The sequence below is a fragment of the Accipiter gentilis genome, chromosome 8 (genome assembly GCF_929443795.1).
Source record: "Accipiter gentilis chromosome 8, bAccGen1.1, whole genome shotgun sequence".
NCBI classification, from domain to species: Eukaryota; Metazoa; Chordata; class Aves; order Accipitriformes; family Accipitridae; genus Astur; species Astur gentilis.
In genome coordinates this window covers 27,630,109-27,702,197 of record NC_064887.1, presented here as the reverse complement: position 1 = coordinate 27,702,197, position 72,089 = coordinate 27,630,109, and the positions used below count along the sequence as shown (strand labels likewise).

At 36.6% G+C, this 72,089-nt stretch overlaps 1 long non-coding RNA gene across 1 annotated transcript; it reads left to right on the top strand.

Moving 5' to 3' along the window:
- The first annotated feature begins 15,052 nt into the window (after positions 1 to 15,052).
- LOC126041704 (uncharacterized) lies at positions 15,053 to 63,732 on the top strand. Its single transcript, XR_007506982.1, has 3 exons — positions 15,053 to 15,158; positions 60,876 to 61,097; positions 62,856 to 63,732. It is a non-coding gene; the product is annotated as an uncharacterized LOC126041704 (long non-coding RNA).
- Positions 63,733 to 72,089: the final 8,357 nt, after the last annotated feature.

The window sequence follows — 72,089 nt, the reverse complement described above, 5'->3', positions numbered from 1 at the left end:
CAGGAAGGTGATTTTAGTTGCCTTTTTTCTTTGCATGAATGCAATTTAAAAAATACAGTGGTTTTCAAAATGTCACTTCCTGATTAGTGCCTTGTTATATTAGCATCACTGTGGCATGTACTTGCTATTTCTATTGAATACGAATATATTAGGACACAATAAAATGGCAACTGTTTTATAGGAACTTAGTAAATGTATGCATTGTGTAAAATGCAGTGTGTTGCATGGTAGAAGTGAAAATGTAGACACAGGTAATATAAAATATATCATTAAATAGGTTGTGCCGTATTAAATTCAAACAGATTAAATGCAGTAAGTATCATAACAGGAAGAATAATAGTATGTGTCATACTTATTGCAGAACTAAGATACTAATGCCAAACGTGAGAACCTGTGTGTATGACTGCTTTCCAGCAGAGCAGATCAGTATGAAGATCCTTAGCTGACACACTCATGAGGCTCAGGTGTTGGTGATTGTTACAGCTTTCATATCAATTTGCATGTTACAATAACTTTTATATTTTATTTTTTAAATTGCTTATCAGTGTTCATAACCAAGTTAAGGGAAACTACAATAGTATTTAATTTGATAACATCTTTCTGGTTGTGATGGGTTGACCCTGTCTGGATGCCAGGTGCCCACCAAAGCTGTTCTATCACTCCCCCATCCTCAGCTGGACAGGGGAGAGAAAAATATAACAAAATGCTTGCGGGTCGAGATAAGGACAGGAGAGATCATTCACTAATTACTGTCACGGGCAAAACAGACTCAGTTTGGGAAAATTAACTCAATTTATTACAAATTAACCAGAGCAAGGTAATGAGAAATAAAACAAAATCTCAGAACACCTTCCCTCCACCCCTCCCTTCTTCCCAGGCACAGCTTCACTCCTGGATTCCTTCACCAAGCCCCCCCCAGCGGCACAAGGGGGACGGGGATGGGGTAGATGGTCATCACGCGTTATTTTCTGCCACTTCATCTTCCTCGGGGGAGGGCTTATCACACTCTTCCCCTGCTCCAGAGTGGGGTCCCACCCATGGGAGACAGTCCTCCATGAACTTCTCCAATGTGGGCCCTTCCCACGGGCTGCAGTTCTTCACAAACTGCTCCAGCGTGGGTCCTTTCCACAGTGTGCAGTCCTGCAGGAGCACACTGCTCCAGCGTGGGTCCCCCAAGGGGTCACAAGTCCTGCCAGAAAACCTGCTCCAGCGTGGGCTCCTCTCTCCACAGATCCGCAGGTCCTGCCAGGAGCCTGCTCCAGCGCGGGGTTCCCACGGGGTCACAGCCTCCTTTGGGAGCCCATCTGCTCCAGCATGGGGTCCTCCCCGGGCTGCAGGTGGATATCTGCTCCACCGTGGACCTCCCTGGGCTGCAGGGGGACAGCCTGCCTCACCAGGGTCTTCCCCACGGGCTGCAGGGGAATCTCCGCTCCGGCGCCTGGAGCATCTCCTGCCCCTCCTTCTTCACTGACCTTGGTGTCCGCAGGCTTGTTTCTCTTACATGTTCTCACTCCTCGCTCTGGCAGCTGTTGGCTCGGCCTTGGCCGGCGGCGGGTCCGTCTTAGAGCCGGCTGGTTTGGGCTCTCTCGGACACAGGGGAAGCTTCCAGCAGCTTCTTACAGAAGCCACCCCTGTAGCCCCCCCCCGCTACCAAAACCTTGCCACACAAAACCAATACACTGGTAATGTAATTTTTTATATTATATCAAAATGACTGAAAATAATTTTAGTAATTTTCTGTTTATTTCTGCTCTCCTGGAATCTAATAATGAAAATGAAAGCTTTATCCTTTTCAATTATAACCCACTAGTTTACAATTAAAGGCCTTTTACAGTACAACCCAGTTCAATTGACTTGCTATATTAATACCAAACCTGAAAATTAAAGTATTTAAAAAAATTTGAAAATTCATTATTTATCTATTGAGGATTAAATAAGGAAACAAAAGGATATAGAGAAGAAAAATCTTTTACTGTTTTCATAACAACATTATCCATTTAAGCATGAGAAAAAGTAGATTAAAACCTATGTTGTAAAATGTCCTTTATGCATATTGAACAAGCAATGGAGGAAGCTGATGATTTTATTATGGCTAGATGGAAGGAACAATGACGAATAATGAACAACTCCCTTTTTAAATTTTTTTTTTTTTAAGTAATACTTGCTTATAAAAACAAAATCTGAGCAATCTATTTCTATTTATCAGATAAATGAGCATCAATCCACATGAGAAATCATTAAAAAACATCTTAATATCTAAATAAGCTGAATCTCAGACAACTACCTCAGCACATGCCTAACATAAATCTTCTTACAATGGTATAACAAGTTGGGATTGAGATGTGTAATTGTCATTGCTTGTCCTAACTGTTGTCTTGAAGTCAGAAACAACATTTTAGATTCTTCTGTATTGTAGCTATTCTGTATGTTGTAAGTATAGGTTCGTAGGATAATTTATGTTGGAAGCAACCTCAAGGGGTCTCTTGTACAGCCTTGTGCTTAAAGCAGGGTGAGCTACGACTTCAAATCAGATTGCTCAGGGCTTTATTTGGTTGGGTCTTGAAAGCTTCCCAGGGACAACCAGACTGCACAACCTCCCTGGGCAACCTGCTCCACTGACTGACTGCCCTTGTGATTAAAGCTTCTCCTTATATTCAGTCTGATCATTTACTGTTTCAAGTTATCACTGTTGTCACTTGTCCTCACACCATAACACCATACACCACTTTGAAGAGCCAGGCTCTCTTTTCAGTAACCTCCTAGTGGGTATTGAAAAGTTGCTATTTGATTCCCCCTGAAAATTTCCCTTCTTCAGTCTGAATAAGACCAATTTCAGGCAAAAGAGTTTGCTTTGGTTTTTTGCTATTTTCTCAGTGCTCTACCCCTCCCCCCCCCTCCCGCCATGTTGATTTAATAGGTCTCTTAAAATTTGTTCACAGTAGTGGTAATTAATATTATTAATGTACTATTCTTAGAATCTGGGTTGATTGCAGTTCCCATGCGATACTGATAACTTTTGTAGGAATATCTTCTGAAAGGAGAGTTAATTCCAAATTAGCAAATCAGAAAGTTATCTTTTATTATTCTTCCAATTCATCTGTATATGTGGCTTAGTGTATTCCACTATGCTTGTTTTTTGTAATGCTTTCAAGTAGCATAATAAACTCAGTTTATGCCACGTGATTATAAATATTACAGGAGATAAACAAAAAAACCTATTTCTAGAATGGAAAGTAGGAAAAGTTGTTGACTTTTGAAATTAAGTTATACTTTTCTTATTCCTCATGATATAGTAGCAAGCAACTAAAGTAAATCCTGAAACTTCAACAAAATTAACTTCTGTGGTTTTCTTATTAAGATTAGAAATTAAAAACCTACTCCTTAAATTTATACGCTAATGTGGTGTCTACTTCGGGAGCTTCAAAAGGCGGTAGCTGTTTATATATATACCTCAGCTTTGCTTGTCGTTTAGTTTTTCATTTCTTTGTGATTCTTCTAAATGACAAATATTTGCCTGCGTGGGGGTGGAGGAAGTCTCCTAAGGGATTTGGAACTATTCTCCTGGGATATATCCACATGCATCTGTTGTAATTTTTGAAAATATATTGTTGTATACAGATTGCAGAATAATAATCCTTTCCTTTTCTGCAGCATCTTTTAGAGATTTCAGAGCGTGTTGCAATTAAGCTACAGTACATTCCTTTAGAGCAGTTGGTATTATGTGTATTTTAGAGATAAGTTTCATAAGAAGTGAATGGGAGGATGAGGAACAAAGATGCAGGTTTCTTCTGCACTTCAGCTCTTTTGGGCACAGAAGAGGTTTGGGGAAACCAGGAAGAGGTCACAGACTGTATGCTGGTTCCTGGGGCAGGTTTGAAACTGTAAATATCATGAAGCTCAGTAATTACTGAGGCTTCTGTATAAACTGTATGGTAATGAACACTTCAGAGCAGTTAGTGGACAGTTAAGCAATAGGAAGTGTCTGGTATAAGCTCCTTGCCCACTTCCCTTCTGTGGTGAAGGGATTGAAGAACAGACTTCCAGAAGTCTCATCCTTTCCTGTCTCTCTCCTTAGCCTGTAGAGAGAACCTAGACAAGTGGCCTATAAGAGATGCCTGGGATTTTAAATGACTAAAGTCATTGGATGCCCAGCTGCTCCTTCTAGTGTAGGCAAGAGCAAGTGTAGATAAAGGTGAAGGCACTGATCCATGACCATGCTTAGGAAGGCCGAAGCTGAGTATTTTGTGTTGCATCCAAATTAGGAAGAACTCTAAAACTTACAATACAAAAAACAAATACCTTAAGGCAGATTCTTATTTTCTACAGGGCATAGTCTCATCTTGCAATCTATAAAACTGGACTAAGGGTTTTAATAACGGCTTCCTATGCTTATGACTTTGCAGCACTCCTATAGGTGTGCCAGTCCTGTTGTTTGGTGAGGCCTCTGCTGAAAACCATGTACAGAATCTCTGATGTTGAATGTTGAAGTGGCCTTTTGAGGAATCCAGCTGTAGCAGTGTGACTGACATGACTTTATAATACAAAGTATACAAGATTAGAGATGAGCCATGCTCAAATCAAGACCATTTTGTGAAACTGGTTACCATTTTTATTAATTCTTCAGAAACTGCCCTGTGTCTAAGGTAGCCTAAGCTAACTGCCTCCTATAGGACTTCCATTATGGCTTGGTATAAAAATTAAAGAAGGCAGGGAACTGTGAGGACTTCCAGACCAAGGCAGAGTTTGGCAAAGGTAAATCCAAAAGTCATGATGTAACAGAATACGAACAAGTTCCTCTTCTTGGCTGTCAAAGGACCAGCTCCCAGATCACAAGGTGACCTGAGCCTGGACAATTTCTTGTCATGGTATTAATTTTAGACTTTGTAGGCAGATAGCTTGGATGTAGATTGTCTTTTAGTACCTCCCAGAATATAGTATTAACTGCTTATTTTGAAACTAAGATACTGGCTCCTTAAAATTCCTGTGTAGGCTAAATATACCTAATACTGGAATCTCGTTATCTTTCTGGCTTGCCATTGAAAGCTTAAAGAGTTTAATTTGCAGAATTTGTAACAGTGTGTGCAGCTCCATGTACGGTAGAGTCAATGGGTTGCAACCATAACCCTGTATGCCTTGTTCATGTGAGTACTCTCACATGAAAATATCACTGTAACTATTTGCATGAGAAAGAATGAAGTGTAAGTACAGACGTACAAAGTAGGGACTTCAGGCCAGATAATCTTTAAGTTTGCACAGATGTGGACTGGCAGCTAATGGGAATTTCAAAAGAACTTTGGCGACTAAAATAATCCTTGAAAACTCTAAGCACACAAATACCTTTGAAACTCACCCTTTTTTGGTCCGTATGTGATGTGGTATACTGGTTGTTGCGTATATTTCACCTTGCATATTTAAAAGAGGAACAACGTGTGTATTTAAAACTATATTATTTCATTCAATTTTTGTCTTTGAATTCTTCCAACAATATCCAAAAAATTGGGTAATGTTTTTACTGCAACAGTAGCAATAGCTTTTTATCTCAGTCTAAATTAAGGAGGCTCACATTAAATTTCACATGCACTGTACATTATTAATTAAAAATAGAGGTCCATTCATTAGAACGAAAGGTCATTAATGTAATTGTTGTGGGTCTTGATTAAACAAATGCAAATGGCTGGATCAGTGGAACTACAGATGCCAAAAGAATTAATACCAAAGGAAATATTCACCAAATTGCTTGATATTCCCCTATACAATTAAATGACGTGAAAGAGGTCACTGAGCTCTTTCAAAAGAGAAAAGGTATCATGACAGAAAAAGCATGAAAAAAACTTGCAAGAGCTAGAAGGCTCAAAATTTTTCCACTGAATTCTGTGTGAACCATAAAATAAACTTAAAATTTCTCTTTATGTTTAAAAACCATAACACATGAGGATTCCATAAAGTACAGTAATTAGGTGTGCATCAGGAAAAAGAAAATTTCACCAAGGAAGAGTCAAAGGCCTCTGCTAAGAGCAGCTGTATCTTTTTCATGTATGAAATGCATGAACGATCACATTTCCTAGGTGTGCTAGTTTTACAGGATATTGTGCTGAATTTACATGGGTAATGACAATAAAGTTTAAACTCTTGATGCAAGGATATATGCGATTTTCTTGCAAATTCATATTAAATATATATGAGGCATAGGCACAGGACAGGAGCTGCTATTTTCTTCAGGTATTTGTAACAGGAGTTGCCATGGCATCATTCTGCTACTGTTGTTATACAGAAGTTGGTATCTTAAGCCATTTTCAATGTTAAGGGTGCTGAATTTCTTTAAATTGATGGCAGTGAACACCTGTAGTAGTGCTACAGAAGTTAGCCACTATCCACTGATTGAAGAGTAGAGTCTAGATATGATTTTGAACAGTTTTGCTTTATAGTGAAATTTGCAATCTGTCTTCTGAATTGTTATCATTCAGCTAGTGTAAAATTGCTCCTTTGATGTTTCATGTTAGTCATCATCACGCTGTGAGAAAATGAACTATATATACTGATAAGAGAGAGATACATGGAGGGAACCTGTGCAGTTCTTAAGATTCTCAAATATTCTACACTGAAATGTCTCATTGCTGCTCTGCTTAATAACAGTCACCTTGCTCTTGCTGCTCTCTTCATGTGAGTTTCTACACTGCTGTTCATGAAAGAAGAGAATAACTAATATAGAACTGTGAGATAGAAGTGCAAAATTCTCAAATATTTTTGTTCTTTTCAGTCCGAAATACCAAGTGATAGAAGAGGAGGGAATTTAATTTAAGTGTTTTGCTAATTCTCCTTTTAGTATCATTAACCCAGGGCCATCACGTTAATTTAATGTAAGAGTTTTATCACCTAACTTTCCCTTCCTACCAGCTGGACATCTAGTCAGAACAAAGTGCCTAGGAGAACCTCTGAGGTTATGAGTAGCTTTAGGTGGTATTCCACCAACCTGAGGTGCCTGTCACAGGAAGAATGTATCCTTGCCTGGAGGTACTTCTCACCACGGGTTGTAATGGGAACCTTCAAAACTGGAGTGGACTAGCTAGCTGCCTGATTGCTTGGTGGCTAATGTAAAATGAGATTAATTTTACTTGTGGAGCTAAAGTGAAGTCTTTAGTCAACCTGTTGTTTATAACTGCTCTTTATACCTGAAAATGCTACTCAGCAAGCTACTTCAGTAGACACTTCACTTTAGGTATATACATATGCCTTATTTATTTTACTGGTGGACTTGGAAATTCCAGAAATTCCTCGAGGGTTTCTTTATTGGGACCAATTATATATCCTGAGATGGTAAATCAGTATTACCATTGTAGTCATAGGACCACGTTGTCTTGAATATCAGTGCATAGTTATTCCTCCAACCCAACATAATTCTCATGGGTTTCCACTTCTCTGTGTCATGTAGTAAGAGACTAAATGTGTCTCTACCTTATGGAGGGGGAGGGAAGGGGGAAGCGCTACTGATTTCTAAGTTATTTAAAATGTACAAGATTGGAAGTCTCCCTAGAATGTGCAGTACAGCTAATTCATTCTTTGTAGTGCAAATATTTCATTATAAAGATGAAGTTTATTGAAATGGAAAGTTTTGCTTAAAAGGATCAATCTAAATGGAACTGTGATGTAATAATCTAATTGCTGGCCCTTTTGGTCTCAGTTTATGTTTTTCCATATGATTTTGTAATTTATGTTTTTATCTTCCCCACCACCAGTTTAGATAATATTTTGGGCCAATACATGTTAGGTCTTTTCTCTTTTAAGCCATGGCATTGGGAAAAAAAACCCCAAAACCCAAAACGTCATAAAACATGTCCTGTTTCAGAACTGAGTAGAGTTTTGGTTTGGGGGTTTTTTTTGTTTCTTTTTTTTTCAGGGAAGACTGGGTTATTGTGAACATTTTTTTCTCTCTTAAAGGGATTAAAGAAATATCAGTAAAGTCAACCAAAAAAAGGAGTTTGTAGAGTTTGTGAAATCTTTTCATGGCTGTAGGGATGTTGAAGTAACAGATAACAGGAAAATAATATAACTTTTATGATCCCAACTGTAAAGCAAGGCATGCTTGTTAGTGGTAATAGTTAGGTAATACGAGTTTTCCAGCTTTCCTAAGGGAAGGGAAGAATGGCTTCTCAAAAAATTGAAAAAGAAAACTTTATTGTTTGGGAATTGTTTTGGAGAGCTAAAGGGAGAAGTTAATGGTTAGATATGTTTGGATGCTTGAGAAATAACCTTTACCCATCTTGGACTACTGTATTATGTGGAAAGTGGTATACTTTGTGCTTTAGTAGGTGGGAGATTTGTTTTAAACTCTTATTTTTTTGTTAATTTGTTATTTTTCCTGTTTCTAGTTTTGGGAGTTTGAATTTTATTAAAAGCAATAGAAAACATAAACTGCTATGTATTTTTTTTCCTGAAGAATTAAAAAGGTGGTTTTTGAACTTTTCTGGCTTGTGTAAAACTGTAGTAGCTACACAACAGTGGATAGTTGCATAATAGCTAGCCTGCATTTTTCTGATGAAAGTATTTTACATGCTAGTTTTTCAAACTGCAAGGTGAGAGCTAGTATATATTCTATATGTATACCTAAACACAAACACACACATATACATGTATGTATTTATATAAGTTCAGTTGAAAAAGGAGAATTTAAAACTATTCAGAAATACTTTAATAAGACTGCATTTTGTATGCTTTGTATGAGTATAGCCATCCTCTCTAAAACAACAAAATCTGAAAGTCTCACAGACTGTTAGAGGGAACCCCTCTTTTCTTGCTTTCATCCCCACTTGCTTTCTAGGAATGTAACAGTAGTCTCTCCATAACAAGCAGGAGTAGCTCACTCTGCATCTTCCCAACAATGACAGCATCCCCGACTACTTCATGACCTCGGAAATTGACACTTCCGAAAACCAATTTTGTCTTCTCTTGAGTGAAGTTCCCAATCTTTGTTCAGATATGGTCTTCTGACATGTGATGACCTTTTCATTTTCCCATGAGTGAAGCAGGACTATTAAGAGGATTTTTCCTATTTTCAGAGAGATTTTATTATTGTTTGTATTATTTATGCTTTTTGCTGAAACAGCACTATGTTCTGTTTGGAGAAATTACTGTCTGTCAGACACAAAGGTATTTGATATTTATACTTTTGGATTCATTCCAGGAAACAATGAGACTAAGCTACATAAGTTCAAAAAGGAGTTGTAGTCCTGTGTATGACACAGAAATCTAGTACTGTCAGTGAAATTCTGACAGTTGGAATTAGTAGAGCTGAAATGTTCAATGAAGTAAATAGTGCAATGCAAATCTCAAGGGCTTCTGAAATACAGATTATGCAAGCAAGATTTTGAAAATGTGTATTACATTGCTTCTTCCTGTCACACCATCCACCATACCTCTCTTTCCTCTCTTCCACTTCTAAAAATCAGCTTGAAGAGACTGCCTCTAGTTTTGAACCTAGCATGGTTTCAAGAAGCACAGAACTTCATCTGTGATGCAGGAAAAATCTCTCTCCATGGAAAAGGGCCTAATGGCAAATCTAATGATAGCATATTCCCCAAGGAAAGCTGCCACCTTAGACCATGTCCCTACAGGAGATCAAGTGAACAACTGATTCCTTGTATAAAATGTGTGTGTGCATGTATATGGTGACATGACACAATGCTTTGTGACAGTTCATTTTATTCTGGGTCTTTCAAATGACAGATAAAATGATTTCTGTAATTATTCTTAGATATAAGACCCAAAGTCAGTTCTGTTAATGCATGTACTTGGATACATTTAGGTATCTCATTTAAAGACCCCTCTGGAAGAAAATCTGGAAATCAGAAGTGATTGAGTGAATGAGCTGCAACTGTATTGCTTCTAGGCCCAGGAAAAAGGCAAGTATAACTGGCTGATTTTCATTTCAAATGTTTCATTTGCAGTGAAATTTCATCCCAAGGCTTACATAACCAGACTTGCTTTTCTTGTAGGTAAATTAGCTCTTGTTTTACTTCCAAGTTAAATTAAGATTATTGCCATTTTATGGTAAGGAATATGAGAAAATTTAAATATATACTTGCTTTAGAACAGAAATGTACATTAACCATACCAGTTATAAAATACTACTTGTCATTTCAAGTTTTTATCACTGCTTGTGATTAGAAATAGATTAATTATATAATTAAACATGCTGCTGAGGAAATTATTGTATATATAACTATGACTTATTTTAAAATAATTATTAGGTTTATAATGTGATTGGAATGTAGAATATTTTAAAAAACACCTAATATAATTAGTAAATTAAGCAAGAAAAAATATATGTACTCTCCTAAAGCTCAGAGGGGCTTTGTTGTGTCTGTATTTGTTGTGTAGCAATAATGCAGCTTTTATTATCTGTTTAGAGATGGTTCTGGTCAACTTTGATTTTTTTTTTCTCTTTCTGAACATTCAGTGTGACTTTTGTCAATGCATTTTTAGGTTTCCACTGGGTTGGTTTGCTTTCATTCCAGGATTGAAGTCAGTTGGTGTGTTTCCAGGATTACTGAATGGTTGAACCTACCTCAATGATATATAGGGTCTACAGAAAAATGGTTTTGCAACTTATATCCTTAAGAGAGAGGGAATATGTCCAAAAAAATTCACTAAGTCATCTATCAAAGGTGCCAGCACAGCCAGTGGCTTTATTTCTCAAGAAAGCAGAGAGATGAAAATACATGAGGGGAGATTTTTTTTATTGCCTTCTGGGAAAATTATTCTATGACTTACTTTTGCAAAGAATGTAATTTGCCTGAGGTACAGCAGGAATAATATGAAAAGCACTGGCAGAAATGCATTCCTGATTTAATTCTGTATAAGATGATGCAGTTCTACCAGAATCAGAACTCTATCAGGAGCTCCACAAGTATCACTGGAGATGGATGTGATTTGCCATGTTTGATAATGTTACAGGTAACTCTTGAAATATTTACTGTAAGGAAAAACTGGAAACAGAGAGGGAGAAAGATTTTTACTTCTCAATGAACTGTTAATGTAATGACAAAGAAGTTACCATTTTTGCTCTGGCCTGTCTTTGCTCAGGCATACCTTGTACTAGCTTGCCGGAATGATGGGCGGCATTAGACATAATCCATGTGCTTGAGACTAAAAGAGTACAGAGGCTTGGAGTTAGCACAGGTGTTGCATAAATCTGGACCCTTCAGAAAAACCAGATATATTTCATTATCACTTTCATCAGGAGGAACTCGAGAGCCTAAAAAATGCCAAGCTTTGGTAATTATATTTGTGTGGTATAGACTATGTCATACTCCTGACTTCTGTGTTGTCTGCTCATCTGAACACTTTTGAACACACAGAGTTTTTGAACAAACTTAAAGCTTACAAGCAAAGGTAAGGCATGGGTCAAATCAAATCCAGGTGAGACTGAACACTCAGGGAGAGTTATAAAGGTATTAGTCTATCATATATTTAGAAATTTCTGTTACCTGTAGCTTATTTTGCAAAGAGTAGGGCAGGTTTTCTTATAGAAAGATCTAGTTTGTTTAAGTATGTCATTAAGGTAAGTGCTCTAACATGAGTTACATAATTTTAATGCAAATTAATAATGGAAAAGTGGCCATTGATGGCGCATTTGATCTCTTACTGCTTTGTATCAAAGTGGTCGCATTCAAATACTCCACACAGATACACTGGGCTTTGCAAAATTCAGGTAAAATGGAGCTTAAATTCATAGTATCCTGTTTTGGTTTGGAAATCAACAGCTTGATAGATGAAATATTGCAAAAGCATCTTTGCAAAAATTCCCTCCTCTCCAATATTTGGTTAATATTAGAGTGTTTTGCTATTTAAAATCTCTAAATTAGGTGAGTACTTTTAAGCTGTGCCAGTTTCCAACCTGAACATTGGCAGCCCTGGGGCTGTGCCTGCAGCAGGGATATGGCAGCAAAGAAAATACTGTGTTCCTTCCTCTATATAATGCTGTGGAGGCTTTCCAATTCCAAAAGATCTCCATTTACTATGGCTGTTGGACAGGTATGGATTCTTTATTAATCAATATGACAGATATGACACCTAGGATCAATTATGATAACATATTTGAGATGTGAAAACACTCTTCATAACTGGACTAAGAATATTAATTCATTACACACATAGAACCAGACAGCCATGGATTAAATAGTATGGTTGGTTTGTTTCTTATTGTGTGGGCCAAATTAGAAATGATGACTGAGGGAAACTGTGGTGGGTCTTAATTTTGCATAAGGTACATTTTAACTGCATAAGGATATAAACACTTATTTCTTAGCATTATTTTTTAGTCTTGTTCTATGTGTTTTCTCTGGCATTCAGTATTCATCAGTAGTTTGCTATCAGTCATGACTATAAAGTATCAAGAATTTGATTTTTATAAAATATAATTCCCTTGTCTCTTTTATTCTGTTTTCACTTACAGCTTCAAACAGCATTTCACTGCACTCCACACAAAGACTAATAGACCTAATGTCAGAGAAAAATCTTCTATAGAATCCAAAAAGAATTTTCTATGGAATGGAAGAAAAGGCCAACTGCGTGAAATCATGACTAGGTGTCGTATATGAGAACCATGTCTGAGACATTAGCAATGGTCTGAGAAAACAAGGGAAGACAGACTGTTTGAAGCTGGTAATGAGAAACAGCAAGCTACCCCTATTATTATCCACTTGCTATATTCTCCATCTAATTTAAGGTTTTAAAAATGGATTAATAAGTATGTTTAGTCTTGTTTACTATAGACAGTATTTCATTTGAGGCAACAGACTTTCAGAAAGCTTAGCTTTTAAAAATTTTTTTGGCTGAGTTGCTGTATTTACAGTAACCTGAAGTTTTTCAGAGGGAGGTGATGCTATCTAAACTTCTTCTTGAGTCACTTCAGGCTTTAAAACATCTTGAGCCTGATCAGTCAGTGTGAATTGATGAATTATCGATGGAGCCAAGCTGATACACTGCAGAAGAGAACTAGGCCCTTAAGTTATTTAATCTTTTGTCTGAGTGTAAGCGTATTTACAAGTCTGTCCTGCATAGTAAATGCTGACTTCATAACTGTTAAAAGACAAAAATTTATGTCATCAGTAGAAGACCCTAGGAGGTCATAAAAGTATCAATGCTTTTATTCTGTCCAGCTGATTTAGACTAAAATTTTACACATGTAGATAATTAATTGTGGAATGTAATGCACTGACTTACAAGACTGCTTTCTTCTCATCTCTGTGATGAAAGCCTTGAAAATCTACTAATTCACATCTTATGATACCTTTAACCTGTACCGTAATGTTGCCTAATCTAAGATTGATGCCAAAAGCAATATCTTCCTTAAACTTGAAACTGTGAGTTGATCAGCTCTATCAGTTTTTCCACATCAAATTCTCTGGATATATGTCCCAATTCCTTCTATCTGTGATTCAGATATATGTACATCTCCTGCAAGTTAAAGCAGGTATTTTAAAAAAAAAAAAAAAAAAAAAAAGAAAGAAAACTCAGTTTACAAATTATTATATTCTTTTCTATGGATCTGTCTAATAATTATCATTGTTCATTCTTACTAAAAAAATCTGATTAGTGAGAACTTGATAATTGAAATTTATATAAATGTTTTGTGGGGGACTTGTCTTTTATATTTAAGCAAGAAAAAAAAATTCTGTGTTCCTACATGTGACAGGTGAAAGGTCTAAAATCTGCTGAAATTAGATGTCGCTCTCAGTTACTATCAATCTTCATTGCTCGCTGTCACACTGCAGAAGAACATAGTTAATTTTTCTGAAATACAGGGTCCTACTGTATAGCCATACACTGACATCATTTCACACTGGCACTAATGTACAATATTTATAAAACAATCTTGTTGCTGGAAAATACTGCTTCAGTAGTCAAAGTGGTGGGGTCATGTTCTGAATTTAATTTTTATGCACTATATGCTTTCTTAAGGTAATGGCAGACTATATACATATTTATGTGTTCAAAATTCATGAATGTATTTACAAAAGGTGAACTGTTTTATTTTCTCCAGTCTAAGAAGAGAACCATATAATCTGAAGTTCACAAAGACAGCAGTCAACCAGCTGACTGACTTATGGATTAAGAAGTGCTTTGTGGTGAGTAAACTGAGGCTTTTCTACACTGAGCTTCTTATATGAAGTGAAGATTCTGTGGCACATTGCTTCAGATGAGTGGAAATTATTAAGCTGCAGTAATTGCATGAAACCTCAAAGAATTAATCTTACAATAATAGTATTTAAAATGAAATATTTATTACTGTTTCACTAGTTTGGCTGAAATATTTTATTCTAATGCAAACCATATTTTTTTTTTCTGGTTTGATCAACATTCTTAGATTTTACTGTCACTTTGTGACATCTAACACTATATTGTAGTTGTATCATCAAACAATATCTGTACCTGATACCATGAAGCACTTTTGCTTGCTAAGAAATCTCTTATTCCTTGACAAGCTTGTATCTGAATATTCCATTGCTGCTGTATTTGCAATTATATACTATTGGGTGGCACTGCAGGCATTTACTATGTAGGGACCTGACTGTCTTCATCTATTCCAGTCACATTCAGCAAAGAGATAAAGCCCATTCTTGCTGAAATTAGATCAGTTCTCATTGGAGATTGTAATGTGGCTGGCAGTGAGGATGCTTCTTGATGCAGCCCATGGCCAAACAGCTGAGACAAGTGCTGCAGACAGAACAGAATTCCTCCCACAGGGCTCAGTCTCTCAGTGACAGCTGGTAAAGCAAGGTGCTTCCTAAACTGAGTGTAGGGGTTCTAAACACTGCTCATTTGCTCTTCTGATATGCATATTCACTAGGACTTTTCTAGAAAGGCAAAACCTGAGCATCTTTAAGTGAATGTGAATATATTGAGCTTTGTTCCTACAAATTTAGTCTTTTTTGTCTTGACTGTGCAGAGGAAGAAATAAAAAGGAAACTAATACTTAGGAACGTTTTGCAAAATTGTCTTGTCATAGGCTGCTTTACTGAGGCCTTGTGCCTGTATTCATTCAGCACAATTAGATAACCTGAAGCTCTAAAAAAGAAACTGATTTTTAGGGGCATGATTCAGCCTGTATTCAAGGAAAGGGGGAATTTTCACCTGACATGGAAGACATTCAGCTGACAGTAAGTATTACAATTTCTCCACTGTGTCATGGCATAAGGTAATATATCTAGCAAATGCATCTTGAAAACTTCTGCCTTCTCTATTATCCAAAACTGTGATCCTACAATTATTTGAAAGCAAGCAAATTTTAGTGGAAAACAAACAAAAATAAATAGTCTTAGGGAACGGGTTTTATGGAATACATGGAAAACTTACTGTCTGAAAGAGAGAGTGCTGTAAATCTGTTTAGCTTATGGAGATGCATATTTGGAGACATGTACATTTAGTAAGCTTGGAGAGAAGCAGGAATTGTAGGAATAGGCAACTTCTTTTTTTTTCCTACTAATATAGGTAGGGGAAATTGACAAACTTTTAAAGAAGCTCTTTTGTGGCTATCATGGCTTCAGGAGCACTGAAAATACTACTGGAAGACTGAATCACCATGGCTCAGATTTTTTTTTTTTAGCTAGCCATCTTGTGAGTTACATCAAGTACACCCCTATCAGATGTAAAACTTCTCAAGTAGTGAACTTTAGGACAGATCTGGAATTCCAGTAAAATACATTTGGATACTAACACTCTAGAATCTTCCCACAGAATTAACCTTTTAGGTTAAATAGTAAAGAAAGGTATTACCTAGAAGAAGATTGCATCATAGACAAATGTATAATCTAAGATTATTAGAATCATTGTAAGAGACCTCTGAAGCATACATGCCTTAACTTGAAAACAGGTTAAATAAAGCTAGTAGGGAAGACTGTTAGATATATCTACAGAGAGGTGTATCGGTCTCATAGGATAGAGCAAGAGGTCCATAACGTCTTCCTTTTGTACAGAAATTTAAATATGTAAATGAAATTAAAAACCTAGGGAATGGATGGAGGGAAAACTTAAAACTATATCACTACGGAAGTGATAAATAAGTATGGGTAAACTCATGTGTTTAATGCATACTGTATATCAGTAAAAGTTGTATTCCCAGGGTTTTTATCTTTGATTCTATGACTGCACGGTATAGCAAAAGTACTGGTCACTTCCGTGTACAAGTCTGCTTTGATATAGCTTGTAAAACTATTAGACCCGGAGAAACTGTTCTGTCACATATTTTGTGTTTAAAGTTTTACTATAACTGTTTTTTAATGGTGGCAGACTTCTGCTATATTGTGCCATTTGTAAGGAATAGAAAAACATTTTCAGGATCAGTGCTAGCAAAACAATTTTCTATTTTTAGTTAACAACACAAAACACTGAACAGAACATTTTGCTATGTCTATATCTGATCACGGCTGGCTGACAGTTCATTAAAGAAATCTGATAAAGTGTGATTTGTCTATCTTTTATATCTGTACATTGATTCTTGGAGGAATAAATATAACTTTTCTGGTAACATGCTTTACAGTGACAGCTCTAAAATTTAGAAGCGTGCCCTGAGTGTAGCAGGGTATGTATCCTGAGGCAGGAGTATGTTGCTTTGGATTATCTGCTGGGAGCACTGCCAGGAAGAAGCAGTGGGGGCAGGCCTGGGTGAGGGGAGCGGAGCAGTAGTGAGCAGATTCTGGTCAGACAGGGCAGGGATCTGCAGTAGGGAGCTGCCCAGCTGCTGTTCAGTCCTTCGCCATTGTTTCCTTCCCATGGCAATCCCTGAGAGCTGGGCAGGCGCTTCCTGCCAAAGCTGGGGATTGTCTCTTGTTGAGGGTACTGTGGTCATTCACTTGGCCATTGCCTTCTTACCACTGCTTCCAACCTCACCTCCAAGCCTAGTCCTACCAGTATTCCTTTCTTTCCCGGGGCTCCCTGCTGATGTGCCCTTCTGCGGAGATACATTACACCTCTGTCCTTTTCTGTCCATACCTCCTCACGCTTGAGAACTATGCCTTTGTAGACCGTGTCCATAGGATGCTGAAGCAGGCTCATTAAAAAAGTGATGTTGGAGGGGCTGCTGTTCCACCTAGACAATTCCATACAGTTAAACATATTGCTATAGACTAGTGAAAAATCACCCTGGATCAGATTTCTGTGCAGGCTAAAATTCAGGAGGTAACTAGGCTGAGTTTGTTTAGTGGAATGAAGGGAAATGTGTTCATCTGAAAATTATTCGGCATGCCTGATAACAAATTTTATAGCTGATAAAATATTTTAAGGATCTCTTGATACTTGCACAGAAATAACACAAAACCCAGTGAGATTTCCCTGCTTAAATAATTCTGAAATAATATACTTGTGGGTAGGAAGAAAAATAAACCAATATTGTGATGTGTCTATGTAACACTTTCAGACTAGTCCAATATATGCTAGTTAACTCCCTAGAGATATTATTGAAACTTGGGTTGAGGATAAGTAATGATTAAGACTAATTTTCTTATACTATTTATAAGGAGTAAGTTTGTCACATCAGAGAAAAGGAAAATACAAGAATAAAAAAACCCAAAACAGCAGAACAAATGTCCTTACTGACTGGAATGATTTTGTTTTCTGTTTAATGCCAATACACACTATTCATTTGGCTATAGGATTCCCTGGTTTTCACCGGATTCAGATCTGATAAAATAGTCTACTCTCCCTTCATGGCTTCATTTTACGTCTTCAGTGAGATCCCTGGGCACCTTAGTAAAACATTACCTGTGTCTACATTGCTATGCATAAAATTAGGCCCATATTGCCTCAAATTAATGTATCTGAAGCACAAATAAGGATGCTCTGTTAATAAAGAGCGGAAAGGAGGAGAGATATCTAGGGCAAGCTATAAATACCACACAGGATAATCCCCTTAAGAGGAAGGCCCATTTCCATTTTCTGGAAAGCATTTTCAAGCTGTGGGTAATGAAGGCTGGAAAAATTGTTGCCCAAGTGAAGACCTTTTCCTAATTCTCCTGGAAGAAAGACTCAAGGGTGGAGCTGCAATACTTTTCTAGAAGATAGAGAACTTGTCTTAATGGATTTGCTCTTAATAAGAGCCATACTGTTTTTTGTGGCTTTCTTCCCTTGTAACTGTGCAGGAAAATGTGTTCTGTTATGCAGAAGCATTGAGCAAATACCCCCTCCCCCTTCAAAAAAAAAAAAAAAAGAAAAGACTTTATAGCACAGTAAGTTTTGCTCCTCAGTAGTTGTAGTGGACCACAGAGGGCTTGTCAGTAACAATTATGTGTGTATATATATTTTATACACATCTTGTTATTATATTTGTGTGTACAATAGATATGTATGCTATACATATGTATATACTTGGTACATGTGTATTTATATTATATGTATATGTACAGTTATTTAGATATATATATGCACACATGTGAGAGAGAAGTCAGAAGATGGTTTTTAAGCCATGTGGAAGAAACATAAGGTAGTGCTCTTATTTGCAATATGTCTCCCTTGGGAAGTATTACTAAGCATTACTGTTGACTAGTAATGAAACTTTTCAATATTTGCTCACTTCTTCAAGCAAAGGTATGACTTTTGTTAGAGTTATTAAAATCTTTCCTCTGTTCTTTATTTTCTCCCCAATGTTGTATTGTCCCATCCAGATAGCTTTTAACAGGTACTTTCTGAAGGCATTCACACTGTCAGTTCAAAGTTTTTGTATTTCTCTGGCAATGATGCCTAAAATGAAAAGATCCAAACATCTTGTGATTGAGCATGCTGCCAGCATAACAGATGGATGCGATTGTTGGCAACCAAGAAGCCTTATGAAACATTGGTATCAAATGGTTAGAGACAGCTTTTTTAATTCAAAAATATGTGTTAGGTGCTCTGGGTTTATGCACATGATGGAGCATAATCTAATCAGGTTCATCAAGTTATTTTAAACTATGATTCTTGAGTATATAGTTTGAGTGTTACTTGCACAACCTTGAGCTGTTATATTTCTGTGGCTTCAAGATTTATATTTAGTTTACCCTGAAAAAAATGCTTCTTAGGGAATAAGGTCAAAGGACTAATACCTGTGCTGGCTTCTAAGACCACATTGCGTATGATATGATATCAGTATTGTGTCATATCCTGATCCTTTTCATGTGTCTAGATTGTTGTGTAATTCATTGCGGCGATCAATTTACTCTTGTATTTTAATGTCACATATATTGCTGTGTTTCAAGTTGTAGTCTTTTGTTGTAGCTAATTTAATTATGCTGAGATAGGGTGACATTTTGGAGATCTAACTGACCTACTGTTCTTTTTCCCTCCTTTTCTGCCCCACATGTAGAGAAAATATTTACATGTAGAAAACAGTGACAGTTAGGTATTTAGAAGATCCCACTGGATGCTTATCTGTATCTCTTAATTCATAATTACCTTTGAAAAGAAGGCACTAAATAACTCATGTTAAACCATACTGATTTTCATTAGAGTTTTGTGATCCTAAATCAGCTAAGTGTTTTAAAATATTTACCCTCAGAAATGAACAGTAGACTTCCTTTTTTTGAAAATGGTTGTTTGGCTGTCTCATTGAATGCAAAATACATGACAAAATACTTGCGATCCTCTGGTTCATTAAAACTGCTCTGCATAATCCATAAAACCAAGTTCCTGCCCTTTTTTATTAATATGTTATGCTCTTTCTGTTAATTTAGTTCTAAGCTTGCTGTATCAGAAGGTGGGGTTGCCATGGTATGTAGAAACTTGTGGTGTGTAGTTTATCTTCACATAGTGTTCACATCCAGATAAATGAAAGAGGAAATGTTTTCTTCAAGAAACAGAAGCAAGGTGTTCTGGAAAGAAAATTTACAGCTTATAAAATCACTGTGATGTGTTAAATTAGCACATTAAATCCAATCCCCTTAATAATTTTTAAGCTAAAACCAAATAGTTCTACTTCATATTTTAAATTAATGTCTGAGAATCATCTTTTTAATCCTGAGATAGTTTCATTTCAGGCTGTATTATCCTCTGAAATCCGATGTACTATTAATAGAGACAGGCAAGCCAGTAGATAGCAAGTAGAAGCGTTGTTGAAAGCGGGCAGTTCTGCATTCTTATCATAAATGTGCTGAAATGACAATAGAGAATGTGCATGAGGAATTTAATGGAATTTCCTAGTGCATTCTTAGTGACCTTGGTCTTAAGGTTCAAGAAGGCTTCTAAGTTTGCATTTATTCTAGTTCTCAAGCTTACTTAAGAATGCCTGAAGATGAAAAATCACAAATCCTTAAGACTACATGAATATAAAGTAAAAAGAGAGATAGGATCATTTATAATGCAGTGTCAGTGTTTCTGATTTTTAAAATGCCATCACATCAAAATCCTTTTATTTTTGCCATTGCGTTAATAAGAAAAGACATGTATTACTCCATGAGAGAGTTTTACTTTAATTCAGGTTTCATATTATGCTTTGTTTACTCTGAATCTACCTAGATATCTTCACACGAGATACAACGATTAAATTATATTCTGCATGACAATGTACACTCAGCATTTTAAAAAATCATAATATATGCATTTCATAGTCATCCGAAATGGCAGGTTCTAAGATGGCGTAGTAGCAAAACTTCACCAATGTCTATGTAGCCATGCAGATTTGTAAGATTCTTGCCTATTCTATAAATTAAATCCAAATCTAGGATATTTTTTATATCAGACTTGAACTGTAATCGAACCACATAATTATTGATCATGTTTTGGTTACTAGAGGCCCAGCCTGTACCTCTTCTTCAAATACACAGAGAATTAGAATATGATCTGGGGCCAGAGGGGTCACCCTCAAACTGAGGAATTAATGACAATACATATCAATGTACACGTCTATACCCTAGGGACACTGGAAGAGAGGAAGCGGAATTACTAGGAAGAACATTCAGCCTGTGAATTTCTAACAAGCATAGGCACTTGAATTCAGAACTGGGATTAGCTATTGGGTAGTTCTAAAAGTCAGGAAAACCTGTGACTGCAGACTTCAGAAGCAATATGCCTGCTATTGTAATTGTAGGTTTCTTTCAGGAATTCAAGGGAAGGCTTTCCGACTTGTTCCTTGGCAAATACCTTCTGAATGAGTTTTTGCAGCAAAACATCTCTCCTGCATTTCAGCTGTAACTCTCTTCACTGCTGGCCAACATACACACTATTTTCTGATGTACTGTGGCAGCATATACTCCCTCTCTTACTGAAATAATTTTATTTGATTTCAAGAAAAGCAGCAGAACAGGGCAGGTTGAAATGGTGCCCTTGTTTGGAAGTGACAGAGCAGTATGTCACAGTGTTTTGTATGATTTTGTCTCTCAAATGAAAGTAAAAGAGAGTTTGATTTCCCCCACCCCGCATAATAAAACATAATACTTTTAAGTTAGAAAATAATTTAGATAAGTTTATGATTTTTGAAGCTTCTTCGGTGAGCTACACCCAAGTTGCTTTTAGTTGGAGGGTCAAAAAGTGGTAAGTGTAGGGGAAAGGTTGAGGCTGTCTCAGCAGAGATTAAAATACTCAGATGCATCTTTTAATTCAAAGCAAGGTGCTCACAGATGAAGTGAAGGAAGGAAGTGCTGGTATAAAGCAGTGCAGGGCAGTGCGTGGGATATGGATATAATTCAGAGTAAGCCATATATTCAAAAGGTGCTGCCAGGCTAAACTAAGGACTGACGCTGACAGGTACCTGCCAGCACTTTGGTCTGTGACTTCAATGGCTGGGTAGAATACAGTAAAGGGAAGAAGAAATTTGGGCTAATGGGGAGTGAGGTACAGTTTCAAAAGTGATGGTAAAGGCCAATTTTTGTTACTAGAAAGAGTGTATGGAGTAGATTTAAGATTGGAATATTGGACTGCAGATACGAATCAGGTAGAATAAGATGTGAATTCAGAAAGGGGCTATTACATTAATCTAAGACCTGAGGCTGGCATGTCCCACTTGACAACCTTTTAGGTTTGGGCTGAGAAAATATCACTAAACTAAGGATAAGAGATTAGAGCTGGCGTTGGTGTTAAGATTCAGGTAGCAGGGTCATCAAGTTGAAGAAAAGTTTATATTCAAATGGCTTGCCTATGCTTGGTATTGATGACGAAGGGCCGTTGGCTGCTGGTGGGACTGGGGGCTTGTGTGGGGCAAAGGATATGTTCAGCATGAGCTGCTTGCCTAGCTTGATCATTGAAGCTGGTAATAGTACTAGCTACAGACTTCTGATTCAGCATGTTACAGGTGTAGGACACAGAGAGGGCCACAAGATACTTCACTGCTTTTTGCAGTCATTTATAAAGGTGATGAATAAGTGTCTTGGACAGGGTTATATATTCTTTGTTAAATGAAGATATAACTTCTAAGACATACACAACCTTATCCATGCATAACAGCTGTTTTCACAGTTACAGAAATTAAACATGTTCAGCTGTGTTTCCCTACATATAATACTAAGTTCAGACCTTTAATCAGTAGTTTTGCAGAAAGAAAATAACATACAAGGCTGTCGCCTTGGCATGCAGCATATATGCCATGGGTGCTGTTACAAAAGGAGATTGTAAAAGTAAAGAAAATTTAAAGAAATGAGGGGAGGAGAAAGAAAGCAGAGGTGACTGGGTTTACTCCTTTTGAGTTGAAACCATATTTTTTTTAGGGGTTTAGGGGTCCAATTTTGTCAGCCATGTTAGCATCTGCTTAACCTTAATCACAGTAATAGTCCCTTTGATTTCAGTGTATTTACATGAGTAAAGTTGAGGATGTGCAAGAATGTGCAAAAGTAAAATAAAGGTAGGCACGATGCTAATATATTTATACTCTCTCACCCAGTTATATCCTAATGCTGCATGTCTAAATCCAAATCAAGTAATGCACAGGAACAGCATGTTAGTGATAGCCATTTCTAATTCTTAGTTTCCCACTAGGATTTAAATTAGAATCTGTTTTGCAGATAGCCAGGCTACGTTCTGAAGGCAAGTCAAGTCTTGCTGTAATTGCACTGGCTTTGATTTGTTTCCTAAACCACCTGTCTCACTAGTTGTGCTTATTTTGGGAAATAAAGCTTAGGTTGGACAGGAAGTAATCTGAAATCTTATGAAATATCCTTGGTATCTGTGAGCATTTAGGAGAAAGACAAATTAATTCTTTTGAAAAAACACAAGTACAACAGGAGAAGTGTAATATTTACATTGGACAGGGCTTTTACTTTGGAAAATGTGTCACATATTTAGTTGAGTTTTTCTGTGACTTACTAACTACTTTTATATACTACTATTTTAATTATTACTACATACTTTTTTTCAGCAAAGGCTGTATCTTCCCTTCTGGTTATGCCTGCACTTCCAGCTACCATCAGTGGAAAGTCTGCCCTGTATTACAGATTTTGTCTGCTTTAGGGCTTACCAAAAGCTTGACAGCAGGAGCAGTTCAGCAGGAGAGATCACTGCTTAGCATGCTCTCTAGTATTATCTCACCACTTTTGTGTGTTCCTGCATCTGTTTCTCTCAGCTTTTCTTGTTTCTGTTGAGACTCATTCCTAAAAAAGACAGTCACTGGAATGTGGGGTGTTGTAACACCTCACTTTTAGGTATAGTGTGAGGCACATCAGCTCCTTGAACAGACCATAGGTGAGCTAATGCCTTAAAGTGGGGTGCCAAGTTGCCAGTAGGAGACTTCTATCTGAGACCTGTTGGGAGACACCACTTATACTGGGAAACTTCACAGTGCTTCATGGCTTCTGAGGCCCTGAACTCTTTATGGCACCCCAGGTGCTAATGCAGTCTGTAACACTAGATCCTCACGTGTTCACTGGTCTCCATCTTCTCTCCTGTTACACCTGCATTCTGGTTTCCAGAGAAAATAAGACCATATATCAACGTTAGATGGAATTCATGGTGCCCTTGCACCAGGAGCAGCCCCTCAGTAGGCATTTGCAGGTCACTTTCTAAATGTTCAAGTCCTTGTTGGTAGGCGTTAAATCTCATTTTTTCAACCTCATGGGATTGATAGCTAAGCTGAACTTTGTCCCAAGGAAACCAAGCAGGGCTTTCCTTTCTTGAAACGGTCACTATGATACTATAGTAATTAATTGTGGTATGAGAGGCCCCAGTTCATTTTTCAGTTTTGACCAAAGGTGTTCATCTTCCTGGCATGTGATTCTCAAGGATGCCCTAACATTCGTTATGGGAGAGAGTGAGGAATCTCTCATGCTGTTGAAATTGTTCCCCAAATAGTGGTACATAAAAAGTAGTGGTACAACAAAAAATTAAAGGCCCAATTTTCAGTAAAGGGGAAAAAAACCCTTTCTAACCTGGGAAATTAACAATTTTAGAAATGCTTCTAAGTATGTATAATCTTTCATATCCCTTGGAACAGCATTATGAAAATGAATTCAAACTAGGAATAGCTTACAAAAATTAATTCAAGCTAGGCATATATGTGAAAAGCTGCTGAGCAATGCTACTGAAACTGAGTTACATTTACGTATTCAAATCTTTGGAGCTGAGTATAGTGAAAAACTGATATTTCATTCTAGTACAATGAAACTTCAGTAGAGATTTCAAGTTAATTTGGGAGCTGGGGTCCCAGTTTTCACCTAAATATTTCTGTGGAAGCTTTTCTTAAGCCTTGCCTAAGTTTTTTCAAGTATTTTCTTCTCGTACAATATATTAGGCACTTGTATAACTTCCTGTAACTGAACTTCTGAAGACGACTCCAAATAAAATAATAATTTTGAAAAATTATAGCAACAGCAATGCCAGTAAGGACACTGGGATCCATGCTGTCCAGGATAGTATTGTTCAGCAATTTTCACTATAGTTTTATTCATAATACTGTGAAATCAAAGAGAGTTCTGGTTTTAGCTTCATTGAGAGGTAAAACACAGCCTATGACCCTCTACCTCAGCTATGGTAAAGATATCTGAATCGAAGTAATGCCTGCAGCTGCAGTTACGCATAGGTTGTTTTTGTGTCATTGTTTCTGGGTTATTGCATCTTTATTTGAAAGAGAGATTTTCAAAATCTTACTACTAAGCTAATTAAAAATAAGGCAAATAGAGTTGTTCATTTTGAACCAGCCTGGGTTTGAACCAGAAAACAAAGTATGCTGATTATTATTGAATAACTGATAACAAATATTTATATATATATATAAAATATATAACACACACATCCACACACACTTTTAATGCTTAAGATTTAGCCTTAAATTTTAGATTTCTCATGCAGCTTTCCTGTATGTACATGTGCTGAGAAAATTAAATTCTCACCTTCTTCTAAGAGCTTCTCTCTTCTATCAGTAAGGAAAAGAGTTTGGGGACCCACTTACGCCTTGTGAAGTATTGTATCACAACTGGGCTGGTCAGAATATAATGCCTAGGTTAAGTTTAGTTAAACCAACTAAACAGGAAATATGCATCTGTCACATTATACTTTTCTTTAACTTGTGTCATTTCATTGTGTGGGATTAACGTTGATTAATCTCTTATATAGTGTTTCCTGTTCATAGTAAGATGTGATTTTTTTTTTTTTTTAAAATGTATCCTAAAGCAATGCCTGTATGTTCTAGTCTAATTAAAAAAAACAACCAAAAACTCCTAAGTAGGAAATACTCCTATTGAAAGATCAAACTATTTTCCTACTTTTAAAGAGAACTTCTCTGAAACATATTGAAATTAGCATATTCTTCTCAGGATAACAGCACTGTTAAAAGTATGCAGATTCGTATTATCTTGACTATCTACATTCAAAATATTCAGAAGCCTGTCAAGAATTTGTGGCTCAGGGAGTATATTCCTGAAACCTTTGAATCTTCAATATGATTCACAATATGTCATAGGTTAGTAATATAGTAATATTTCTCTGACTGCTGTTTAGATGCTTCCATTAAATGAATTGATGTCTAATTCTAACTCTTGATAACATTGTTCACTCATAATTTAGTGCTGCAAGATGTGGAGAACAAGCTGATTTATGCAAGGAGAGCCCTGTGGGATTAAGTATGTCTTAAACAGAGCATAGGCCTTGTGCTGGACCTCAGCATGTGAGCGGATGTCATATTGAACGAACATTATAATCACAAAAAAAAAAAGAACCTTTTTCATCTTAGAAAGTCTTTAATCAAATCACTAACTCTTAATTTATTATGAATTCATCTATAAGGAAAATTACTAAGGCTCTGGAGGTTAGGGAACTTTTCCAGAAGATTAAGAGTTGGTGGGTGGACCAATATTTTATAACATCTGTATTGAAAAATCTTTTAATTCAGAGAGTTGCAATAAGTATAGCAGGCATTTGGTGCTATACAATTCAGGAAAGTAGGTCTTTGAGATTTTGTTGGTATATACCAATTGTTTGACAATTTCTTCTGTAGTTTGTAAATTTAACGCTCTTATTAGAAAATAAATTCTATTATTCCTCTTGGAAGTGTGGCTCCATGTGTGACATTTTAAGGACAAGTCATATCCAAGTGATCATGTGGGAAAGAACAGGATATGATCAGACAATGGTACGCTGAATATGAGAGAGGTAGTAGCAATCTTTATATATGCCTGCTTGCAGCAGCCAGGTGAATAGAACACAATTATAATGCACCAGATACATAGCATTCTTTCTTATCACTTTCTTTGGGCTTTCTTATCTTCTAGAGTGCCTGTGCTTTAAACAAAGGCTTCTGCCAGTCTGCCTCTCCCTTTGCTGATTCAGGGCACCTACTAACAATTGTTTACTACTCATTAGGATGAATCATCATGGTAGTAACTGGCAGCCAGATAAAGGCTGGGAGCCTGAAAGGTGAAGCTGACATTTTCTTAAGTTAATTTGATTTTTACATAGCAAACTGCATGAAAATAATATAAGTCTTTAAAGAGGTGTTACCCCTAAAGCCATTTTAATCTCTGTGACCTTATTAGACCCACAGTATCTCCGAGCCTAGCCAGCGACCTGTCAGTGCACGTCTGGGGGATGCAGAGTTAGTGTTCCTCACTATTAGCCCTTCAGTGTGTCAGAAGCCTGTAGGGAATGAGGTTGAGAAAGTCACCACTTCTTTTCTCACTGGTTTAACGAGGTTAGTGATAGACTTTGAGAGAGATCACTTGATTGATTTCTTGGCAATTAGCCATTGCAGAATTCCTCATTTGGATGTCTCTTTCAATCCCTCCTAAATTATGCTGATCAAATAGCCAAAGCCTGTCCAGGCCTGAAAAGAAAAGAAATTAACTTTTAAATTTGTTTAGGACAGAACAAAATGAGCAGTTTAGAAAAGGGCTGGAATACATACTTGACTGATATACTGGTAGTTCTTATTCATATATTGTTTATGTCCATGATTTTTGTTGCTGCATGTACAGTACAGCAAGCTTAAAGAAGATTGTTTTTTTTTAAAAAAAGGGCGGAGGGGTGGGGAGGGAGGGAAGGAACTTGGTAAAGTTACACAAGATGAGATAAAATAAGACCTAGACAAAATCTTTGCTTGTATTAGGTCTTTCTCTCTCTGTCTCTTAATTTTACATTAAAATAGTATATGTTATAATAAAAAAGTATACATAGGCAATTTCAGTTATTTGCATTCTCCTGAATACTTCATATATTACCATAGCACTGAAAGCTAAGAGATGAAAATGCTATCCATGGTGCAAGAAGTCATCTATTAGCCAGTTAAGAGCATTTATCTGTGAAAATTGAGATGTCTCAGCTATTTGAAAGTTTGCAATGTGTGCAAATATTACTCTAGCTCTCATTGCCTGCTTGTGAGCAATTTGTTGAAGTTGCTTGTGGTTGATTGTCTAGCTAGTTCAAATGGAATGTTTCTCTGTGGGGATGCAAAACTGATAGCACCAGATTTATGATATGACTGCTCACAAAAATATTATAAACTCTTTCTTTTCCCCTGCATTTATCCACCACTTAGGGGGGAGAAGGAGAATCCTGAGGTAAACTGATTCTAAAAAACTTTTGCAAATAATTTCTATTGTTAATTTAAAATTTATTGGATTGCTGTTCTTGTCCACAGGCTGAGTGGCTACCAAAATATAGAAAGGTCATACAAGAAGAATTCAATCATCAGTGTATCCCTGTGTTAGACTCTTACCTAAGGGTACCTACTTTCCTCATCTGCCCTTTTTTAAAAACAAAATGCTAGGCTGAATGTATCTGTAGTTCTTACTGATATTGCCTTCGAAATGTAAATGGCAAATACCTACTGGCTTCATTATAACTGCAGTTCCATGCACTTCATGAATATTCATTAAAACAATAAGAATATTCCTGGAAAGTAAACACAGAAAAAAGATCAACTTAATATAAAAATCAATACACTCAGGTGTCATTTCAATGCCATCACCAACAAAATTACCATGGAAACTATCTTACTGTATTTTTAAAGTATTTTTACTTTTTTTAAACAACTATTTTCAACATTGTTTCCTTTTTCAGTTAAAATTGTTTTGGTTTCTAAAGGCAGATGTTTTAGGAGATATAAAGCATTTGGCTGGAAGACCATTTGGGGCTGAGAGAGAACTGAAGATTGTGTATAGTGACCTTTTAGACTACTTTTCCACTACAAACAATTCCCAGTGAAGTAAAGACATTTAAGTAGGGTGATTTTTAATTTAATTTTTTTTTTATTCTCTTGGTGGTTCTTTCTCAGAAGGTATCCTTTAACTGATCTGTCTGATATTATATAAAGGGTAGCAAAAATATCAAAGCAAGAATGTCATCACGTGCATCTGAAAAGGACGTAATAGAAAAAAGGCAGAGGTATCTTGTATTAAAAGAAATAGATTGCATGCTATTTTTCTGGTGTATCTTTCTAAATCTGTTACATCTCTAGTTATTGATTCACCCAAAGGACAGTAGAATTTCTCAGTTGCTGTGTAACCCCTCAGAAAAAAAGCAGATGTCTGGGTCAGAGATAATTGTTTTCTGACTTATGTTTCATGGCTTACACTGGCTCTTCAAATACCATTGTTTTAATACCCAGCAGGGCAACAAGAGTCACTGTATTGGGTAAACACACTTTATGGAAAGATGCAATTTTTTATATTTTTGACCTTTTTGTTCTCTTCCTTGAGTTCCTCGCTGTTCTTTTATGTCTATCTAAAATTATGATAAAATATGGCAGTTACTATTAGTATAAAATAGTCAGGCTAATGGTGTTTTTGCAGATATATAATATACTGTATTTGAAATTAATCTTGTAAAAAATGTACACTAAAGCATCACTTAAATGTTTTCTGCTTTGTTTGCATTTGTTTAATAATCAGGCCTCTCTCCTCTCCAGGGAGACCAGCCCTGCTGAACTACTGAAAAGGCACTGTTGTCAGACAGCTTTTTAGTTCTTTTAAGGCTTTTCCAGAGTCGTAGGTATATTAACTCTCTCTCTCTCTCTCCCTCTCTCTCCCCCCAAAATCAAGCTCACTTACCTATGTCTCCAATATGTCCTACAACCTGTCTTGGTTTTCAGCATCTTAGGAGAATGATTTCTAATGCAGGCAAGGGTTGCGATTCTCAAGCAGAGACAACTTTTGTCTGCTGAATGATACCCCAGTTGGAGATGCATGACTCATTGCTGTTCTTGGGGATATTTTACAATTTTATAGCAACTTTGTAGGATCTTTATGTATGTGTTTGTGTAGATATTCTGTTCATTTTTAAGCTAATACATTATTCAAAGCATAGCATAGCGTATACATTCACATAAGTTACAGTGATGCAAGCATTGTGTGACTAAAACCCATCTTAATGGATTCATGTAAGTTGGGGTGACAAAGGAAGCCTGGTCATCATTACTAGGCTTCCAGGAACATCCAGCTGTACTTCTTACAATGGTGTTGTTCCTTAATACAATTTTTAAAGAATAACTATCCCTACTGTTTATTTTTTAAAGAAGCACTGCCTAATTAATACAGCTGGACTGTTTTAGACACTGTACGAGTAATACACATTATGTAAAAGTTCTAAACCACAGATTTTTAAATTCCACCCCTGCCCCTAAATTTTATATTATTACAGTAGTGGTCAAATATCTGTCAAAATTAATGACAAATCTATACTTTGTTGAATTCGAAGCTCAGTATTTGGTCCAAACCATGCCTAAGAAGATTTTCCTTGCATAATCTGTATTGTCATTCTATCTATTTTGAAATTCTGATTACGCATCCTGTTTGTATGAGGCTACTTTAGTCAGAACAGATACTAATAGGAAAATTAATTTTTTATGTTCTTTACATATTATTTTGTGAGAGTCTGAAATTACAAGTACTGTTATTGACCTCACATGAAAGGAAAAATATTCCAATATCATATTCTGGATATATTTTCTTGACAGAAGGGTTTTACTCCAAATGCTACTTCTGGAAAGATTTATCTTCTCTCACTGCATTGTGCGTATTGTCTGGTCTCTTAAGGTTTTTTTTAAGACAGGAAGGCCTATAGGAAGGTTAATGCTTGACACTTGTCCATGCTTCCTGTCCTCCTTTAATGCAGCTGTTTAAAGCCAACAAAAGCAACCTAGCACACTATTACACTTTTGGTAAAAGTTCCTTCTTTTATGCCATGATAAGATGAGAGAAGGTCGATTGTTAAAAGTGATGCAGTTTTTAACTTCTGCATCTGATTGTTATTGATTTTTGAAATGGCAAAGCCCATTGACTGAACTGTTTCAAACCTTTTTATTCTGAGAAAACTACTGTGCATGTTCTTTTTCATTTAAACTTGGGGGAAAAAACAAACCAAGGAAATTCACATTTCAGATGAGAATGTTAGTCATCATTTTGTATCTGAGTCCTGTTTCATAACACAATGCTCAAACTTATTGCCCTAAGATAAGATGGTCCACAAGCAGCTCATCTCAGCAGAGGTACTTCTGTTCCTATCAGAGCTGATTTTGATTTACAAAAAAGGCGCAAATTATTTTGACTGATGTTTCCAATCTGTCAGTGCATAATAAGTTGAAGTGGAGCATCATGTCTAAGTAACCTCACTTTTTAAAAGATCAGCATCATCAACAAAAAAACAGCCCTCTCTCCTGCCCTTCATTACTCAGTAGCTCGGTGGAAAAGTATCAGGTTAGGTGGTTAGAGGCTAAAGGGATCTTGAACTGAGAGAAACACTATGCTGAGCTGTAGCAATTAGAACAGCCTATTGAATTATTAGCAAGACTACAGTCTTGCAGTATCATGAACTACTTCAGCTGTTTGCATTTGCTTAACACTTGTTCTACAGCAAGAATATTAGCTATATTAGCTGTGCATTTGCGCATCATTGCTTTTATGCTCCGTTTGGCATGCTGTATCAGGAGCTATTGATGAGAGATTTCATAACTTCTGCAATCCTAGAAATAGTCTTCTGCAGGATGCCTTTTACTCACCAATTTTTAACTAAGGTTTGCATTGATATAGTTGTAATTGTAACATCAGATGTAAAAATGAACCTAATAACACCTTTACTCAGTATTATACTTTTTTAATTCCTTAAGGACTTTGATCATGCCTTGTGCAAATCAAATCATGTATGTAGGACAGACATGAATTTGAACCTTGTGTAGTAAAGAAAATCTGGCAAAATATTTTTCCCTAGGAAAGCCTCTTTTAGCTGGTCTCTTTTTCATGAATGGTAAATTACTAGAAGTGTCATAATTACTTACGTTATTCTTCAGTTTCACAACCCCCTTGACTGCACCTCATATTATAGTAAATTTGAATGTTTGCTTAAGGTTTGGTATTAGAACTGCTTACTTATCCTCTAACATATGTTTATTGTTGTTAGACTTTTGATCATATATTTTTATCCTTGCACAACCTCTTTCTGAAGTTTCAATACTTAGTGGAGTAACACAGAAATTAAAGTTAAGGGGCAGCACGTTTTTTCAACATGGTGTTCCTCTTATATCAGTTTCTGAATTCAGTAATAAATTTCAGACAATTTATTCCACAACCAAACTGATTGTCTTCACATCACTCAGAGTTTGTAAGTGAGTACAAATGAAACAGTCAGACTACCCATCTAATTAGGTATTTATTGTCAACCTGGTGGTCTTGAAAGCAACTCATCAATATATTCTACAGAAGCAAAGCTACTATATTTCCATTCCTTTTAACTGTATAATAGTGGAGGATCCTTTCATATCAAAGAGATTTTTAATTGGATGATTCCAGACAGCGCTCTCCAATTTTCACAGTATCTCACACAAAGTCCTACACCCCAAACCTTTAAAGTTAAATCATTCAGCAGAACCTTATTTGCTTTTCCTTGGGAATTATTTTCAAACTGAGAAATAACATTTACCAGAATATTGGAGACTGAGCCATATGCTCTTGTCTGCTTACACAGTGCAAAGGAAAACTGAACAGCTCTTACTGTATGTATGAGAGTGGGGGATTGCTACTTGAGGTGGAAAAAAAAAAAGATCTACTATCCTTGCTATTTGATTGCCTCTTCAACATGCAGGTTCTGTGCATAAGCTATCCTCTAAGCAAAACATTAATTTCTCAGGAATATGGCAGAATTCACAGTGTAGTCATTTAATAAGTGTACTTCAGAAAAAGAAATGGCATATATAGTAGATTGGTATTTTTTGATAATGCCAGTAAGAATAAAGATCTAGGGTTTGGTCACTGGAAGGAACTGCCTGTATAGACTGTCCTTTACAAGAATTACCACATATTGCCGACACTTTAATTTTAAAATAAAAATCCAGTCCTCTCCAGGAGTATAGTTTGAGATTCCTCTTATTTAGAGGGAGAGGAAGGAAGAAAGAGCTTGACAACTCAGCGCAGAATGTAAAGAGAAGTTCAAGGCCACTTTTCTCAGAGAATTTAGGCAGTACAGAACATCTGTCTCCTGCTTGTTCTTTTCCCCTCCCTTGTGTTGTTCCTTTCACTGCCCTGAAGGTATGCTTCAGCTAAACATTAGACAGATATTACAACACCAGAAGTATTTTACTCAAAATCCTCAAATTATTAGTTCTGTTATGACAACAGAAAAACTGGAGTTTGTGTTGTTTAGAGGGCATAGTATGTGGTTGTGAAGAATCTGAGGGCTCTATCTCAGACATGATTTTCCCACTAAGGTATCTCTTGCCCCACCTTTCCAAATTGCCAAAGGGCTGTGCCTTTCAGCAGGTAATGTGGCTGCTACCTCAACAGCTAAAAAATATACCCATCTCTGAAGGGTTTAAAAGCCACGCTGAAATGCAATTAATGCTGCAGAGCTCTGTCGTATTTTTATCATCACAGATTAAAGCTGGAGAAAAAAAGCAACTAGGAAAAAGGGATCTTCAAATGTTACAGAGCAAGAGAGCACAGCTTTCCTCTGGCATTGACACCATTTTGATAACAAGTGGCCCAGCAGACATCAGGAAGGCTGAGAGGGTCTATCAGCTCTGTTTTGTAGCATTGACTGCTAAATGTACCTTACAACATGTAATGTCCTTTACTGATAATAAGAGAAAATGCGTGGAATTGGAAGTATTGTTTATAGTCTTATCTGTAGGCTGGGTATATTCAGGACTAGAAGATTAGTTGAGTGGGACTTTATATTAATTGTTTAGGTTTTGGGAACATAAGGCATTTCAGTATCAACTGAATTTAGTGTAAACTCGGCTCTTTCTTCCATCCCGGTTGTAAGCTTTGAGTACATAAGCCATCTTTTTATTGTTTTACTAACAAAAAAGGTGCTGATCCATGGCTTATGCCCTTCATCTCTATCCTAGTACACCTCAGTAGACAAGTGGTAATTGGTTCCTTGATGATAAACAGATTGCCTTAGCTGACAAAGTTTTGTGGTGTTTTTTTGGTTTTAGGTTTGGAGGGTTTTTTAACAACTCTTAAGAAACCTACAGGCTCAAAGACAAGCTTTTTTTTACTAATCCCTCCCATGATCCATTTGAACTTGAACTGTTTGAAGTGTTACTGCAGTGGTACTTTATAACAAATCAGTGTGGGCATGTTTTGAAGCTAGCATTCTTTTTTCTTATCTATATTAATCTTTGTTCATCCACCACCTGCTAATATGTGTTAGGCTGATGCTAAACGAATCTTCATATCTCCTCCTAGTAGTATAAACTAGACAATTCAATTTTGGTTTTGTCTTTTCCATAACCTCAACCATTTGTTGTACTATTTTGAAGTACTTATTTTTCTCTGTGACATTCAAGAACAAAAAGTAGGTCTTTCCATAATTCACTGCACAGCTTTTAGGTTTATCTTCATACTTTTGATGGACAATTACTATATTTTATTGATCCATACTTCATGTCTGTCTTTAAGTATACAGTATACATGGAACAGGAATCCTTTGTCCTCTAAAATAGAAAGTTTAATTTTAGAAGTTATTTTTCCAGACCATTTACAGAAGTGGAATTTTTTAGTATAAGTATATTCTTCATATTTTTAGTGAAAATTAAATAAGTGGATGTGACAGTATGGTTTTTAATCAGTAGTGAAACAAGATGTCGCTAGAGGGTTGTTACATAGTGGTTTTCTGGCTGACAATGATGCAAGACAAATTGAGATGACCAGCCCATCTTGCAGTGGTGTTAACTTATATTTTGATTCTGATCAAAACATCTAAATACTGGCATTGTTGAAAACTTTCATACTCAAAAGAGCTAGTCATCCTATCCTCTGTAACTGGGTATATACTCCATGTCCTGACTGTGAATGACTGTGCCAAAATCTAATTAGAAGAACACTGACTGAGCAGCAGAACTGCTGGAATTTCTCTTTCAAGTGGGCAGAAGGACAGAGTTTCTGTTTTCTCTTAGAAAACAGGCTTTTGAAGGGATTCCATTTCTTTACTCATTTTGCTGCAAGCCACAGAATTTAAATGGTTTTCTTCATTTGCGACTATGTCACCACTGTTTTGTTCTATAAAAAGACCTTATGAACATTCTTTTAAGCTACTGAGTGCAAAATCCATTCCTTTCACTTTTCTATATATTCTCTGCTCATTCCTGTTTGTTTGGTTTTTGTTCAGAGCATTTGCAAGAAGACATCATTTAAGCATTTCTAGCTTCCTTTTCAAAATGTGAGCCTTAATGATTCTAATTTATTTGCAATTGCAAGCCATAAATCAAAAACATTTCTATAGTTTAAGCAGAAGTCTATGACAATGTAGGTTGTTCCCTCTTCAGAAATCTCTGCACTGATATTCTGTAACAAGATAAAGCAAAGCAATACATCCTCCTTTGCATCAATCACCAGTTTTCTATTCTTTAAATAAATCACTCTTGTTTACCTTAAGTTCATTTCCTTCTCTTTCTGGCTTCTCTTTTCTAATGTTCATTCTCAAGTGTAACTAAAAAAATAAATGAAACGAATGGAAGTAAAGATGGAGTGAGATACTATAACTATTGCAGTTTTCTTTTTTCCTAATTGCAGTTTTCATTATGCTAATAGTAATTATTCATGTCAAATCACATGGTACATAGATAACTTCATCGTCACTATTAATATAGTAAGCTTTCTGTTTTGCAAGTCATTCTGAACAATTAACAAGACTTATTTTTGTTAAAATGAAATTTAGAAAAATAAATAATTCTAATGTGTATTCTCTGCAGAGGATTAATTCCACTGAAACAATGTCACTAGGTACAAGTTGTTTGATTTTTTAAAAATGAAATTAAAGGTGAAATTAATATTAATCTCTATTAAACTCTCAAATGGACAAATTGCTATAGAGCTACTACTTTTTAAAAATGGAAATCAGCATACATCTATTTTTATAAATGGTTAGTAGTCATTTTAACACTAAAAGGCACTCTAATTCGGTGATGAAACTCACTCTTACGTTGTTATAACATCACTGAGTCTGTCATATGTAACAAACATTTCCTGACACAGTTCTGAGTAGCATACATATTTCTATTCTGTATCATGACAATGGTTTAAAGAAGCAGGATTGATCCTTCTTCTCCATCTGAAATAACAAAGCCAATCAATTAATACATAGTCTAGCAAGCTGACTGTCTCTGTGGCTGGTACAAATGCTGAAGAGCATCCCACAAAAAAACTTTTTTTTTCATAGATGCATAGAAATAATAACAAGGGTTTTGTCAGAGGCTTATCTGGATGCCTTTGCTATCATTTATAAAAATAAACACACAACAAAACTCTTCTCATTATGAAATAATTTTCCCTATATTTCTGCTTTTTCTCAAAATACCACTTCTGTGATGAATTGTGTAAATATATGTACTTTGGTGAATGCCCTGGAAGAGTAAAGACTATTGTTTTGGATATGGGGAGGTTTGTTAAGAGGTCTGTTGGCACTCTTACTTTAAGAGCAGGAAGACCCATACTGGCCAGTGGAGGGAAGGGAAGAGTTTCTTCCTCACCCCTAGTGTTTAGCAGTTACTTACCTGTCTGGAGGAATGGCAGCTGATGCTCAGTACAAATGTCAGGGGACAGCAATAGAAAGGTCTGCCTTTCTAAGCTGCTCAATATTGGGTTAGTACTGTTGGTACTGAAGTTAGTAGGGAAATACCCTGCTATTTTCTTTGGGGGTAGAATTTATCTCTTTTTGAAAGCTTGGGGTAAATGCTGGGTGTCTTTGAGGGTAGTAAGTGTGATACAGCTGTTAACAGAACTCTAGTTCACATGCAAAGTCTTTGATGGGGGAGCTAACTGCATATTTGTGTAGCTAACATAGGGGGATCCTGCAGGGTTGGCTGCAAGTGTTAACTATGCAGAGACCAAAAGGCTATTTAGTTCCACTGATGAGTCTAGTTTGGGGGCCTTGGACTATGCATAGCTCTGTGTGTGTGCAATATAAATAAGAAATCATCAGATAATAGTGCAATTCGTCACAGCCTTCTCATTTGTCTGCCTGTCTTCATTTTCTCTGTATCTCCTGTATTTCCCATCCCCCGTCCCTGCCAGGCTTTATTGCTTATATTGTTCAATCAGTACATCAAATATTAAAGGTATAGGCTGAGACAAATAAAAATCATCCATGCTATTTTTGTTGGCTTGGCATCAATAGCCAGCTAAAGAATACTATTCTGAGAACTTCAGTAACATCAGTTGATGGAGCTTATGTGTGCACCAGAGCTTTGACAGGTTAGATTGCTGTATGTGAGGTGAAGGGTTTTTGATCTGGGGAGCCAGAAAAGAATCACACCAATTTCAACTCCAGTTAAAACAAGAAAAAACTCTATTTTTGAGAAACGGAAAAGGACAAGATTAGAAAGAAAAGGCAGAAATGGTTAAGAGTTGATCCCAGAACATGCAAGCATTTTAAACACCAAGTGAATATTACGGAAATTGTGTTAACTCTTCACATCATCTGATTAGACACTTTAGGTTTATTCAGATCACAGGGAACAAACGGAGAAATTAAGAGGACAAATTAAAATGGGTTGACTGATTGTTCTTTAATGAAAGTAGTACACTTAGGTCAAAGTAAAAACTAAAAATGCAAGTTAAAAAGCTGAGCCATACATTAAAAAATTTAAAATTTCTTGAGATTACTTTCATTGTAGTACTTTAGAAAAGAGCCTTAGTCTGTGGCTCCATGCTCATCAGTGAAGCTGTGTGCAGTCATTAAGTAGCAGTACAGATTTGCATCTAGGCAAAATACGAGCATTTTATGAGCAAAATATGAGCAGTTTGGCCCTTCTTCTGGCTGCAGGAGGCAGTTAATAAAAAATAGCAGAGCTTCAGAAAGAGCTTTAGGGCTTCCAAAGGCTTTTAGGTTTGAGTTTAGGTTGAGGGGTTTAGCTAAATAAGATATTGGTAGTCTTCTGCCTAAAAGTGATCCCTGGAAAGAGAATTAGGTGAGGGGGGCAGCAGAAAAGGTTATGAATGGAAAGCAGCGTCAGGAATGACATAGAATTTCTCTTTTTCTAATTCTCCTGTTTCTAATTCTCTTCTAATTCTCTGTTTCTAATTCTCCTCTAATTCTCACTGGTGGTATGATGCATACAACAAAACAAATGAACAGTGTTTGTATGATAATAAAGATGACTATATTCTGGAAAACTAACTGTACCTTGCTTTCCTGGATTGTGGAAAGTGCATGGTATAATATTTATATATTAAATGTCTATACATTAAGTAATACTTTTAAATGTGTTCATATTATGAAAAATGATGCATGTTTCTCACTACAACTAATGGTTATTACATAGTAAGTGCTGTACTCTTATTTTCACCAGTTTAGTTCATAAACCAACAATTTTCCCACATGCACATGTCTTTCTGTATTCCACATCATTAGTTTTCATTTGCTGTTTCTGAGCTGTCAGAGCACTAAGTGAAGATAAATTTTAGTTTGAAGAAGATTGACCAACTGAAAAAAAATATACAGAAGAAATCTATGAAAATAAGTCAGGGTACGTACCTGTGCTTGTGTGCTTAAATGTCCATTATTTTGGTTCAATAAAGACTTGTGAATATTTTGGGCAGCTGGCCATAGCATTTGTAGTAGTCCCTGGAGTTTAAGAGATTTAGTGAATCTACTCTCACATCATTAAACTTACTGTGAACCCACAGGCAAGACTGAAGTTGGGGGGTTTTGTGAGTTTGTTGTTGTGGTTGGGTTGGGTTTTTTGGCACAAATTAGCATGGGTTTTTCAGGCAATTGTTCCACTGGAAATCACATGACATTTTCCAGCTCTGAAATTGAAATGGCAATAGCAAAAAGCCAGACAGAAAATGTTTACAAATACCTAGCCAGGGCAAAAACTTTCACAGCCAGCTTTGAGAAAATTCAATCGAATCTTTGCTTGTTCACAAACACAGTTTAAACTTCAGCCAGGATTGTTTGCGTGCTTCCATTTTTTGTTCCAGTAAAAATGTCTTCCATCAGTTTTGGATGGGTGTTAAATGTTTCCTCGGGGTTTGTTTGAATGATCATGTTTTAAGATTTTATTTTTTTAGGCAAGGTAATTGATTAGACTGCTATTTTTTCAGCAGGTATGTCATACTTCTAACCTATGAATATATGTACTGCAAACTCATGACTGGGAAAAAAATTATGGAGAGAATAAAAATGCAAAATGTAGAAATGCTTAAACCTTGAAGTATTATTAAATGAGATGCCAGTGGCATTCATGCAGTGCTAACACAGAGATCTTGAGCAATGATTTATGGCTTTTCACATAATTATTATTGTTGTAGATTCTTTTTTTCCTGTCTATTCAGTGCCGCTTTTTTATTTCTTTCATCCCACCTAAGATTCTTCCTCTGAACACGGTTTGGTGGGTCATTGTATATTGTTTCTCAATCAGAAAACAAGGCATGCTAAGAAGAAAGAAAAATAATTCAGAGAAAGAATATCAAAGGATTTGAAAAACAAATTCTTTTAATCAAAATTTTTCCCACTTCTGCAATTGGAAAGAACAACAGTAGTTTGGAAAGAAAGGCTCTGCTTATGTTTGTGTTTGAAGATCGTAATAATCAATATTGATTTTGGACCAAATAATTGATGATCAGAAATAATCAACAAGATGACTGGTTTTTAATTGTCTGTTTTTAAAATAAGGCATTGCAGATAGCTGACCCTAAGTCCAAATAGACAGACTTAGTTTCTTTTCTTCCTTTGTGCTAGGGTAGATATTTTTGTGCTCATTTTATATGGATATTCTGCTTTGAATTTTAAGGTAATTTAATGTTAACAATAAGCCAAAGTCCATAACCATTTTTATTTACTAGTAGAGATGTAGCCTTTATCTCTTGCCCTTCTTGTCTGGTGGTATAACATGTAATACCTTGATTGCCTTTCCTGGTTATTTAACATTCTTTTATATTACTATCCCAACCCTCCTAACAGTAACAACTTGGTTGGTATCTTCCTTGGAACCACTTAGTTCTTATTATCTTAACAGTATACAACATTTCAGTATGCAAGTCCTTCCTTCAGCACCTCTTTGTTTCAAACAACAAGCATGCAGCAAATGCATTTCTTGCTCTACCAGAGATTTTCTGCTTTGCAGTAATCTGTGTAAGCATCCAGATCTCTGCTTTACTGATAACTGCTGGGAGACGGAACTCAGATGTGGCTGTTTTCTTAGTTCTACCTTGGTTTTATGCTATGATCAATTTCTAGTGGCTTTTAATCTTTTCATTAGCACCGCTGTATGTGTGTACATATACTTGTATTTTCCTCTCAACTGGATCTCTTTTGGTGTACTAGGGTTTTTTGCTTCAGGTTTGTCACTACACAAAGGACCTTGGTTGTCCTAAATATGCTAAAATAGGTAATACATAATCTGTTCAAGTCAATTTATTAAATCCTATCCTAATTACAATTATATGCTTGTGTCACTTCCAATTTGGTTTGTAAGAAATCTTTCAAGTACTCTATAAACAATTCAGATGTTGTTTTATCCTTTTTTTTTTTTAAAAAAAAAGTGTAATCTCCCTTTCCATTTAAACTGTAACTAGACTATTTTTAAATAGTTAATACTTTCCAGCTACTCTGTGCTTGAGGGCCCTAACATTTATTTCTTTTTCAGTATTGGCTGAACTTTTGCCAATGGGTTGCAATTTTTTGCAATGAATACTGTGCAGAGTCCTTACGGAAGTGCTGCAGTGTGCTTGACTATGCAATATATACAGACTCCTAATGGGATTTGTAAATTATTGCTATAGAAAATTGTGAGATGCAGGACAAATGGTAGAAGAAGAAAAGCTAAGATCAGGGCAATTGGAGGAAAAGGGTGCTGTGGAGTACTGGTACTACTTTCTACCACATCACCTATATTCTAGAAGCTCTCCAAATGCCTTTTAAATCCCATGAGGGAGTATGTGTACATTGTATATGCAACTGATCTACATTACCACTACAATCCATTACTGTTGACATCCCTGTGAGGTAGATAAAATGTGTTTAATTAAGGTAATGATCATCAGCCATTGCAGACCAGGTGCCCCAGATGGTATACACCAGATGCTATACCCCTGATGATAGGTGTCAGAAAAATACACAGTTCAGAAAGGTGGGTGAAACATCAGTGGCAGTGTTAGAATGACAGAATACCCCTGAGCAAATACTCCCATACTGTGTGTGTAAGTGTATCTTGGTCTGAATCTTATCAGAGTACTTGTAAAAGCTAATTAATTTTCCTCATATTTCTTACAGAAGTGAAGTCTCCTATATGGTAAAGTAAGAGGGTGTACAACTTCAAGCATATAACTAGCCTTTCTGGCTTCAGTACATTGAAATTACACACAGAATCAATTACCTCAGTAATTGAGGACTTCTGATTGTTTAACCACCAGGGAAACCTTTCCAACATTTATGTATCTTGTGCTAGACTAGGTGAAGTGATTGTGCTATGCACAGATAAAGTCAAGATAGTAAGGTTCACAAAAAGCACTACTAAATCATTAGACAAAGTAATAATTACCTTAAGTGGTAAACCCAAAAGCTTAATTGTCCTTGGTTTTTCTGATCAATATTGCCAAAACCAACTGTTTCTTCAGGTTCCTTAAATGTAAGGCCACAGCTGTGGTCCTCAGTGCAAAATTGAAACAAATATTATATTCCACAAAAAGAAGAGAAAGCTGGAAAGATACAGAATTCTTGAAAATAATCTTTTTTGTTTTCCTTAATTTTAGGAAAAATACAGTTAATTCTCATTGCGACCAAATCATTATCAGCTTTTAAAAATTTGTAAGCGATGATAAAGATGGAAGGACCGAGTAGATAGATGTTTAACCACTTCTGCAACAGTTCTACATTAGAAGTTTTGAAGGAAAAGAGGAAAGCAAGTTGAAGAGATGTGGATGTTCTTATCCCAACTTTACTACTGTGTTCTGGGGAACTTGCAGCCATGTCTTTTTATTGCATGTCATTGAGTAGCTTTGCTGCAGAGGTGAACAGTTCATCTGAGCAGTCTTTGGTATTTGCTGAGCTGTCCATCAGCTTTCAACATCTGAAATTCTCAGCCTGGAGCCCCTAGTAGAACAAGACCATAGCTATGTAAATTCCTCCAGCATTTGTTAATGTGACCCATTTACCCATCATTTTCTTCTTCCTATTTCATTTGGAAGTGACAGTCCCTCTTCTTCCTTAAGTTTTAATTTAATTATTTTACAATATCAGCATAAAATGCATGCCCAGTCAACCCTAAAAGCATAACATAATACTAACCATTAAAAATTAAAACTTCTGCTTTGGCTTTTCTCATTCCTGCAGACACTAGAAGTTTCAAACTACATCAGTTATGCTTATGCTAATTGCAGCAAAGCTGCACATTTTTCTGACGTTGCTTGAATTCTCTCAATATTGAAGCTCCCTCACTTAAGCTTTCCCAGATAATTTAAGATATGTTAGATTAGAATATCAGTGTCTTTCTTCTTTTTCTCTCTCTCCCTCTTTCTCTCCCTCTTTAGGATTGGTCAGGAATAATTTGGTTATGCTAGAGAGTGATTCTGGTTGATATTAATTGATCCCAAAGAACACTTTTCCCCCAATAAATTTACAGTCTTTTTGTGATGTGAATCAGGTGATACTATCTTCATGAATTCACCTTCCATGTTTACTTTTGTGGAGTCCACAGTACAACTTTAGAGACATCTTTAGTGCAACTGTTAGTATAGTGGACTAGATTCCAATGAGAAGAGGTCAATGCAACATCTGTCTTATTTTGCCTACACAGTAATACACACCATTCTGCTACTTCAGGAAGCTCTGGAGTGTAACATAAACTGAGATTTAATGACTTGGAACCTGCTGTTTCAACTGACATTTTGACAAGCTGCTAGCCTGCTGTAGCTTATGCAACACTTCTGTTTTGTTTTCTTTTGTTTTTTAAATCCTTCACAGAGAGTGGCTATGTTGGCAGCAGGTTTTACATGCCACTTTAACATATTTTGCAAAGTGAAGGTTCCAAGAGGAAAAAATGGTGAGATGTGCAGAGCTGAGAGTCTTGAGTACCTGATAAGAAAGCAGCCATGCAGTTTATTTATTGCATTATCATAAACATGAACTGTTTCTTAATGTGAACTAGGATGTTAAAAAGCATAATGGTCAGCTGAAATAGGAGTATTTATAACATGTTTCTATTGTCTTCATTAGGTGTTTAGACACAGCCTCCCAAATCCATTTGATTTAATAGAAATTAGGCATCTTCCTATCACTGATGACATGAACATTAAATGTATGTTTCTTACTACAAGTGGTCTAGAGAATAGTGCAGACTGTATGATATCACTAAAATATTTTTAATCACTGGTGGCAAGCTTCAGGGCAAAACTAGAGGCTACAGCAATTTCTTGAAATAAGAGACACACCAGAGTTTAAGCTGTCCGGTGTTTTAGTTAATGCTGCTTTCAGCTCCTCCTAGGTTTCACTGGTTGTCTGGGAGGCGTTTCTCTTCCCATGACGCTTAATGCTTTATGAGGACAAATGTGTGACATGCATCGGGAAGAACAATTGATTTTGTAACTGAAGTCATAAAACATGTCCTAGGCTTCAATGAGTTAACAAGGAGCAGATGAGAAGTTGCCATCAGTGTCAGTACATCAGAGTCTGATCTTGTTTACACAAGTCTAATCACAGTTATGCCCATGTGAACTATGTGAAATTACTCTGATATCACCCTGCTTTTACTGAGATCTGGGTACTATGGCTTTTTTCTACCAGTGCATGGTGTCCTTGAGTAAGGGTATGCTTCTCTGTTAGTGCAGTTCAGCTAATGCTGCAACAGCAGAGGGCAAATTATTTTTAGTTAATGTGATTTTAAAAAAATAAGTTTCACGGTCAGTAAAAACAGTGCACAGGCTAGATGTAATCAAGGAAAATGCAGGACTTAGCCTTCCCTCGTTGCATTGCAGTTCTTTCTATTCTCTTTTTATCATGAGAAAATCTATGTATCCAACAGCCATGAAGCTATGCTGTGGGTAGGAAATATTGATGTTTGGACTGGAAGGAAATGTTGTACACTCTGACCAGTAATGAATGGAAGAGCAGAACCTGACTGCTCACCTGAATGGCATCTGCCAGTCAGTCTGGATGTAATGCCTTATGCCACGTTAGCACAGAGCTGTTTGGGGAATGACAGAAGTGTGGGTTTTCTCTGTAGGAATAGTGGTATAACCAGTGAGTCCCAGGCCAACAGTGTGGGAAGAGTAACTGGAGTAAACTGCCAGAGGAAATACATGAAAAAAAAGCACTTTATGTTACTGTGTTTTGGAAATTATTCTCAGAGTATGTTTTGGGGTTTATTTTTAAAGAACTAGAGAGAAAAAACCTCGAACTTAAAGGCTAATTGATAAATTGGTCTCTGCTTTCCTCAGGAGCCAGCAAAATGGATGTGTCTCTTGCTACTTCTGTAGAACGTAGCAGTAGCTCCAGATTGCTATAAAAAAATTATTCAGTCCTGAACTAAGGGATTGCTTACTTACCATTTCAGTTACAATTAAAGCAAGAGGGAAATACAATGCATACAGGAATTCTAAGTGCCAGGTTCCTTCAGGAATAGTGGCGTGATTTCAAGTTTCTTAAACATCCTGGGTTTACTTTGTTCCATCCATTCTGGAACATCTAAATCAGGGAAAAGTTCTGCTTAAGAAGAAATCTTATGGTCCTTTCAGTAGAGAAGATTCTGGGTTTTGCGCTACAGTAATTGAGTGTTAATGTAATAGTTAAAATAAATATATTAAATGAGCATGTTAAACCATTGTATCTGGCTTTATACATTCAACTATTTAGTCTATCAATTAAAAATTGATTGATTTTGTTTTTAATTGCAGGGAACTTAGGATACTTGTCTTTTCTGAGTAATTTGCTAGTCAGGTACCTTCTTTCTGACTATAGTTAATTCAGTAGATTTCAATACAAGTGGATTACTTCAGAAATAGAAAGACATGTTCCCCCTCAGAGCATTTTTCTGCAGAAACTAAATGTTGGCTTCTATTCTGGAAAGCCTGTGACTGCCAAAACCATACATGGATTTGAATTTCTCACCTCACCAAACTAAGACTGTCTGGAAAATGGAGAAGCATCTGCAGGTGCCTTTCACAAGACTGTCTTTGGAAACTTGACTTAAAATTAATCTCTCCATGCCTGATGTTCTTGGACAAAATCAAGAGGCTAGAAATTACAAGCATAAAAGTTACAGTATGGTGGTTTTGTTGTTTTTTTTAAATTGTAAAACTCCAAGGCCAGATTAATTCTGCTTTTCTCAAATATATAGAAATGCTTATGTCTGGTTGAAAAAAGCATTGGTGTTTTTTAAATCCAAACTTCCATATGCAACCACTATGATTTTATAACTTTTTCAACTCATTGTCAAATAAAATGGGAAGGTTACATCACATTTGATTCTGAAATAAACAATTTTAAAGCTGACATCATCATCAGAGTAGTGGGTAATATAACATCCATTTACTATCTAGTTTCTGCTCTGGACCCTTCCTTCGAGACATCTGTATGTAGATAGACTTTGCTGTGAACAGGATTTGAGAGAGGCTAGTCTGAGACAGAAATGTATATTTGTTTCATTTTGCTATGTGATACTACTTTATCAATGTGGTGAAAAAGCCTTTTTGGATTTTGTCACTATTGTGACATTTTGTCACTAGTAGAGTATTTTTTTCAGAAGCAGCAGTATTAGCTGTATCTCCTTAGAAATACAGAGACTTGTGGGGGACTATCACAAGTTTCGCTCTGTGGTTAGATTCCTGGCTTTTTCATCAGACGTCCTGATTATAGCACCTCTTCCAGAATTGGTGCGTGAAAGCTGGTTCACATATTTTTATGTTCTACTTCAGTGCAACCTCTGTAAGGTGTATGACAGGCATAATCAATACAGAATTTCATTATAATGTTTCCATAGTTTCAAATTTAAAATGTGGTTTAACATTACTCTTAATTGAGCGTAACATTGAGCAGACATTATCATGTTTCACTTGTGGATTCCTTGCCTTTGCACTGAGTCTACTGATCACGTGCCTTTGAGGTGAATCTGTTTAGTTTGTAGATTGTTAGAAAACTATTAATTTTATTTGTGGATTTCTATCAGGTCTGTGAGCTGAACCAACTCACCTTGTTGGCTGCATGATGATTAATTAGATCCAGTGCAAGAAAAACAGTGGGAGAGCAAGGCCAGGGATAAATAAACTGAAATTCCGTTTTTTGGGAAGAAACCCCAATTATCCTAGATTAGCGCTAATACAAAACTGTACTCAAAGATAATATGTCCCATCCCCCCACCCCCAGGTAATTGCGCAGACCAGCATGGCTACTCATGCTGATTTGTCATTATTCCCCTTTCAAAATCAAGAACATCAACTTGCAGGTAATCTTCCTATTTAATATAAATAGAAAAGAACCTTCTGTTTTGCGGGGAATTTTTTGGTCAATCAGGCTCTAACAAAGAAGGTCAAGCATTCTATAAACAGTATTGCTAGTGTCTGATTTATAATAGTGTGGGATGCAGTTCTATAATTAATGTAAAAAAATGTAGCCTTATGTTGTAGGCTCATTGTATATGGGGTTATAATATAATCATTTATGTTTGCATGTCTGACCAAATCTTTCTCTTTATCTGTTTATGGGAATCTGGTAGGAAGCTGATGTGAGATTTTTAATACCATTTATTATGACAAATAGTTGAAACTCGGAATGTGAACTGAGTTCCATTGTCACTTGTAATCTGTTCAAGAACCTGTAACAACAGTTTTAACACTTGCTGATGATGCTGTTCTAGCTGAGCTCACACAGAATACTACTGTTATTAGAATGAATAATAACTGCAGCAGATAACGTATGATTCCTGAACCATTAACTATAGTATATTGGAACTTACTGCAAGTACCCAAATGAATGGTGACCACATATTTCTTAAGATTTACAGAAGATCCAGTACTAATGATAATGTATTATTCCAATATGCTTGGGATCTTGGGAAAATGAAATATTTTTCCTTATGTTCTACATTACTAAATTTAAAAAAAACCCCAACTTTCAAATTACTTGAAAATGCAAGTTAATAGTAGGTGCTGTAACTGTTATATTGATGCTGTGAACCAGTGATGTCCCAAAATAATCCTCCCATAAATCACTGTCAAATATTGTGTGTAGGTTCTATTCTCTACCTTAATCTGTAAGCTCAAGATAAATAGTATCTATTTCAATGAATATGTCCCTTTTTATTGTACTTCACATACCAGAGAGGTTTCAGCAAGGTTGATGTTGAGGAAATGCTTCTACCAGGTATAAGGCAGATGAAGCCTTTATTCTGGGTGAAAAAAAAAGGGGGGGGGGGGGCAGGGGGGAGATATGGATGCATTTCTGGTTGATGTAATCTCTAAATTACCCTGGATCCAAAGAATCTATTGCTTTTTTCATTATTCACACTTCAGGGGGTTTACCACTCAATACAGTTAATTTTGGAATATAATTCCAAAGGACTGAAAAATTGCAAGTTTTGCCTCTAGTTTTGATTGTAACCATAAAAGATACCATACATGGCAAAATCTAAAATAATTTTTGTTTCATATGTTCTAAGAATGTAATTCTATCCTGGCAGCCCTTATATGATCTTTTCCAAAATTTGAGCAGTTTTTTGTTTGGGAAAGAAGTTAACAAATATGGTAAGCCTCCAGACACATAGTGACTTGCCAGTCCAACTGCGTCCTTCTCTACTTAAGTTGACACATGCCACTGCTTCTTCCCAGTGCAGAGGTTTACAATACTGTATCACTTCCACCACAAAATCATGTAAGGGAACAAAGGTTTTCTGACCTTCTGACTCCATACACTTTGAATTACTCTTGCAGTCTCACATTCTGGAGCTGTTCAGTGATAACCGAGTTTCCAAATACCAAGCTCCATGGGAGACTTATTATTCCATTTTGCTCCTTCTGGGGATCCAAACAATAAAATTACCTTCCAAATTAGAGTTATAGAATCATCCTAGCAATCTCCTTGAGCTCCATCTTAGCCCAAACATGCTGATGAATCAAAAATGTACTCTGGTATTTTTCCAGTTTTTGATTTTTCACTGACCTAGAAATTCCACGTGTATGCTCAAATTTCTTGTCGTTTGACACAAAAACCATTGGCATTTTCAGACTGTTTCTTATAGTGAAAATGCACTATGAGTATTGTCCTTGACCTCCTTTCTGGATGATCCAAGCTTGTTTCTTCTACAGATTATCTGATTTTGTTGCAACTGTGAAACATGCACTAAAACTGCTTATTCAGTGAACATGCCAGAGAATTTCCTTGTCAGGTTGCGTTGCTTCAGTCTGTAGCACATATAAACTAACTTCCCTTCATCATTTTAACCCTTGCTAAGTCAAGTCCATTATGATTTTTTGATGCACCTCATATTCAGGAATTGATTCACTTCTCTTTCCATCTGTAAAAGGAGAAGTCCTCTGCAAGCGATGCTGACTTTGGGAATAGGTGACTGTATTGGCTTTGTGTGGCAAGGTTTTGGTAGCGGAGGGGGTTACAGGGGTGGCTTCTGTGAGAAGCTGCTGGAAGCTTCCCCTGTATCCGAGAGAGCCCATACCAGCCGGCTCTAAGACGGACCCAGCGCTGGCCAAGGCCAAGCCAATTAGCGATAGTGGTAACGCCTCTGTGATAACATTTTTAAGAAGAAAAAAAAAGGTGGGACAGGGAGAAACAGCCACCGGAGAGAGGAGTGAGAACATGTGAGAGAAACAACCCTGCGGACACCAAGGTCAGTGAAGAAGGAGGGGCAGGAGATGCTCCAGGCATCGGAGCGGAGATTCCCCTGCAGCCCGTGGTGAAGACCCTGGTGAGGCAGGCTGTCCCCCTGCAGCCCAAGGAGGTCCATGGTGGGGCAGATATCCACCTGCAGCCTGTGGAGGACCCCACGCTGGAGCAGGTGGGTGCCCGAAGGAGGCTGTGACCACGTGGGAAGCCCACACTGGAGCAGGGTCCTGGCAGGACCTGCGGATCTGTGGAGAGAGGAGCCCACGCTGGAGCAGGTTTTCTGGCAGGACTTGTGACCCCGTGGGGGACCCACGCTGGAGCAGTGTGCTCCTGAAGGACTGCACCCCATGGAAAGGACCCATGCTGGAGCAGTTCATGAAGAACTGCAGCCCATGGGAAGGGCCCACATTGGAGAAGTTCATGGAGGACTGTCTCCTGTGGGTGGGACCCCACACTGGAGCAGGGGAAGAGTGTGATGAGCCCTCCCACGAGGAAGATGAAGCGGCAGAAAATAACGTGTGATGACTGTAAACCCCCATCCCCGTCCCCCTGTGCTGCTGGGGGGGTTTGGTAGAGAAATCAGGAGTGAAGCTGTGCCTGGGAAGAAGGGAGGGGTGGAGGGAAGGTGTTCTGAGATTTGGTTTTATTTCTCATTACCCTACTCTGGTTGATTTGTAATAAATTGAGCTAATTTTCCCCAAGCTGAGTCTGTTTTGCCCGTGATGGTAATTGGTGAATGATCTCTCCTGTCCTTATCTCGACCCGCGAGCTTTTTGTTATATTTTTATCACCCCTGTCCAGCTGAGGATGGGGGAGTGATAGAACGGCTTTGGTGGACGCCTGGCGTCCAGCCAGGGTCAACCCATCACAGTGACTGTGTAGAATTGTGTCAGCAAGTATTTTCCTCATTCTCTGTAGGATCTGTAAGACTGCACAGTAGGTTTACACCTGCTATACCTTTATTAATTGCCATTCTATTACATAAAACTGCTATCATTTTCCTAACAGACAGTATGATGGTGGTGCTGGTTTGGGTAGCTTAATATTTGAGGAAAGGTTTTTCAGAGAGGCTGGATTGGGGATTTTTGCACTTTGCAATCTGAGCCACTTACTGATGGGCTGGAGCTGTAGCTTCACTTTTTATGGCTTTCATAGAATCATATAGGTTGGAAAAGACCCTTAAGATCATCGAGTCCAACCGTTAACCTAACACTACCAAGTCCACCAAGACTTTGCAACACTTTTGCAACATCTCTGCATTAGAACTGTGATTTGATTTTTCCAGCTAGCTCATAGTACCTGGTTTACACACACTATGAATGTAGGAGACCACTCTTGAATAGCTGAGTTCATATTAAGCAGAAGTGGATTTTCACTGGTTTGAAATAAATAATATTTAAATTTTGTGAAGAAGCTACACTCTCTGGTGGAGACCTAAAATGTCAAATTTATGCCTCAGATGAATTATTAAATCTGTACTGCTAGCCATTGGAAAGCTATAGTTTCAAGGGAAACAGGGAAAGAATAAGCAAATAAAAAAAACCACATTATTTTAAAGAAATTATCACCCCAAATTGTTTTCCTTTCATTTTCCTACTCCCTACAAGACTCTACTGACCACTACAAGTCAATTTACTTCTGGTTACTCCATCTGTTAAAAGATAAAACAGCTTTTCTTCTGCAAGACAACCATATAGCCAATAATTAACTTTTTTGCTTTTTTTTTGTTGTTTGCTTTCTTCCCTTTCTAGTCCAAAAAGCGTGACATTCATTTTCCTTAACTCAGCAAACAGAGGTCTGAGTGTCTCAAAAACACTAGCATTTGCAAATGAACAGGTGCATCTTTGTAAAAATCTTCATGCACGCAAGGATGTATTTAACATGATCCTCTCATTTAATTCAAGATTAGAGCCCTTTTACATAGAGAGAGTCAGAGAACTATTAAACAGCTATTAAACTTCTCTGTCTATGCCCTTTGCTCTTTGTGGTAGTTTATGATGTTCTGATAAATATTAACTAGGAAAACATTCACTCATAGCTTAATGGACAAGAAAGTCAGAGATCCTTATGATTGAACAGATTAACAAAAGTGCGGTAAGGTGGTTGATACATAGAACAAACTGTTTGATCATCAATGATATTCTCTTTTTGAGGACTAATTCTGACTTAAAAATTCCAAAGCCCTCAATTGCAACTACTGGGCCTTCACTGTATTGGCCATCTCTCTGTGTGCTAATAATAACCAGGAGTGCTCAGAGGGGGACTGAAATTCTAGTTTGCTCAGCATCAATAATATTGCTGATTGAAAATTACTGAAAATGGGCTAATTAGAAAATTTCAGTAGGACTAAAGGAAACATTTTAATTTAAGCACATATTATTAAAATGTTCTTCTGATTGTGGTCAGATTTAATCATAGGCTTACATGTGTTGAAAATCCATGGCCTGGAAATCATACCATTCTTTAAAATACTAATGCTGCGTTTAGATGATATCATCTAAGAATGGTAACTCTTAGGAATGATAGATTCTCAGCCTTCTCTCCTAGTGATCTCAGAACCTCATTGCACTCAGCAAATTGAAGAGAAAATAGTTACAGTTAAATTCCTTCCTAAGAATTGTATACTTTTTCTGTAACAATAATAAATAACATAACTGGAAAATGGGATACATTTCCTTCAAAGAGTTTTAGGAATATTTCTACTGATAAATATATAGCAAGTCATCTGGAACAAGGCAAAATTTCTAAGGGAGTCTTTATTCTCTCCCTTTTGCAATAGATGCTGTTTAATTTGCATCTTTCTTTTCTTCTAATAGATCAAGCTGTTAATTGATCAGAATGTAACCCAGTATCGTAGCAGAGATCTTTTATAAGCATATCCTCTAAGCCAAAATAGCTTTCAGTTACATGACATTGTTTACTATACATTCTGGAATATTGAATTTAACACAGACAAAAGAACAGGTAAAAGCAGCTATGTGTAGCCTTCTTATTTGAAATATACTTATTAATGAGTAATTCAATTAATCATTATCAAGTTTATTTACTATTTTCCCATTTGGTACCACGTAATCACCTATATTAGTTATTGCAAAGCGTGAGAGAAGGTAATTTGTTCATTCATATCTCAAAGAGAAGGAGCTGCTATGTTGCATCAACTTTTGGGAGTCAAGAAATCACTGACTAGCAAGGACATTTCAAGTCACATTTGCAAGTGGTTATTCCCTCTTGCTACAGTGAGTAAAAGGGGAGAATTGTATGGAGTGATAGGAAGTGACTACAGTAGGTAAGAGCATAGGATAGGGCTCTTGGATTCTAATTTAGAACAATGACATTTCTGACTGGCTTGTGCATGCTTTTCATTTAGCTCTGGTATAATAGATACATTGGGGTCCTACAACATACATCAGCTCTATGCTGCACATTCACTTATTCCCTTTTCCTTGTGTTTCCTTCGCCTTAGCCCCAGTTACTGCTGGGCCAGTGAAAGAAAAGTCTGAGCAGTACAACAGTGAAAAAGAGACTACCTTGCAGGATAAAATAAATTTTGTTCACTCATATTTCAACTGGAGCACCTACTGCAACTTACTTTCCAACTATTTCTGGTATACATTGGACTCTGTAGTTTTGTGAAGCAATTAAATCAACCTAGAAATAATATGGCTCAGTCAGGTTCTCTTTGCATGGTCTATGAAGTGTGTGAACTAATACAATCATGTCTATGAAGTTCTAGAGTGTTTTTATTCTGTTAGTATTATAAGCTAGTTCCTATTGATTTAATAACAGAAAGTGAATACTTAGTATTCACTTACAGTATTACAAAGTGCTTTACAAAAGTAATTAATTTATACTGCGTTAGTTAAATTTTTTTAACACAGACTGAACGATCCTTTAGACGCAACATGGTCCAAAATATTTTCAGTTTCCATAGTACAATATTTGTACTAATGTAGTTCAGCATGAATGTAAACACCATGTTTGTTTTCAGCCCACTCCTTGCTGCTGCAAGCATGCATTTGCCTAATCATACATTTTTGGTTTAAATGAAGTCAACTTATTAAATGCAGAATATGTTTCAAGATCAACATTACAAGCAATAACCGAAACATAAATAACGTGATCTAATGCAGCTCCAGCATAATTTTCATGTCTAAGATGCAGAATTTAGTTGATACTACATGTATAGGCTTCCCTCCTGCCCAATTCAGCTAGAACTGAGAGAATGGCCGTGCTGGATGAGATCTGGAGACCATCGAGTGGAGCATCCAGTTCCCAGGAGATGCCAGCCACAGATGCTTTAGTAGAGCATCCAACATAAAAATTAGGACAATCTGCTTGTTTTCCCCTAATGCCTAATAAATAGCAATTGTCTTTGGTCTCAAAAGAACCAATGTTTAGATCCACTTCTTACATCCATGCTAACTCTTCTTTTCTTTGTCCACACTACTGTAACTCAACATTCCTGTAATTCCTACAAATTCTAATTCTTTTTGAATAGTCCTGTGTTTAATGGCAATGCTTCTTAAAGCCTGTTTCTGGGTTGTACTATTACCTTTCATCAGCCTGCAATTAGCTTGCTTCTAGTTTTGAGCGTTGTCTTGTTCTTACCTTGTGAGATGAAGAGAACAGAAGTTTAATCTACATTCATTGTTTCTACATCTTAGTGTCTCCTTTGTGATTTTTCTTTTTAAAAATAAACAGTCCCAGTGTTTTTAATATCCCACTCCTTGGTTACCTGTTAAGTTTCTTGCCTTTTTTTTTTTTTTTTTTTTTTTTTTTTTTTTTGAGATCAAGTGACTAATAATGAATAAGTTTAATGAAAGTAAACATTGCCAATTTTTAGACATCTTTCCGAATTTAAAATGTTGGTTTCCCAGAGAGTCAGAGGGTTATACTGAATATGCAAATTAGATGCTCAGGATCCATTGTGCTAATAGGGGAGAGAATAATGATTTCTTTAATGGCACATAAATATATTCCCAGATTACTCTTTATTCACTTCCCTTTGATTTTTGGATTGCAGCCACATATTTTCCAAGGGACTTTATTTAAGCATCTATGGGGAAGCCCAGTTAAGTAGCAGGAACATCATATCATGCTATAGGTTTTTGTAAGGACGATAATAAATAACTTCGTTTTTTAACACATATTTGTTGCAAACATGACTTGATTTTCTTATTAAACAAGAGAATTTTCTTTTTTGCTTAAACATTCCTGTGCAAATGGTACTGTAGGCTGTTTCTACTACATAGAGCATATTTACTAACATTTTGAATGAGAACATTTAAATTAAATGCTCTTTTCTTATTACACTATTTTAACTGAATGTTATTACTATTTATACAAAGTCACATACCTCTCTGAATTATGGAAACTCCTTGATTTCAACAGCAAGGTGTCACATATCCTGTTTATGCCACTGTCATAGTAAAAATATTCTGGATTTTTTAATTTGCTCAGTTAACATACATCAATCATCCCTGCTAATGAGCATCATTTCTTTCACACAAGAGATTCATTAAAACTTAAAAATTAATTGCCCATGACTCAGAATGATACTGTGCCTCAGCTGGCATGATAAACACTAGGGTTTGCAAACTGTATTTTCTTTTTTTAACCTTTGTAACATCAACTGTTATTGATTAAAACAGGCTAGCACTGCCAACTATCATATAGTGTAGTGCAACAGCAGAGGATTATCAGGAACATCGTTAGTCCCCAGCAACCAAACACACAAGCATATAAATTTATACCACTGTCTCTTAAAACACAGTTAATTTGTTCATGTTTTCCTAAGAGCAATTAACAGCAGATAGGAGTTTTAATGAAATAAGCTGGTGATTCCCACAGGGACTATTTGTAATGAACATTACTGAGTAGCAACAGCTTCAAAGCATTTACGTTAAGACATGATTAATAGCAAAGCTGTTAAGCTACACATTAGGTAAAATACAGACCCTAATTAAGGGATATTCCTAATTAAGTAATCATATTCATTGGTATATTCCCTGCCTAAGTACATTTTTGGGGAGGGGGGTTGCTTATTTAGGGGGTGGTGGAACTTACCTCTTAATTTTTTTCCTGCAGGATCAACAGAATTCATGTCACTTCTTGCACAAATGTAATTTTCAACAATGTAATGGTCTAGTGAAGTGGGATTATATTGAAACATTTAGAATTTTCAGTTAGAGTGTCTATTTATGTCAGTTACTTGGAGCTGTACAAATGAGTTCTTAAGGGAATTAATTAATTTTCTGTTAGGGTTAAACAGGACTGTTAAACATGGGAGCTTGCTATAAAATCTGCTAAAAGTTTAATAATCAGATTCTTAATTTCTGCATGACTGAGTACTGAATCAAACACACTCATTTAAAAAAAAACCAAAACTCATAATTATAGTTTTATCAAATACAGAATTTATTATTTTAGTTTTGCTGTGTGTAACACTTTATTCCAGGTTTCTTTGAGTTAAATAAAACCCTTGAGATGACAGCCTAGTATTTTTCACTGTTTAGACATCTAGTGTGTTTAGATTTTGAAGAGTAATATGTAATGTAAATCATGTTATTTTGCACAAGCAAAAACAACCGCACTGGCAGCTGTTATAAAAGTGAGGTTAAAAAATCTTCAGGAGCTCTTAGGTGAAATAATTATCCAAAACATGAGAATCATATTTAAGAAACTTATGCGAGAAAGCAAGATTTTTAGAAGCACCTAAGTGATTTAGAAGTAAGAACACCACTTGAAATCAATGACATTCATGCTTCTAAGGAATGTAAGTGCTTAAAAAAAATCTATGACATGATGAAATAAATGCCTGGATTTTTAAAAATGCAGTATCATTGTTCTATAGAACTCTTGGATATTCTATAAATTGTATTGTGATATAATTTCATAATTATTGGTATCACTGCACTCAAATTAGTATTTGGCTTGGCTTGCTTTAAAATATCGATGCAATTAAAATTCTCTTACTTATGTTTCAGTAACCTCGGTTGTGAATGTCAGCCTTTTGATTGAGGGTGCCTTGATGTTTTAGCAGATCACTTGCAATGCTGTTCACAGCACAGTGTCTTTAATCCGATTGACTTACTCCCTGTAGCAAGTTTTGAAATCAGAAACAGTTGTCCTTATATCTCCTGACTGCGTAAACTAAATCTGATGTTTTGATTGCATTGTTTTACTGCAGTCCTTTAAAAGTGTGACACTTTAAGCAAGAAATGTACTGCTTTCGTTATGAAACCCCCCAAATCAACATAATCAAGTAGTAATTAACATTTACATAAGGTGACTTTCCAAATCAGAATTAATTCTCTTATTTTGGATTCACAGTTTTTTCTTTATGGAATGCTAAGCATCACATATACACGAGGAAAGTCAGTTTAATGATAATTGGAATTCTTTCTATTGAATGCATTGCGTATTCACTTGCTTTTAGGACAGGAGTTCTAACGGGGACCATTATTCCATGCAGAGACCAAGCAAGGTAGTGCAAATGAAAAGTATAAGTGAAGTAGCATTTGTGCTCTGCACTACAGTTATAAAGACCAAGTAAATAATTTGGCCAGGATACAATAATACATTGTACTAATGTACGCATACTAATATATGTACTAATACATCACTAGTACAGTGTACTAATAGCCACTGATTTCTAGTGAAATGAACTTAAAGCTATGCATATGTGTACATTTTCCACACTGGTGCTTTTTCCACTGAATTTACTGATTGCTGTGTTTTCTACACTACTTCAGACAATTAAAAAAAAAAAAAAAAGCTGCATTTATAAAAAGTCATGAGATCATTTATCTTTATAAAACTTTATTGATCCTGATACTGGACCTACGGTCTTGGTGATCTGATTTTTTTCATAGAAAGAAGTACATAATCTTTGTGTTGGTAGACGAGCCCCTAATTTTAGGTCATCATGTTGCTTCTACTAGGATGGGTTAGATGAAGAAGGGTCCTGAACGCATTAGATTATTTAGTCTATTAATTAACCTTTCAGATGTAGAATAATTTTAAATACCTATTCAAATTACGCATATGAAGCTTTTTCTCTGCTTCCTTAAAGATCCTGTATTTTTATCTCATGATGGTACTTACACCCACTAGTCAAGTCCCTTCTCAAGCTTCTGTTAAGATAAATATACCAATTTCTCTGTAAGGCACTTTTAAAGACATGATTCTTCTTGAGGTTACCTTCTTTCTAATTGTCCTGGTTTCACCTGGGATAGAGTTAACTGTCTTCCTAGGAGCTGGTACAGTGCTATGTTTTGAGTTCAGCGTGCGAAGGATGTTGATAACACACTGATGTTTTCAGTTATTGCTAAGTAGTGTTTAGACTATAGTCAAGGATTTTTCAGCTTCTCATGCCCAGCCAGGGCACAAGAAGTTGGCACAGGACTGTATTGGTTTTGTCTGGCAAGGTTTTGGTAGCAGGGGGGGGTTACAGGGGTGGCTTCTGTAAGAAGCTGCTGGAAGCTTCCCCTGTGTTCGAGAGAGAGCGAGCCCATATTAGCCGGCTGTGAGACGGACCCGCCGCCGGCCAAGGCCGAGCCAATCAGTGATAGTGGTAACGCCTCTGTGATAACATTTTTAAGAAGGAAAAAAAGTTGGGACGGGGAGAAACTGCCGCCGGAGTGAGGAGTGAGAACATGTAAGAGAAACAAGCCTGCGGACACCAAGGTCAGTGAAGAAGGAGGGGGAGGAGATGCTCCAGGCGCCGGAGCGAAGATTCCCCTGCAGCCCGTGGTGAAGACCCTGGTGAGGCAGGCTGTCCCCCTGCAGCCCAGGGAGGTCCACGGTGGAGCAGATATCCACCTGCAGCCCGTGGAGGACCCCACGCCGGAGCAGGTGGGTTCCCGAAGGAGGCTGTGACCCTGTGGGAAGCCTGCGCTGGAGCAGGCTCCTGGCAGGACCTGCGGATCTGTGGAGAGAGGAGCCCACGGAGCAGGTTTTCTGGCAGGACTTGTGACCCCGTGGGGGACCCGCGCTGGAGCAGTGTGCTCCTGAAGGACTGCACACCGTGGAATGGACCCATGCTGGAGCAGTTCGTGAAGAACTGCAGCCCGTGGGAATGGCCCACGTTGGAGGAGTTCGTGGAGGACTGTCTCCCGTGGGTGGGATCCCACGCTGGAGCAGGGGAAGAGTGTGATCAGCCCTCGTCCTGAGGAGGTGAAGCGGCAAATAATAACGTGTGATGACCATAAACCCCATCCCTGTCCCCCTGTGCCGCTGGGGGGGCTAGGTGGTGAAATCCGGGAGGGTAGTTGTGCCCGGGAAGAAGGGAGGGGTGGTGGGAAGGTGTTCTGAGATTTCATTTTATTTCTCATTACCTTGCTCTGGTTGATTTGTAATAAATTGAGTTAATTTTGCAAACTGAGTCTGTTTTGCCCGTGACGATAATAGTGAATGATCTCTCCTGTCCTTATCTCGACCCACGAACCCTTTGTTATATATTTTCTCTCCCCTGTCCAGCTGAGGATGGGGGAGTGATAGAACGGCTTTGGTGGGCACCTGGTGTTCAGCCAGGGTCAACCCATCACAAGGACACAGCCAGGGCACCTGACCCAAAGTGGCCAACGGTGTATTCCATACCATGGGATGTCCCATCTAGTATAGGAACTGGGAAGTGGGGGCGGGGAATCACCACTCGGGGACTGGCCGGGTGTTGGTCGGCGGGTGGTGAGCAATTGCCCTGCGCATCATTTGTACATTCCAATCTTTTTATTACTACTGTTGTCATTTTATTGGTGTTATCATTGTAATTATCAGTTTCTTCTTTTCTGTTCTATTAAACCGTTCTTATCTCAACCCACGAGTTTTACTTCTTTTTCCTGATTTTCTCCCCCATCCCACTGGATTAGGGGTAGTGAGTGAGCAGCTGCGTGGTGCTTAGTTGCTGGCTGGGGTTAAACCACGACACTAATGTTCTCTGTTGCCTAATAATTGTTTTGCTAAAGCAATCATAAGGGAGATTTTGCTCCTTCCAGATAAATCCAGCTGAATAATTGCTGTTCTCTAGCCTTTAGTTAAGCATTAATTCCAAAGCTGTTACAATAGCTGCTTTAAAAGCACTGTTACACTTTTTTATCATACAACTCAATTTTTATGATGTAAGTATTTGTACCTAATTAGACAAGATTATAAATTGGGAAAATATATAGTGATTTTGTGAATAGAATTAAAATATCCTAAATATGAAGGAAAACAAATTTTTATTTTTATTATTTTTATTATTTTAAATACAATGAATCTGAAAATTCATTCTATTTCAGTTTATGCCCTGGTGAATATAGCACCAAAGCAATTCACACTGTCTCTTTCTGTGTCTATTCTATAGGCTACATCTGTTAAGGAAGTAAAGAAAAATTGGTTTCCCGTATAAGCAAGTACAGTAGTCATTTTAGTAGAAGACAAAGTATTAGTATTATAAGATAAACACATATCTGATGTGATGGACTCAAGGGCTCCTTTGGGTTAGGTCTTGGCCACAGAACTCAAACAAGCACTACAGGACTCCGTCTACATTTCCAAAGCAGTGTTAGGGTGCCACAGTCAACAAAACATTCATTCTAGCCTCTTGCGTGGACAGTACAATGCCAGTTACTGTTTTATTAAGCACCAGTCCCTGTAAGCATGAGGACTATTCCAGCTGCAGAAATCCAATGATTTTAGGTATTTCATTGCCGTAAAATTAAAACAAATAAAAATCCCCACAACACTTCCATGCAGTTTGTTTCATACTAGAAATAAAGGACCGTGCTGGAGAGCCTGGGTTAAGCTGTGGACATTAACATTTCTAAATCTAGTAAATCATTTAAAATAGTCATTATAATCAACCAATGCCAATGTAATTAAGTATAAAGACCCTGCAAATCATACATTAATTCTTTTTAATTTTCAGCATCACTTTATCAAAAGAAACCCTCAGCACATCTGTTGATATATTTTAAACTTGCTATCTATAAAATTTTGGAAAACTACTTGCCTCTGATTGCCCCATTTCCATTATATACATATTCAGATGTGTAATTATAGCAATTCAAAACCAGTCTGTACAGTGCAGTTTTAAATACAAGACAGGTTTTAATTAGAAATAGAAATACAGGTATTGCGGGTTTGTAAAATATCTTTTTTGTGTTACTACTTTTTGGAGTCGTGGTAAAACCTGACTCTTAAAGTTATTTGATTTATACGGAAAACAATGTTTCTGGAAGCAATATGGTAGCATTGTTCATAAGAAATGCAACCTACTGTAGATGAATGTTTAGTATCTGAAAATGAAAATGCAATAATTCTTGTAAAAAAACATTTGGGTATTGAAATGTTCTCCACTCATGCTCATGGCACTTGGAAATTGCGTGGGCTTTTTTTTTTTTTTTTTTAAATTCTTCCAATTTTTTATCAGAATTTATTTCAACAGTTCAAGTTGAGAAAAAAATTATTTAAAAATTAAATTTATTTCTATCTTATAGGATTTAAACCAGAATGATTGTTAGTTCTTCCAAATACTATAAATAAATAAATGCATATGTATATATATCTTGAGTTTAAATAAAATAACATTGAAATTTGGAAGTATTATTACTTTTTTCTTTCTATTTTTTTCTGCTTCTAACAGTAAACACTAATAACCAGTCCTTTTCATTTTCATTTTTCTGTGTATGTAGCTATTCTTTATTTTCTAAATTTTGGAGAAGAAAAATGCAAATAACCAAAAGATGGGGAAAAAAGCTATGAAGCTTTGTGACATTTCAAAATCTGTAAGTTTTGCTCTTGGTGGTTTTTGTTGTTGCTGCTGAAGCATGTATGTCCCCATGGGTGTGTGCATTGGTATGGCTCAGGCTTTTACACTCTTATGCTTAGCCTTAGCTAAGGAAAAGTATGTATGTCTATTCCAGAGGAATTAAATTCCCAGTGCTGAATAGAAAGGGAGTTACTGTTTTCTGTAGCTATCTGGGGGACTATCAGCAGACAAACCCAGACTGCACATTTGAGGGTGATTTACCATGTGTAAATATTTGACTCAGTTTGGGGAGGAATAGAAGAATTTGTTGAATCAAAAAAACCCCACCATGCTTAAGTTCCATTATAAAGGCATTGATTATCAGTGAGAGCATAGGTACTATTTTTTTATTGTATGGAAACAACAGTAAAACTCTTTACTTGTTTTGTGTCAGTAAATTGATGAGAAAATACTGATTATCAATTGGTATATTTTTCAGGCTCCCTGCACAGAAAACAGTATGTTTCTCATAAAGGAATATATATTTTCTGGATGTCAATTAAATATGGGGTGCTTTGAAGATTGTCCAACAAGCATGGAAAATAAACAGCAAACTGAATCTGAATACCAGATTGAATCATGTTTGAAATGTGTGTATGCAGTTGCAGGAATTTTTGGAATACCTTTCACTTCAACTTTTGAGAAGAGGCATTTTTGTGAGGTGAGATTTACCAAAACCAACCAACCAACCAAACAAATGTGATTCAAAATAAGCGTACCTAGGTTTAGTTAGTTAACCTCCTACATGAGGAAAGAAATCTACAAATATGAACAGAACATTCTTTGCCATAGGGCTGGAGTTCACCTCCCTTATCTTTATTTGCCTAAGAAGCGGGTATCTAGTCTAAGCCAGTTGGCCAGCACAGTGCTCCTGGGAAAGGAGATATTGCTCATACGAGGCAAACATAGGATACAAGAATCACAGTCTTGAAGTGTGTATCTTATTCAGTTGATCACAGAGGTAGCCAAGATGACTAGCCTTTAACAGATACCTAACTTCTCGATGGTTCTTGAATCCCTCTCCAAATATTGAATATCTTTTAACCAGACATATTTCTTTTGAACAGAATTGTGTAATTCTTTTGTACAGAATTGCACTAGTGAAATCCACCTTCCTAGCTTGAGGTCATATACATTCAGATAGATAGTTTTAAGATATTTTTATTATATTTCAGAGACACAAAATCAGTTTATAAAAGATTAGTGCATGTGTTTTCCATGTAATACACAATTACTAAATTATAATGCATTATTATAAAATAACAAATAGTTTATGAATTGTGCATAGATGGTAACACAGCAGGAGAAATTGAATTCATGCCTATTCCTTCATCTGCTTCTTTTAACTATTTTTGTTATAATAATCCATGTCACTCCTTGATCTATTTACATATAATTATATTGAAATTATCTTCCAAATCATTCAGGTTTCTTTTCCAGAAATCTCAGCTGTTCACAGTCTTTTCTGAGGCCAGGTTCTCTTCAGTTCCTGGCCATCTATTGAAGGACTTGGCCAGAACTTCTTGACAGTTAGCCAATACAGATTTTTTTAGGGCGTTGAATTGTTAAACTAATCACTGACCTTAACAGCAAGTCTGAGCCTGACAAGGGCTATTGTAAGCATCGTTCATGTTCTTTATCCAATATATCACCCCCAGAACTCTTATTGGAAAATAGAATTTTATATCTTTAATCTATTATGTTCAGAATATTAAACTAATATAGTGTAAATATTTCAACATGCAAATATAATGTATTAGGCTTTGCCTGGAAACTATTGAAGATGTTACTGACACTTTTTACTTTATATTAAAATTCCCGCTCATTGTAGATGGAAGAATATACGTGCATTTATTGACAATCTAGGCCAATATAGATAGAATAGATTTTCCTAAGTACATTTCTGTTTTTTATTTCTATTGTCTATTCTCTCTTTTTAGATATTTCTATTATAGAGATCTTTTTACTGAAGTGTTATTGTATATTCGGTATTAGTTTTGTCCCAATTTTATATGTACCCCAATCTTTCTCCTGTGTCTGACCAGAGGGAATCCATGTTTCCTCTTGTTACCTTAGTAGTTGTTTTTTTGCTTGTCCACATTGCTCTGTGTTAAATTTAATTTGTTCGGCCTGTTGTTCTGTCTGTACATAAAGCTTTATAATTTTTTTCTGAAATCTTGTAGTCTTCTATAACATCTATTAGCTTAAGGAGCAATCTTCGTTCTTGACCTGTAATGTTCTGTAGCGTATTAAGCACAAATATTGAGTTTATTCCCAACACTTTGCAAATACCTTATCCCTTAAATATGTCAATGAATCATGGTTAAATAAACACATTAAATCATAAAATATTTCAACAGCATGTACTTGGGGTTTTGTTTGTTTTCATTTGGTTTTTTCTCTCTCTCTCTCTCTTCAGTGGTGTCTATGTAATTCATACACATGGAAGTGAAGAACTGTAGTTGTGCTGTGTATGCTCAGAAAAATTACGGCAGAACAAAACTCTCCTAACGGAATATATCTGCTTCTGAAATTTTGGGTTCCAGTGTGACAAAGGAGTGCTTATAACCAAAATAAACATCATCTTGTGCAGAGAGCTTTTCCCTTTGAACTTGTGTAAGTTGACTAAAGCTTTGTTACAAGTCTGTCTGGAGAGGGCTGACACTCAGGTTGCTGACAGAAGAACTCTGCAGATAGCTCAAGGGGATTTCTGCATCACTTCGTCTGCAGCTATGATCGGGTTTTTAAAGTTCTCCTTGAAGATGGGCTGTAACAGTTTGAAAGGCAAACAATTCTGGAAACTTCTGTGGAAGAGAGGTGGGGGAACCCAAACACCCTGCTCCTGCTCTTCCCCAAAGAAACTGCCAACAGCTAATGACTTGTCTAGAGGACAAAAGGTGAAGTATTACAATCAAGCTCTAAATATACACTGAAAACATTACTTGGAGCTTTGGTGAAAAATCATGTAAGGTGAGATTTTACGTTGCATGTGTTCTGGGATAGTACTGTCACTGCAGAAGGAAGAGCATAGCTTCAGCTGTGCTTTCTGTTGAGAAATTTGGACAGCAAAAACAGAAAAAAGAAGGGATTTGGAAAAATACTTGTAAAGATTGGTCAGAACTGTGTACAAATGACAGGTCCTGGGTTGTTAAGTAGGACTCCTTCATGCACAAAAGGTAGTTCAGTGGTCATCTCTTAAGGAATTTTAGATTCTTTTGAAATGCCTGCTGAAAATGCCAGTTTAGTCGTGTGTCATCGTCCCCCCCCCCCCCCCTTTTTTTTAATTTTACATTTTATATAACTCTGTCAAATACATTTAAAATTATTTTATGGTTTTACCCCAAACTCATCAAATATATGTTCATAGCTTTATTGTTTTTTTGGAAATTACTCCCAAATTTTCTATTCTTTCTTTCTATCTCCCACCGTCCCCCAGGTTTGTTCATTAATAATACCATAATGTCCTGTATTGGATAATTTATGTTCTCTGAGAGGTTTCATTGTACAGTAATAACTCAGATTATCCATAGGCCCCAGATTATCCATCACAGTACAAATGGCTATGCTTCAGAAAAGTTATTACCAGCTAAACAAACAAGCTTTATCATCTAAAACTACTAAACTACTAGAGTACCCTTATGCATGACTAGCCCTGAGTTCTGATTATTAACTTCAGTGTCGGTAAGATGCATGCCAAGTTAAAATTAACCACAAGTGAAGGAGGAAATGCTTAAGACTAGGTCCTAATGTAATGTTAGTTTAGCTGTGGCTAATATAGTTGCATGTCAGAGATGCAGATTGATTCTAGCTCCTTTTTACAGTCAATTCTACTCTAGGAAGTCCGTGCTGTGATCTGAAGAACAGATACAACTCTATGCATTCCTGCTCTTTTCATGCCAAAATGATTCACAGACATACACCTTCCATAAAAAGGCAAGATTTACCCCTTACTATCTAGTTCCCTTACAATCTAGTTGAAAATAAGGACTTCTCTTCCTTCTCTTACTGGGAAGTCTCCTGTCCAATTCAGAGAAAGTGGGAGTATTATTTTTGTTACCTGTCTGCAGGTACTGAAATGGAGATGCTAGCTTTCCTCTGCTTTCAGTTGTGCCATGCAGAAGATCTTCCCTGGCTTTACACAGAAGGAAGATGCTGGGCCCATGAAGAGAAAGAGTTTGAATGAGGAAATTTGGAGGAAGGAGAATGGGTATCAGTAGAGATGAAAGCCCAGGTGTCAGTAATAGGTGAGGAGGTGATGAACTGAGTGGCTAAGGAAGACTGAAACTGTGCAGAAACACAAAGAACAGGAACTGAAAAGCAATGATACAAAGCAGTTTTTTATAAGGAATAGAAATGAGCCTGTGCCCACCATAAAATTTGATTTTCCTGAGCCCAGAACAGAACCAAAGATTCTCAGATTTCTCCACGTCTGTGCTTGTCAATAAATTGCTAGGAAGTCCAGTGATTGTCCTACGGAACTCTGATTTTCATCTATGTTAGTGAAAGTATGAGATATTTCATAGTTGTAGAAAACTGCAGTAGAAACTGTCAGGGATTCAAAGATTTCAGCACTGCTTATTACTTATATCAGTGACTTGGATCAGGCTACATAACGGAATTTCTGTTTGGGGTGGTGTAGGGTTTTTCCCCCCCTAAAAGTTAGAAAGCAATTTTCCTTATAGGTATATTGGATATATATCTTGGTGTCATCCCAGGCATTTTATAATCCTATAAACACTTTAGTTCCCAATAAAGTACTATTCTACTTTAAAACAATATCTCGGTTTCTCATAAAGTGCCTGAACTTGTTATTTCGTGTAGTATGTTTTTGTCACAGTGTTACCAAGTTTCCCTTTTGAGAGAAGAGGAGGAAAACAAAATAAAACTTCCTCAGGGAGATGGGAGCCATCTGCCCCTGTTCCAAAGAACACCAAGGGGATTTCACCAGTTTTCTGTTTTATTAACCAATGACAGATTGTGCTAAGTCAGGCACCCAGTAATTTAAGAAATGCCAGTGTTTCTGATTCATAAAGCTTTCTAGAAATTGAGTGAATATCTGCTGGTCCATATTATTTTTGATAACAAGCTCAGTGGGTCTTTCCAAACGAAACCATATGGGTGTTTTAGCTGATGAGATATGAATCAAAAATAAACATTTGGGCAGCACATTTTAAAGGCGGTATGCACAAATTAATACGGAGATGATTATTGCTCATTACTAGAACTTGTCAAGAATGGAATTTTATGTTTTGGGAGAAAATCTGTATTTTCTGCAGTTTTCAAAAACGGAATAAAACAATGCATTTTACAGAATGAAGTAAAACCCAGAATTGCTCAAAATCTTTCAGGTCACTACACAAAATGAATTCTACTTTGTTTTGTACTTCTTTGATTTTCCAATTATATTGATTTTTATATTCAATATGATATATTTATAAACATATTTATTTTCAATATAATATTATTTTTATGTTCGGTATATTTATACTGAAAATTACTTCATCCATGTTGGAGAAGTTAGCTTAGGTGGCTTAGAGCTTTAGCGCAAGGATTTTTCCATGCTTCTTCCCCAATTCCTTTTATGAAAATGAAGTATTGCTGAAATTAACGTATCCTACCAAACTTTTTCCTTTTGTCAAAATGGCATAGCCCATTTAAAAGATATTCCATCATAAAACTCCCACAAACCCCTGGAATTTACCAATAAGTTTGACAACTTCTTTCTTTTTATCTAACCTGGATCTGTTAGCAGATATTATTTTACAATGCATAGCAACTGCTTTTTATGATTAGCTGTACTGTATTAATCTCCATTTCTTTCCTATATTTAAAGAACCAGTATTCGAATACATATACTAAGGAAGACTGGATGAAACAAAAATTGTTGTCCTTTTTGTATGTTTCCATTATGATAGCATATATATTCTGGACAATGAAATATCATCTATATTGAAGTCATGAAGAATTTTGCCATTATCTTTAATGGTACAGAGTTTTCGCCCTTGGGATGTTGTTTTAGATTTAGCTAATGTGCAGAAATCTTTATTGTTGCCTCATTTAGCCCAGTTATTATCAGTAGGAACCATATGCACAAGCAGTTCAAAGTTTTAATAGTGCAGAGCAAATACCCTACTAAGTTTGCTTTGCTGTAGGTTCTACTTAAATGATAGTTGGTTGTAAGATAGGTCTTCTTTAAAGCAGTCAACAAAAACTTAGGAAAATATTAAAAAAATTGTTTTCTAATATTCCATTCCAGTCTGTTGCCCCTGGTAAAGCTTTTCAGTTTTTTTATTTTGCTAAAACAAATTAAAAATTTACTTTGGTGCATCAGAGTATTTCAGGAAGGAACAGGAATGGAATCTGAATCACAATGCAGACAATACATTTTTCAAGTGTTATGTGCGGTATATATATGCAAATTAATTATGAGCATAACATTTTAACTCAAATTAATTTCATATTTTCAAAATATAAGGCCTGTTTTCAAGCACTTATCCAGCCAACGGGTAATCAAACAGGCTAACATACATTTACTTGCTTGTAAAAGAACTACAGACAAAGTACATTTCAGTACCTGAACCATGTAAAATTGGGGCAGTCAATGGTGTGTTTTAGGTATTTTTTGATACTAGCTTTCGCTGTGAATTTTGTATTTCTGCAGTGTTTCCATTGTCTAGTTCTCAGGGCATCTCCCCTACCAAACTGTAGTCCTAAATGCTCCTGGTCAGGACTGTGCCAAGCAATCTGAAAGTGATTTCAGCTGTTAGCTTACAAACCATGACTCAAGAGCAGCAGAAGTAAAGCACGGTACTGCTGCAAAATAAATAAGAAAAAGAAGTACAAGCAAAAGTGTGTGCAGAAAACATTCTGCACAAGAATTAAGCAGAAAGACAGACATGAATGCAGGTCTTAACAAACCAACTTTTCAAAAGAATCATCTTACACACTAGAAGAACATTGTCTAGAAAGACATGGAAGGCAGAACTGCCCTTCTGGGTCATAGATGGCATGGGAACATTTGAGTCATCACTTGGAAGTTTGCTCCAATAAAGTCATTGCAACTATAGTCCTGTATGCCAAAAGTGTTAACTGTTGGGTGAAGCATTCTGCTGCTAATAGTCTTTATAATGTCAGTAGCTCTATAGTAGTTGGCCTGCTATACATTTCTCCTCAGTCAAGATGCATTTTCAGTGTTTCAAACTGGGTTATTGAGCCATCATCTTCCCATATTGTTTGTTACTGATTAGTATGTTTTAACAGCAAAGGCTAAGTCTGGTTGGTCCCAAAGTACTATGGAAAATCCAACTACAACAGAAAAGCTTCATGAACATAAGCAAGTAAAAATATTTTTCTCTTAAGAAGTGCTTTATATATGTTGATCCCACAGTTTGTATCTAAATGCTCCCATCTCCTTCTTGCAGTTGGGTATTTCAGAGAATAAAAGGACAAAGTACTTTGTTCAGCATGACACCACACAGCCAGGAGAAACCTTCTGGTTTTCTGACTTAAAGCTGAGTCCCTACGTCACTAAAGTTTGCTATTTTCTGTCTGGTTAAACCTGTCATGATTAAGTCTGTAAAAGGAATGAATAATCAATAAAGGGTCCAGCTGATAAGACGGGAAGCCAAAATTTCATACCAAATATGATGAAAATTGCAGTGTTTTCATACTTTTTACATGTGTTCTTGTTGCTTATGTCTGTCCTTCCCATATGTGTGGCTATAATGAGAAAAGAAATAACTTTAACCTTTCCTGTTGGAAGGATAATTGTTTCAGTGGTATCCACAAACAATGTGTTGTGAAAAGATGTACTGGAATTACCACAACAAGGTATTTTTCCTCCTAGGTTTCTAGACACCTAGATCATAGAGAGGTTGAGTAATTGTACATTTAAATTAGATTATTTTCTGGAGTTCTCTAATGAAGTATTAATTTTGAGTCAGTAGATAGTTCTGTCATTATTTGTAAGCACAAATATAGTCTCATGTAATCTTTTTAAACAGTATTAAAAAAAAGTACAATTTTTAGTCTATCTGTAGTCCACATAATGCAAAAAAAGAAAAAACATTTACTCTGCCTCTTGGACTTGATACCTGTGCCATTTATTCTCCACTTATTTTGCTTTAAAAATTCAGAAACCTTTAGAATTTTTAATGAATTAGAAGCATTAAGCCAATGGGTTTTTCTTTGTATCTAAGGCAATCTTCTACTTCCACAGACATAGCATCATATAATCCAGTTATAAATTTTAAAGGGAGAAAAGCTTTTTCTCCTTAACTAATCCTATGGACATGCACTTCCACAATTTTTGTGTTAAAACATCTTCCAGTTTTCCAGGCTAAATTTATTCTAGTTAATAAACATTTGTTGTTATTCCCATGTTTTTTCAGCTCACACAGCTGTCTTCCTCCTGCTTTCTGAGCCTTCCAGCAGACGCTCAGGATTCTTTTGTTCTTTCTTTGCTAGTCTCTCTTCGAGCAAGCTCTGTCCTCTTCACCTAAAATACAGACTTTATTTCTGATAATGCCAGCAGCCTTCCACTTCTTTTGTTTCAGTATGGGTTCAAATTGAACGTGGATGAACATTATAGTGGTAGTACACTTAATCACTGCACTTATTCAAGATGTTGCAGGTATGTTTGCTTTCCTTGACAATTCCAGTTCTGTACAATTGCAGCTAGAAAACAACTTTTCAGTCCACTAGTTTTAATATCAGTCAGGGAACATCTTACTGGAATGTTTGTCTGCAAAAGTGTAAAGTAATCAGAGTTTCTTAAGACTGTTATGAGACTGGGTTTTTTTGCTTAACAAATATATCTGAAAACAAGTGAAATGTACGGCTGCACCTTAAACACATGCAGGGTTAGGTTTCCAGTATTGAAGTTCATTGTTTCAGTGGAAGATTCCTAAAAATTCAAGGTAGAAAACAAGCATCCATATTCTAAGTGAAAGCTCAGATGGAAGTGAGACCCAAGCAAAATCCTTTCCTTTTCATGCATCGTCACCATCCATAAATATCCTGTAAGCTCAGTTAGACCCCAAGCTCCCCACCTGTAGAAATTCATTCTGCAGTGAGGTGGCATAACTGTAATTAAGGACAGAAATGACTCTGCAATTTGTAATCCAGTTTAGGTTGTCAGTGGGTATAAATCATCAGACATTACCAACTTCAGTGGAGCTGTTCTTATTTATTCTTAGTACCTGCCACACAGTTCATAAGTCTGCCAATACTTGTTGAGAGAAAGAAAACTTGGCTCACTTTCTCATGGGCTCTTAAGGCTAATGCAATTTAAAAAATGTATTGTTTTGCCATTCAAGTAAAGAGATGAGACTTGGAATACAAAGCAGAGAGTGCAACAGCTGGGTAGGAAGGTGACATTTGAACAAGATCATTTATTCTCGTGGTTCAGTATTTGTAAATTATGATGTATTGTGATCTAAAGTAGATGGCTAAAGTTATGATTGTAGGACGAATTCTGCACTGCTATTGTCAGAGTAATTATTTATCTGCCAACAAGATGCTGTAATGTAGGATATCAGCCACTGTTACTGTCTGGAATAGCTGCCATTTCTATTCTTCATTTTTGTGTATTTTGTGTAACCACTAATTCTGTTGTCCTACAGTTTAGCTGAATTTTTGTCTTACTGGTTTAGCATAGCTGCATTTCACAGAGTACAGGCAATCTTGCACATTAGATATGCTATGTATTTGAAAGACTATATGCTGCAAAGAGATTATCCCATGAAAATTCATTTATGATTCTATAGAACAAATTAAAGATGGGAGTTGTTGGATGATAGCAGTTTGTACAACCTGTATTATAAAAGCACAGCCAGAGCCACTGTATGCTAATTTGATACCAGAGCACCCTTTCTTCCCTGTGACCATGTCTCCCTCCTTAGGCTTCCATTCAGTTGACAAGGGGTCCCTCACCCATGCTACCTCCTTTCTGCGTTACTATGAGCCTGAATCCTTTGTTCCTGAGTGGCAGCAGGAACCATCTGTAAAATCCAGGGATTTGGGTTTTTTTCTTCTGTAGCCTGTGTTCCCTAAGTGGACACTCAGAGTAGATGCCCTGCTTGCCTTGGCCTTTGCATAGTTCTGCTGAATCTTTTGCATGGGTCTAGTATGCTCAAAGTATTTTAGAGTGCAATATTTTTTTCCCAGATTATAACATCCCTTTTCAAACAGTGAAGAATAAAGCTTAATCTCCATTTGATTTTGTTTTTTTGGAATACTTAGTAGTATTATGAATAAAAAGATCTATTAAGGAAAAATATTCCAGTAATCTGTGGGAAAGAGCTAAATCAGTCTGACCTTAAGCACCTTGTAACAAAAGAGCAGGCTATAAAGCTAAGCAAGTGCAGGCTTAGAATGACTGCAGGCTTTGATACCTGTGCATGAAAGGATGATTGATCTTCTACTGTCAAAAAAGAATACATTGGGAAGGCCTATATAAAAAAGTCAATGGCAGCAAGAATGGGAACACAAGCAAAGCTGGAAGAGCTTCTCAATCCATAATGATGCTGCATATTTAACATAATTGCCCGAAGAAGGGGATTATAACTAAGAAACAAAGCAAGATCTAATGACAGGGAAAGTAAGTTCCATCTGAAATGTAGAATGAGAGGTGTTAGGTGTTTGGGAAGGGTACTGGGGAAAAAAAAAGCATAAAAATCAAAGACAAATGCAATAGGTGTGCCGCCTGCAGATTTTGCACCCAGCAGAATGGAATGAATGATTAATTGTCTGAAGCTGGGTAGATAGCAAGGATAGGCAGCAGAAACATGAGAGGGAGAATCTCTCTACTGGAAAAACAATGAAAGAGCTCCTGAGAGGAGTCTTTCAGGTATTTTCCTAGAGACTCAGCTTTTCTCTGAAATGAGGTGTGTTGTTGCACTGTAGACTTCAGTAGACAAAGAATGAAAATCAGCCCTCCTGATGTTCATTATGAAAAAAGTGGGAGTTCACCCTCTAAAGATATAAAATACTGGCAATTAATGTATTCTCATGTGGGATGAAAAGGTTTGTGGACAAGTATAGGGCCCTAATTTGGATTTAAGTGGAATTTATGTATTTATTTTTAGAATTTTATTTCCTGAGTTCAGACGTATTTTTCATTGCAAAAAGAAATTAAAACCTTGAACCAAACCAGACAGTCTGATAAAATTTTCAAATTACTTTTTTCCTTCTTGTATCGAAGTCTGGAAAGAAAAAGATTGAAGAAAATTTGAAAACAATGAAAAGGTATCTGCAGCAGTAAAAAATTACTGAAATCAGAGAATAAATAATCACAAAGTATGAAAACAAGAATTTGCACATTGTTTTTGCTTTTTAGATGAAGTGATGATATATTCAGGATTATAGGTCTTGAAATTGATAAATACAAAACAGCTTTCACTAGGTCAAACAGCATCCAAACCAACACATTCTTAGCACAGAATCTTCTAAAACCTACACTGCATGACAATCTTCTTTAAAAGATACAGTAAGCTCCATACATTTCCTTGAAATATGCTCCAGTAATGAAAAATTGTACATAAATTATGTATATAATTACATTTTTTATCTAGGCATCATATTTTAGCAAATGAGGCTTAGAAATACCAGAAGGGGAAAACAAAAAAGTCAAAGTTCAAGTCTCATAATTTTT